A 72089-nucleotide genomic window follows, 5' to 3' on the forward strand; every position below is an offset into this window, starting at 1 on the left:
TCACATTCCAGCAAACTTTAAAATTCAGAGTGAAGTGAAGATTGTACTTTAATTGCCAAAAGCAACACCCAGTGGGATTCCGGGATTGACAATTTAGGGGAGATATTTGGAAATCTCAGAGCTCTAGAGCAGTGGTCCCCAGACTATGCCCTTTAAGAAATCTTAGCCATGTTGCCCAATAGTCTGGGTTTCTATTGGTCACTACTCCCTTTGCACCCAGTCACCTTGGGAGCAGCAACTGAACAGCTGGTCCAGCAATGACTGAGATGCCTCTCACCCATTCCAGCCTTGAGGCAAAGGCCAGTGTCGGCAAGAAGTTTCTTGGTCACTGCTCAGCCAGCTACTTGGTTGCTGTTCCAAAGGTGACTGGGTACAAAAGAAGAAGCTTCTTTCCAGTGAGGAAAGGCTCTCAATCTTTCTTCATCAGGGTAGAGAGGGGCACAGCTGGTGTGTGTATAGTGAGTGGGTTTACAGAGGCCACATGCTCAGGACTGGAGACTAGAGGGGAAAGAGAAAGGGAGATATTTTGTCTACAGGAGCTTCTCCAAGACAAAGGACCTCTTTCCAAGAATCTACTCCAGATATTTTTCCCACTCCTTCCCCAGAGACATGTCTTCCCCACAGAGTTTCAACTGTTCCTTCCCCACACTCAAACATTGCTACTCATGTGATGGCATCCATATTTTTTGTGGGTTTTTCAGGCTAAATGGCTGTGTTCTAGAAGAGTTTATTCCTGGCATTTTGCCAGCATCTGTGGTTGACACCCCTTCAAATACTGTTTAAGTATTTGAAGGGATGTCTTAGTCCAAAACAAAGCTGCTTCGGGTCACTTTGAAGGTATGCTATTTAAATGATTCATGCCATACCTCCAAAGTGACCCAAAGCAGCTTTATTTTGGCCTCTCTGTACGAGCCCATATTGAGGAGAGAGCAAACTCATTTTCTGCTGCGCCAGAGACTAGAACACAGAACAATGGATGCAAACTACAGGAAAAGAGATTCCACTTAAACATTAGGAGGCACTTCCTGACAGTAAGAACTGTTCAACAGTAGAACATACTCCACATTCCAGTGGTGGAGACTCCTTCTTTGGAGGTTTTTAAGCAGAGACTGGATGGTCATCTGTTGGGAATGCTTTGATTGTGAGTTCCTGCATGGCGGGACTGGATGGCCCTTGTGGTCTCTTCCAACTCTATGGACTTTATCACATGGGGACAATTGGAAGGCTAAACAGGGATTAGCCAATAAAAATAGCACATTCGCAATTAAGATTTTCACACAACATTGCGATTAAATGGCCATTATCCCAGGAATATCTCATGAATATTGCATAATTATGATAAAGCTTGTCACAAGACATCGTGTTGAAAAGCGATTAAAGTGGCATTAGCCCATGAATAACCAGGCAATAAACAGCAACAAATCATTCATGGGAAAATCCCAAAAATGCTTTCTTGCTGTTTATTGCCTGATTATTGCCTGGTTATTCCCAGGATAATGGATCTTTTACTGCTCAGTGTCTGAAAATCTTAATTACAATTTAATTGCGAGACTTTCATGTGATAAACCCCATTTATACTTCCAATTTTCCTCCGTGTGATAAAGTCCTCAATGAACCTATATGGTCCATCACATTCTAAGTACTACTCTAAACCAAAGCCATTCAAGCTGAGCAGAAGAACTTCCCTTTGTTGTGTGCATTCAAGTCATTTCTGACTTAGGATTCTATGATTCTATGACTTTATCACACCAGACTTGGAAGATGCCAAAATTGTGTTAGTCTAGGATATACAAACATAGTGGGTTAGAGACAGTTGTTATCACACAGATCTTCAAAATCACCAAAGTGTCTCTTCTGTCCCAGCCTCTGTCTTCCAGATGCCTGTTTCTATAGCCATGCCTCCCTGCCCTATGCCCTTCCTATCATGCCTTTTAGTCTGTACTTATTTTATTTTTAGTGCAATTGCATGATCATGGCAATCCAGTAAGTGAAAATAAAATAAAAGAAAGAATTTGGGGGGAAAAGAAAAAAACATCCCGCTTGAGAATAATGAGGAGGAGGGAGGATAGGTGCATAAACATGCCTATGATGCCCACATATCGGAAATGCTTTGGAAGATACTTATCGATATTGGAAAAACATTTTATTGGGACGCATTGGCAGGTTTTGTCTGCCAATGAATAGGAAAACTCAATTGCCTAGTGGAAAAGGCCACACAGCAAACCTAATCCAAGTCCACTGATTTTATTAGCTGGTGCTGATGGGGATTTCCATCCAAAACACCTGAAGAGCATGTCGTTGAGGAAGCTAGAGTTTTTCTTGCAAACTGATACAATATTCTGAGGCAATGCTGTATTTATGACTTGGAATCATTTTGTAGTAAATTAAAATGTCATTTACTGGAAAACATGACCATGGGAAGAAAGGAGAACTGGACATGTAAAGGAAGATAAAAGTACAAGAGCTTAGAGGAAAAACTAGACTTTTAATACAACTGAGAAACAAAGCAAACAGTGTTGTTTGTTTGCTCATTTAAAATATATATATATATATATTGATTTGCAGCTCTTAAGTAAATAATATGTGCAGCAGTCATTTTGTCAAAGCAAGTAATGAAGATTTACTATCGTAAAAATATGGCTGCTATTTGTACGGAGGTCGCTGATAAAAACGAATAACCCACAAGCCTTCTGGGTAGCCTACAGACAAACATTAGTGGAAGAGCATTTGACTTTAGTGTTTATAAATGATTATTTGAGGTGAGCATTATTTATGGGAACAATTAAGTTATAGCACTTCTTTCTTGGATAAAAAGCTGTGTTTTTCTCCTTTTTGGTCTCTTCTGCAGCCTTATCTTCTTAACCAAAGAAGGCTCTACAAACTATTTAGGACACAGGAAAGGGAAGAGTGCTTAATGTCTGTCAAAAGGCAATGTCCTAAATCTAGTTGTGGCTGCATTTTATGTAAGTACACTTGCTGAGTGGAGGACATGACAAATTACAATCATAAAAGTGATTTGAAAGTGTTATTTTTATTAACAAAGTCCCAGAGATTTAAATGGCCCAATTGCATGTAGGGTTTCCAAAACTGGGATTCAAAGAAGGGTGCATAACTCTAAGTTGTCACCTGCTTTTCCCTAACATGAAATGAGAAACAAATTTCAGGAGTATGGCACAGCTAGAACCCTTGGAAAATTTTGATGAAAGTTCAAAAAAAATTATACCATTTGTGAAATACTGGATGAACTCTTATCTTTGGAGATGTTAACAAATAGATAGGGATGTACAGTATAATTAAGTATTAGTATTTTATTGATTATTTAAACTGTATTGTATTATTTTAATGTTGTAATCCCACTTCAATCCTTGGAAGAGGTGGGACTTATAAAGAAAAAATCATCATCATCATCATCATCATCATCATCATCATCATCATCATCTTACTCTTAAGAGCCTAAGAGGAAGGCAGGGGCAGTCCAAGAAAACCTTATAATGTGAGACTCTGAGATGAACCTAAGTTGGAGGCAACTGTCTTGAAGGCACTCAACAATGAGAAAGCAATTTGTCGGGGATGCTTTGAGTTAGATTTCTCTTCCAACTCTATGATTCTATGGTTATTCACAACTGTATGCACTGGGTATACTTGTGGAACTCCACTTACACATTGATATGCATAAGGGAGCATACATATGTAGATAAAAATACCAGGAATCCAGCCACTGGTTCCTATTTAGCCTTTTTAAAATGGTGTCAAGAGTGAACACATATATAGTTTTCAGACCTACAGGGTCACCTATCAGAAACATAGGTAAAATATTATATTCATGTATTCCTGTAAACAATGGTAAAATATTATATTTATGCATTCATCAATGTAACCATGCTCTTTTTCATAGCACTATCTGACCAAAATTCAACAGTTTTAAGTGGGACTTACACACATGCTTTAGGTCACTCTGATCTCAAAAGGAACTAACCATGTTTAACCATTTGAAGAGATTTTATACAGAGCTAGCATGATGTAGTGGTTTGAATGTTGGACTAGGACTCTGGAGAAGAGGGTTTGATTCCCAGCTTGGCCATAAAACTCACTGGCTGGCCTTTGACAAGTCACAGTCTCTCAGCCTCAGGGGATAAGCAATGGCAAACCTCCTCTGAACAAATCTTGCCAAGAAAACACCATCATAGGTTCACCTTAGGGTTGCAATTAGTCAGAAATGACTTGAATGCACACAACAACAACAACAACAACAACAACAACAACAACAACAACAACATAGTTTCTTCTTCGTGGTCTCTGCGAATCACACAAATGGGTTTAATCTGCGCCTGCGCAGCAATCCTCGGAAACTTCTACAATTTCAGGCAGAAAGCAATGTATCTTTCTGCAACTTTTTGGCGGTAGCCCCGCCCACCCATACATAAGGCCCCTGGTGGCCCGCTCCTCTTCAGTTCCTTCATTCCGCCGTGCTGAGCAGCTCGAGGAACTTCGCTTGCATTTCGTTTGCTCTTTTGATTAGAATCTCTGGCATTTGACCTTTGGACTTCTCTTGACTATTCTTTCGGACTTCCCTTATCGGCTTGTCTTTACTCTGATCTCACGGCTTGACCTCGGAAAGGTAACGGACTTGATTACTATGGCCTCGTTCAAGCAATGCACTAAATGTGGGGTGAAAATCTCCAGGGCCGATGGCCATGAGAGATGTGTCCTTTGCCTGGGGGAGTCCCATATTCCTGGCAACTGCCTCCACTGTAAGGCGATGTCGGCCCAGGCCCTTAAGAACAGGGACCGAACACTTAAGGCTGCGCTCTACGAGAAGGTTTTGAGCCAGCCTAGCGGTTCTGGAGCCTCTGGAGATGCGGACGCCCCCAGAGCCCCTAAGAGGAAAGGGGACAAACGCTCCGACCGCGATAAGAAGCGAGCCCATTCTTCATCACTGCCAGTCAAGAGCCGTCGCAAGGGCCCTCCAAGTACGGTCTCAGTGCCTCCGCCTGAGCTAAGGCCAGCGCCATCTACATCTCCGGTTACCGAGTCGGCGAAGACCCCGACTCCTGTACCGGCTTCTTCCCGGATGGTGCCTCTAGAGCCCAGGGTCCTCCTCACAAGCCATTTCTCTGCACCGGCGGATGCCCTGCAGATCATGGACTTGGGTTCCGACTCTGAAGGGAAGCTCCACGACTCGGATGCCCCTTTGTCCCCGCAGAGGGTCAGGTCCCGCTCTCCTTCTTCAGAGACAAGACCACGTCCCGTCATATGGGACAGAGAGCGTCCCCACTCCCCCCTGAGGAAGGATCGGGCCGCACTTGGGGCTGAGGCAGATGCCGCCTTGAAACCGGACCGTCCAGACTCCGTGGAACGAGACCGGGACTTGTTTGATGCCTTCCCGGATCTTGTTTTTGATCACCGTACTGGGCAATATCTTATCCCGGTAGACCTGTCCCGCCTATGGCGCAACATCTGGGACTATCCACGGGACCGTCGCCACATTGATATCCCTCACGGGCTGGACGACTTGGGCGTTACCGACCCGTTGCCCAGGAAGCGTAGCAGATCTCCATCAAGATCCAGATCGAGGTCCCCGCGCTCTGCATCACTCTCCGACGACGATGAGGCTCCATTCGTCCCGGAGGGACCTGCGGTTCCGTCCCCCATGGATGACGTCAGGTCCTTTGCCGACAGGGTTATCCGAATGGCGGATGCCCTGAAGTTGGAAGTGGCCCATCCAGAGGACGATGCTCTCGACCCAGTGGAGAGGAGGATCCATGGTTCCGCCCCAGCTCCACCAGCCCTGGCATATCTCCCGTTGCTAGAGAAAATTGCCAACCGTTCCTGGGACGCACCGGCCACCATCCCGTCGATGTCCCGCAGGATTGAAAACCTCTATCGGGTCACTCCTTCGGCACCTTCTTGGCTCTCCAACCACCCTAAGCTCAATTCGGCTATTGTGGAAGGAGCCCAGTCCACCTTCGCCCCGAAGTCCTCGTCTTCTCCGGTTGACAAGGACAGTAAGAAACTGGATGGACTAGCCAAAAAGTTCTATGCCTCAGCGGCCCTGGACTTGAAGGTGGCTAACTACACGGCCTGCATGGGAGCCTATGTGCAGTATCTCGTAGAGAAGATGGACCCCACCATCGCTGACCTACCGGATGATAGGAGACGGATGATGTCTGCACTCAGGAATGAGATTCACCTGATAGGCGGACAGCAGATCATCTCCGCGAGGCACTCGACCGACTGTGCGTCAAAGGTCCTCTCCGGCTCTATAGCCCTCCGACGCTACCCGTGGCTCCGGTCTTTGGACCTCACTCCACAAGCGAAGGCAGCTATAGAGGACATGCCCTTCGACAACTCGGGCTTGTTCCACCGGGACACGGACGAGAAGCTCAGCTTCCGGTATATGATGAAGACCGCCACCAGAAAGCACGGTATGTCGTCCTCCACGTCCAAGTCCCCCCGGCAGAGGTACCCTGGACAGTGCCCTTGGCACCCAGGTGGCCACTACCGTTTTCAACCACAAGACCGTCCCTACCATCAGGACACCCAGCCTCAGGGCCGATCCTCCTGGTCGCCTGCTCCTCCAGCGGACAGGCATCAACCTTCCCAGCCCAGATACCAACAGGGCTACAGGAAGAAGGACGGCCGGGGCAAGAAGAGGTTCTGATGGGTTCCCGCGCACTTCGTCACCTCCAGCAGGCTGAGCCCCTTCTTTGACATCTGGGCCGCCATTACCAGTGACTCTTGGGCACTCAACATCGTCTGTAGGGGCTACGCCCTAGAGTTTTCTTAGCTCCCACCAACTGGAGCTTTCGTTTCCACCATCCCCTCGGACACCCTTCTCGACAAAGTGCGCATTCTTTTGGACAAAGGCGCCATTGAACCTGTTTACCCTTCTGAGTTCAAGCGCTGCTTTTTCTCTAGATACTTCACCGTACTGAAGAGAGACTCTGGCCTCAGACCCATAATGGATCTACGGGCCCTTAATGAATTTATTGTTTACAAGAAGTTCAGGATGATAACCCTTGCTTCTATCTTACCACTCCTACAGGAAGGCTGCTGGTTCGTGACTCTGGACTTGAAGGACGCATATTTTCACATCGCGATTCTGGAGGACCATCGGAGGTTCCTCGCCTTCGCCATCGGCCACCAGGCCTACCAGTACAAGGTCCTTCCCTTCAGCCTTTCCACAGCTCCTAGGGTATTCACCAAGTGCATGGCGCCCGTGGTGGCATACCTGCGGCAAAGAGGGATCATAGTCTTCCCATACCTGGACGACTGGCTCCTCACAGCGTCTTCCAAAGACACCCTACTCGGGCAACTTGAGTTCACCCTGTCCCTGCTACAATCATTGGGACTACAGGTCAACTTCGAAAAGTCCAACCTGACTCCTACCAAGTGCATCGACTTTATAGGAACCGTGCTGGACTCCAGGTCCATGAGGGCCTACCTCCCACAGACAAGGTTTCAAGCCCTCTGCACATCACTACAGCCTTGCCTTCACCATCGGCAACTACAAGCCCATGTGATACAGGTCGCCATGGGACATCTGGCTTCTACCACCTTTGTCACTCCGTGGGCCAGGCTGAGACTCAGGCCCCTCCAATCCTGGTTCCTGTCCGTATTCGACCCCGTCTGAGACGCGCCTACCAAGCTCCTCACCATCCCGAGGACTGTACAGAAGTCCCTGCGATGGTGGCTCCAACCCGACAACATCTGCGTGGGGATGTCGTTTTTGCCCCCACAACCGGATCTTTCCCTGACCACGGACGCATCCTTGCAGGGATGGGGCGCCCACATCTTGGACCTTACAATAAAGGACAAGTGGTCACCGGCTGAATCCACATTCCACATCAACATTTTGGAGATGCTGGTCGTGGAAAAATCACTCAGAGCCTTCCAGTCCGTCCTCGCTGACAAGGTAGTGCTTCTTCTCACAGACAACACCACCGTCATGTACTACCTGAACAAGCAGGGAGGTACAAAGTCAAGGACTTTGCTAGCAGTCACCATCCGCATCTGGGAGTGGTGCATACTTCACAGGATCCTGCTGCAATGTATTCACCTGCCCGGCGACCAGAACGACCTTGCAGACCACCTCAGCAGATCATCCTCCACCTGCCACGAATGGAGGTTACACACAGAAGTGGTGTCCCAACTCTTCAGTCGCTGGGGGACTCCTCTCCTGGACTTGCTCGCTTCTCGGCTGAATGCTCACACCCCAAGATTCTGCTCACGGTACAGAGAACCAGGGTCAGAAGGGGACGCGTTTCAACTCAAATGGACTTAAGGCCTCCTATATGCCTTTCCCTCGTTTCCTCTGATCACACTGGTGTTCTCAAAGATGTTGGCCGACCGGACGGACGCAATCCTGATAACTCCGTGGTGGCCCAGACAACCTTGGTTCGCCCCTCTCCTGCAGCGGGCCCAAGAACATCTCCACTTAGAACACTGGCCCAACCTACTCTCGCTTCACGGCGGAAGAGTCCACCATCCCGAGATGCAGTCTCTCCCATTGGTGGCATGGAGGATGCGGTCCTGAACACGCTTCCATCCGGTGTTCAAGATATTATCAAGGCAGCACAAAGACCATCTACTCAGAGGTCCTATGCCTACAAATGGGATAGATTCCTTGCCTTTCTACAAACGAAGGACTTTTCACCGTCCCGTGTCTCCATTCCTGTGGTCCTGGACTTTCTTATGACATTGACAGAAGCAGGCCTCTCCTTGAGTTCTATCAAGTGCTACCTGTCTGCCATATCGTCGCACTATTTGTTTCAGGACAAACCTTCTCTGTTTGGGGATCCTCTCATAAAGAGATTCCTTAAGGGATTTAACAACCTGCATCCACCTGTCACAGACCCTACTCCGCAATGGAGCCTGGACGTCATCTTGGCTCAACTGGTGTCCAAGCCATTTGAGCCGTTAGCTACCACAGACCTGAGACTTCTCACCTGGAAAACGGCCTTCCTGGTAGCTATCACATCAGCCCGATGGGCTGGTGAATTGTGTGCCCTGAGAATGGACCAACGCTTCCTCCGGTTTCACAAAGACAAGGTGGTGCTCCGGGCGGACATTACCTTCTTGCCAAAGCTGGTGTCTGCTTTCCACATCAACCAGGACATTGTTTTGTCGACATTGGCCCCTAATCCGACCACGGACTCTGAGCGCCAGATCCATGCCCTAGATGTCCGGAGGGCACTGGCGTTCTACCTGGACAGAACTGCTCCATCCAGGCAATCAGAGAGACTTTTTGTATGCTACTCCGAAGCCAAAAAGGGACTGCCGGTTTCACCGCAGAGGTTTTCCAAATGGGTAGCCAACACCATCCGCCTCTGCTACGAACTGGCCAAGAAGCCCTTGCCAGGTCGGGTTAGAGCCCATGCAACTAGGGCGGTAGCAGCATCCTCAGCCTTTTTGACGGGGATTCCCCTTGAGGATGTGTGTAAGGCTGCTGTCTGGTCCCAGCCATTAACATTCATAAGACATTACAGGCTGGACGCCAGGGCCAGACAGGACGCAGCCTTTGGGAGGGCAGTGTTACTTTCTGCCATACACTAAACCTGTTTCAGAATTAATAAATAACACACTTGTTTGGTTTACACGCTTTATTGGTTATGCCATTTCTTGGTTTTTGACATTTCCTCCTCCACAGACTACAGCTCGCTAGTCTTAACCCATTTGTGTGATTCGCAGAGACCACGAAGAAGAAGAACAGGTTGCTCACCTGTAACTGTGTTTCTTCGAGTGGTCATCTGCGAATTCACACAAACCCGCCCATCCATCCCCTCAGTGTCTGCTCATTTGTCAACGCTTGTTGCCGCGCTGTTAGCGCCTCATTCGGAACTGAAGAGGAGCGGGCCACCAGGGGCCTTATGTATGAGTGGGCAGGGCTACCGCCAAAAAGTTGCAGAAAGATACATTGCTTTCTGCCTGAAATTGTAGAAGTTTCCGAGGATTGCTGCGCAGGCGCAGGTTAAACCCATTTGTGTGAATTCGCAGATGACCACTCGAAGAAACACAGTTACAGGTGAGCAACCTATTCTTCTTCAGCCCTCCTTCACCATCCTTCCAATGCTGATGCTGCTAACAGTATTTCCAGCTAGATTGAAGAAGAAAAGCGATATGGGCAGGTGTAAGAAGTCTTTGCAAAAAGGAGCTATTGTGTCAGATGCTTTGTTAATTGTACTGTACTGCCAAATTTTGTCCTTGGGAAATTTGGAAGTGGCTTCTGAATTTTAGTGGCTGTCACCATATTTCAGAGGTGGCAGTATGGGATGGGGTAATGTAGCCTCAAAAGCATAGAAGGGAAAATCCCCATTAACACCACCCCTAATCCAGTCAAAAGCTTGCTGAAAACTGGGAAGGGTTTTGTCAGCCAGCAGGGAGGAAGAAATTACCTAAAATGGCTGCATCACTCTTTTGTTTCAACAACAACAAAAAAAAATATGCAAAGTTTTTTTTAAAAAAATAGACAGTAGCAGTTAAAATTTCACAGAGAAACTTATTAGAGCAAGTGTTGTCCTTTGGGAAATACAGTGCTGGCATTTCTTGTTGGCCTGGAGTGATTTGTGAAATCCACTTCAGGGATATATCCAATAGCAGCAAAATGTGTGTGTGTGTGTGTGTGTGTGTGTGTGTGTGTGTATGGGGGGAAAGAAACCACAAGCGGCTTGTTCGCTCCTCTTATGTTGACTGCACCAAAAAGCTCATCTATTGAGGCATGACTACCTAAGCACAGATGTAGCTGTGAAGTTTTATATATTTTATATATTTTATATATTTATTTAAGCCCCATGGACACCTCTTTCCAGGCCATGGAGGAGCAGCATTTTGCCGCTTCTCCATGGCCTCAAAGCGCCAGGTTGGGGCTGCAGGGGCTGCTGATGAGGCTGCCCCGCCTCCAACCCGGCAAGAAAAGGGGTGGCTGTGAACTGCCCTTTTCCCACTTTCTGTATTGTGTCATAGTCCAACATTCAAACCATACTACACCACGATGGCTCTCCTCTTTCATACTACACAATTATAGATCATTGATATCATTTTAATAGCCATGGTGGCAGCCAGTAGAATCCTGGAAATCATAGTTGGGTTAGGTCTTAGAGCTCTCTAAGCAAGAAAATCACATTCTACCTCATGGGATCACAAACTTCATAGGATGGAGGCATGACCATTAAAGTGGAGTCAAGATGGCATGCCCTCTAACTGTTTTAATTAGGCAGGAACAGTCCTGATTAATCCTTTATCATCCCATTTGCCAGGGGCAAGTTCATATTTTGCAGAACCCGGGCTTTTTCAAAAGAAATGGCTTTTAACCCGATTCTGAATGTCCCGGGCTAAGGGGCACTTGCCACGGAACTCTGGTGCATGCCTCAAAATGGATTGTGACAGATTCAGAGTGAATATGAACTTCATGTGGAAGAATCAATTCCTGATCTGGGATAAAGTGTAGTCTGAATGGGCCCTTGGCTTCCAGGGAGATTTCAGGCTTGATCTGTCCTTGGACCCATTTGTCTGTCTTTTTGTCATCCTTGGTATCCTCAGCAGTCTTTTCCAGCACCACATCTGAAATGAGTTGATGTTCTTTCCAACTGTTTTCTTCACTGCTTACTATTTTTCAAGAGGAATACAGAAAACATTTAAAATTTACCACAAACCATCCATAGATTCATACTACAGTGCACCCGCTCCATACGCGGGCACGCCATACGCGGCCTTGAGCATACCCGCTCAAGCTGCGGCGCACGCGCTGGGCGGAAGGGGTGGCGCGTCCCATTCAATTGAATGGGCGCGCGCGCCCGTTGTGCCCCGCGCACGCCCGTGCCGCCGCGCTGCCACGCCACCGCACACGAGCCCCATTGTTTCCAATGGGGCTCAAGCGTAGGCGGAATTCGCCTTACGCGGCGGGATCCGGAACGGATCCCCCCGCATAAGGCGAGGACGCACTGTAGTAGATTCAGATTTACCTTATGCTGCTCTTAGTATAGGACTATCACCCATGATAAAAAGTTTAGTACATTTGTGATATATCTATTAACTTAATTACTTTGTTAAATACTAGATAAAAATCTGTATACATTCCCATTAGGAAGTAGGACATTGGTCAGAAGTATTGCCCTCACTCTGACTTGGCTTCATGCTGCTATCTCCAGAACCTGCTAATAATAGTGATGTGGCATTAAGTGAGCGATAGGAAATTAGCTTACTACATGCATACATCAATAGCTGAGTATGAGGGATAAGCAGCCAAAAGTCTGAGATGGAAAAGTCACATCAGCCAAGAACTCCTGACATATACCACTGGGAAATGCCTTTGGAGGATATTAAAATCATTTTAATGAAGTGTGCTTCCTTCTCCAAATTAGTATTAGATGACAGAACAAATATTAGGAAATTAAGGTTAGGAGATTGGACCATTAGGTAAACAATTAATTAAAAGATGAAGCAATCCCCTGTAACTCAAAGAGTTGTTTCAGAGATGTACAGAGAATTTATACTCCACTTTGGAAAAAGGATTAGACATCCTACAGCCACAAACATCCTAAGGAGTCCTTATAGGATTGGTGTGTGGCTTAAAAGGGAGAAGAAACAATATGATATGGATATGTACATTCAAAATGTAGTACAAATAAAAGAACAACTTTGCTAATATTAACATATTGTCATGCACAGACACTTCCAGTGGTATTCTCATTGGATCACTAACTTTTTTTCACATATGGCAAAAAGCTACACATCTATGAAAATACCATAGGAGGCCCATGAAAGTAGGTGTCATATGATTCACAGGGCAAGATGCAGAGGAAAATAACATCAAACAGAAATCACTGGTGGTGGTGGGGAACCAAAATACTCCTTGATATATTTCAGAGCCACACAATACAGCGTGCCCACACCATACATGGGTGCACTATATGCGGCTTTAAGCATAGGCTGAAGCCATGTGCCAATGAAACAAATGGTGTGTGTGCCCATGGTGCCACGTGCATACACCTCATTGTTTGCAATGTGGTGTGAACATACGAGGAATTCCCTGTATAAGGGAAGGTCCCACTGTAAACTGTTGGGTAAAATATCCAGCCTCTGCTTAAAGACCTCCAAGGAAGGAGACTCCACTACACTCTGAGGGAGTGTGTTTCACTGTTGAACAGCTCTTACTGTCAGGAAGTTCCTCCTAATGTTGAGGTGGAATCTCTTTTGCTGGAGCTTGCATTCATTGTTCCGAGTCCTGTTCTTTGGACCCAGATCTGTAGCAATTTAGGTATGATGACATCCGGAGGCATCCTGGATCCAGAAATGAAGCTGGAAGAGCTAAGCCAGCTTATTTGCCCAAGCGATAAACTCCGATGAAAAAGTGCCCATATTTATAATAAATGTATGCCTTGGGGGCAGAATCCAAAGGAATGAAGAAACCAAATGGTTCTAAATTGGCTTTGAAATGAGTTTGGATTCACTTTGAAGTAGTTTGCGTTACCCAGAAGCAGTTTTCCAAAGTGGCAACAGCAAGATGTGAATTGGAGCAATAGATGCATATTTCCAGGCAGAGAGGATTAGCATGCAAGATCACCCAGAGTTTGTTTACCATATCTGTAGCTCTTTGTTATTTTATGTCTAGGTCTCCTCACCTCCTTAGAATGTCTAGAATAAATCCATCATCCTGGGGCCCTAATGTACCTCCTGTTTGCTAGCCTACATGTTAAAGCTATTCTCCGGTTTTGGCTTCCACAATTGGGGTTATGGAAGTGTCACCCAGCCACATTTTATTTCACCTCTGATATCAAAAGGGAGGGGGGACCCATGGGCATAGTGATGTTCTTGCACTTTTTTTTGCTAGCTTTTCTCCTTGCTCCCTCTCACTGTGCACTCACAGTGTGTTCTTTCTTTGCTTCTTGAACTCTCCACTCCCATTGCTCAATTTTGTTTCCCTCGTGTCTAAAATTTCCAGGTGTGCTTGTTTCTTGTAGTACAGTTTGACCACAGATTGCTTCTAAAAAGCTGCCAATTCGTTTCCGGTCCCAGTACAAAGTGTTGGTTATTACCTTTAAAGTCCTAAATGGCTTGGGCCTGGGTTACTTGAGGGAACACCTCTCCCTGCATAATCCTCCCCGCACACTCAGAATTTCTGGAAAACTCCATTTACAGAATTGTATTTTTCTCCAATGTGAGCAAAGACTGTTTAAATAAAACATTTGTATTACCCTCACACATACCTTTGAAGCTGAATATGTTTAATGGAGAGCTTTCATTTTAGCTGTCATGAATGTGCAAGATGAAGATCTTTACTATATGTAGATGAAGAATGGAGCTGCTCTGAATCTTTGCCATAAACTGTGATGCAACGGATGTCCTAATGCAGTGATACCTGCAAGCATTGGGGGCATGAGTAGGGTCTGCTACAGTCCTACTCAATCTGGCCATCCTTTGAATAAAACATTAAATAAGGCCTTGTCTACCTTTCAGACATTAAAGACACATGTAAAAGGAGAGCAGTAAAGATTTCATACACCCCCTGCCCAGCTTTGCAATTGTTGCCAATCAGTCATATAGACCCAATTACAAAGACAGATCACAATGGCCACTAATACCTGGGCAGACTTGCTGAAGTATGCATTTCTAATACAAATTTTTCATCTGTATAGAATCATAGAATTGTAGAGTTGGAAGAACCGCAAGGGCCATCCAGTCCAACCCCATTCTGCCATGCAGGAAATCTCAATCAAAGCATCTCCGACAGCTGGCCATCCAACCTCTGCTTAAAGACCTCCAAGGAGGGAGACTCCACCACTCTCCAAGGGAGTTTGTTCCACTGTTGAACAGCCCTTACTGTCAGGAAGTTCCTCCTAATGTTGAGGTGGAATCTCTTTCCCTGTAGCTTGCATTCTCAGAAGTCAAGAAAGACGGGTATTCTAATCACAGTTGTGCAAGAATACTGTGTCCGATTCTTGACACCACCATTACAATAGGATAATGACAAGCTGGAGTGAGTCCAAAGGAGGATGACTAAAATAGTGACGGGTCTGGAAAGTATGCCCAATGAGGAGAGGCTTAGGGAGCTTGGCAGGTTTAGCCTGGAGAAGAGAAGTTAAGAGATTATATTAAACTTTTATATTTTAATCTTTTTTGTGTGTGCTTATTTGCAAGCTCAACTAAATGATGTCAGTTCTCTGAATATATATGTGTTGGGGGGGAAGTATATATTGTAGCCATTAAAGGGGTTCTTGGCGCAAATGTTCTTCTCTCTCCTGAGGTCTGTAAATAAGACAATAAACAAAAGCTACTGGAGTCAGCAAGCAACAAAGGAAGGCCTGTACACTGGTCGATGGCTGTTATACGTAAAATGATTAGATAGTAAAATGAAACATAAGGAAAAAGAAAAATGGGAGAAGAGATATTGCTCTTGTGTACTGTGACACTCGTGTGACACAGTTTCATGTGGTGTTGCTGCCATAAATTTGGCAACTGATATGAACTTTGAAATGTATTTAGTTATTTGCTCCTTATTTGTGAGGGTCTGAGGAAAACCAGAAGCAGTAATGGAAAATGTCTGGTCCTTTAGATGTTGTTTGACTGAAGCTTGAAGCATCCGTACCCTAGCTAGTGTTGAAGGGAGTGGTAGCCCAACATTTGGACAGTTGCACATTTAACAGTCATGCCCAAAAAGATTTGGTAGACATAGCAAATTTTTGGAAAGAGGATTGGTATGTCCATAATTTTATGCGAAGATTGTTGTTGCATGTTTTTGCTATAATTGTTGGCCTGGTGAGGTTTATCTTATACCAAGTCAAATAATGTATCTGTATGGTGCATGTATCCTCCAGTATTCAGAGTGAAACATCTCTAATCTCATACCAGGGATTCCATATTGATCCCCATCTCCCCACGGACTGTTATGTCTTGTGGAAGGCTATACCTTGCAAGTTCTAGAGAATCTAAAAAGGAAACTGAATCCTGAATATGAGAAGTCCAGTTGACACAGTGGTTAAATGCCAGCACTGTAGCCACAAGGTTGTGAGTTTGATCCCAGGCAGGGCTCCAAGGTCCACTAAGCTTAAAGGTCCACTAAGGTTAAAAAGAATAAAAAGGGCTTTTTTGGATATGTCTGCAGCAAAAGGAAGAAGAAGGAAACGGTAGAGCCACTGTGTGGAGAAGATGGTGAAATGCTAACAGGGGACAGAGAAAAGGCAGAATTACTCAACACCTTCTTTGCCTCAGTCTTCTCAGAAAAGGAAAAGGGTGCTCAACCTGAGGATAATGGAGCAGAGGACAGAATAGGGGAATTTCAGCACAGAATAAGTAAAGAGATAGTAGAGGAATACCTTATTAATCTAAATGAATTTAATTAAATTTACAGCGCTTTATAAATAAAGGTTAATAATAATAATAAGTCTCCAGGACCAGATAAACTATATCCAAGGGTATTAAAAGAACTGGCAAATGTAATATCGGAGCCATTGGCAATAATCTTTGAGAACTCCTGGAGAACAGGAGAAGTCACAGCAGACTGGAGGAGGGCAAACATTGTCCCCATCATCAAAAAGGGGGGAAATGATGATCCCAACAATTATCGTCCAGTTAGTCTGACATCAATACCAGGAAAGAGTCTGGAGCAGATCATTAAGCAGAGAGTCTGTGAACATCTAGAAGGCAATGCCATAATCACAAAAAGTCAACATGGGTTTCAGAGAAACAAGTCATGCCAGACAAATCTGATCTCTTTCTTTGAGAAAATTACTAGATTGGTAGATAAAGGGAATGTTGTCGATATAGTATATGTTGATTTCAGTAAGGCCTTTGACAGGGTTCCCCATGACATTCCTGCAAACAAGCTTATAAAATGTGGGCTAGACAAGGCAACTGTTACGTGGATTTGTAATTGGTTGACCGGATGAACCCAAAGGGTGCTCAACAATGGCACCTTTTCATCCTGGAGAGAAGTAACCAGTGGAGTCCCACAGGGCTCTGTCCTGGGCCCAGTACTGTTCAACATCTTTATCAATGACTTGGAGGAAAAAATTGGGGGAATACTTATCAAATTTGCAGATGACACCAAATTTGGAGGAATAGCTAATACTCCAGAGGACAGGATCAAAACTCAAAATGACCTGAATAGACTACAAAGCTGGGCCACAGCTAACAGAATGAACTTCTGCAGGGAGAAATGTAAGGTACTGCACTTAGGGCGAAAAAATGAAATGCACAGATATAGGATGGGGGACACCTGGCTTAAGGAGACAACATGTGAAAGGGATCTAGGAGTCCAAGTAGACCACAAGTTGAACATGAGTCAACAGTGCGATGCAGCAGCTAACAAGGCCAATGTGTTTTTAGGCTGCATCAATAGAAGTATAGTGTCTAGATCAAGGGAAGTAATAGTGCCACTATATTCTGCTCTGGTCAGGCCCCACCTGGAATATTGTGTCCAGTTCTGGGTGCCACAATTCAAAAAGGACATTGAGAAACTGGAGCGTGTTCAAAGGAGGGCAACTAAAATGGTGAAAGGTCTGGAAACCATGCCCTATGAGGAACGCCTTAGGGAGCTGGGTATGTTTAGCCTGGAGAAAAGACGGTTAAGAAGTGATATGATAGCCCTGTTTAAATATTTGAAGGAATGTCATATTGAGGAGGGAGCAAGCTTGTTTTCTGCTGCTCCAGAGACTAGGACCCGGAGCAATGGATGCAAGCTCCAGGAAAAGAGATTCCAGCTCAACATTAGGAGGAACTTCCTGACAGTAACGGCTATTTGACAGTGGAACAAACTCCCTCAGAGTGTAGTGGAATCTCCTTCTTTGGCGGTCTTTAAGCAGAGGCTGGATGGCCATCTGTCGGGGATGCTTTGATTGGATTTCCTGCATGGCAGGGTTTTGGACTGGATGGCCCTTGTGGTCTCTTCCAACTCTACGATTCTATGACTCTATGATTCTATGATCCTTCTGTAGCTCACTAAAATGAGTACTCCATTTGTTAGGGGCCATTAGGTTACACATTGTAAACCGCTTAAGGAGCGCTTAGTTTACTGGCAAGTGGTACAGAATGGAAGCTTTAAGTGGTTTTCAGAGACTGAAATTAATAAAACTTGAGAAAGGTTTGCCCTTTGTTAATAGGACAATTGATGTATATGCAAGGTGGAGCATGAAAACAAGCCTTAATCCTTCTGCTTTATTATTATTTTTTTTTTACCTGTGCATACCACCTACATCTTTCCAGTTCTCATTACATTATGTGCCATTTTTCATTACATGACATGATACACACAACATTGAGGGTTCAGTGTAATAGTTTTATATGTGAATTGCCAAAGTGTAATAGGTCTATGTGTGAATTGCCAAAATAATGAGCAAAACCAGTGACATTTCTCCAGGGATTTCTGCAAATCCCTATGATTTTCTCCCCTCTAAATTAGGATGAATCATGCAAACTCTTTAAAGGATTCAAATGCCAATATCCACAAAACAAACAAACCACAGAGTTTATATTTCATCAAAGTTAGTCTGGAGGGACTTTAATCCAGGTCCACCACCTTAATTAATTTGTCGATCAAGATGCTCATTTTCTTGAAATTAATTCAGAATGAAGATTTATTCCCCCCCCCCTTGATATGGGACTCAATTCCCTTGTTTTCCCTGCTACAATATAATGTAGCACAATATACTTGGGATAGTGTAAGTATCATTCTTCCTGCACCACTGCCAATCAGTATATATGTAAAAGTGTGTTGATAATAACACAGGGAAGGTTGTTGTTGTTGTGTGCCTTCAAGTCATTTCTGACTTATAGTGATCCAAAGACAAACCTATTAAGGTTTTTTTTTTGGGGGGGGGAGGTTTCATCATAGACGGTTTGCCATTGCCATTCTCTGAGGTTGAGAGAGTATGACTTGCTCAGATAACTTATACCAAGTCAAATAATATAACTGTCTATGCTGACTGGCAAATATCTCTCCTGTGTTTAGAGAGAGAGATGTTTGCATCCATACCTAGAGATACCGGGGGCAGAACCTGGGACTGTTTGTACATGCAAAACATATGCTCCACCAATGAGCAGGGATGTAAAGAATACTTACATATCTTACCATCTTCTTTACAAGACAAAGACTGCCATCCTTTAAATACTTTATGAAATCATGAGTTGGACTTAAGATCTCATAACATTTGAGATTTACATTTATAGTCATTCATAACCTAATGTGACCCCCCTCCCCCCAAAACAATATTTTAAGCCAGACAGCACACCGGGAGAAGGGTTTCTGAAACATTCCAGATCAGAGTCCTGAGAAATAATGACTGCAATGCTCTCCCAGTCAGGGAACATGTTGAGTCAAACAGCTGTGGCAAGACCAGATACCCAAACCTCTCTCGTGACCAGGAAAGTAGCATACTCATTTTCTGGAGCCCTGATTTGTATTGCATCAGAAACCCTTCAGTTCAGGTGTTGTCTGGCTTAATAGGTTGTTTTGGGGGAGTCACATTAGGTCATAAATAAATGTAAACATGAATCCCAAAAATTATGAGAGACTTAAGAGGTAGGCTTCGGGGGGGGGGTGTTGTATCAGCAGAGAGAGCAGTGTGGTGTTGTGGTTTGGGTGTTGGATACCTGGCAGAATCACTGGTAACTCATCCCTCAAAAATGGTGGAGGCGCACATGTCTGAATGCCTGGCACGCTTCCTCAATCATCATTAATAATAATAATAATAATAATAATAATAATAATAATAATAATAAATTATTTGTGTTTCCCCGCCTCTCCCAGTTGGATCGAAGCAGGGTTACAGACTAATAAAATCACAGTACATATAATTAAAATTCTCTAACCCATTATAAAGATTAAAACCAACATATTAACTAATGGTTAAGAATAACCATACAATACATAATACAGTACAATCGGGAATTAAACAGCATCTCAATTCAGGGGCATGTCAGTCATCTTATAACATATCTGGATATGCTTGGAGAAATAGTTTGGTTTTCACTGCTTTCCTGAATATCTCTAGTTAGTGCGCCAATCGGATGTCCTCAGGAAGGCTGTTCCACAGTCTCAGAGCCCTTACTGAAAAGGCTCTTTGTGAAGTGGGAGCATATTTGGGGTTCGTAGTTTCCAGTAACTTCTTGCCTGATGTTCTAAGTTCATGGAATCGTCACTCTCTCTAGTGTCCCTAAATCATTTCAAGGGGAGTGGATTTCCTATGGACAGAAACTTTGCATTCAGAAGAAATCTACTCCCCTTGAGATGATTCAGGGGTGCTAGAGGGAGCGATAATTCCACGATTGAGGAAGTGCACCAGGCATTCAGACATGCGTGCCTCCTCCACATTGAGGGATGTTTCAGGGATGAGTTACCAGCGATTCTCCCAGGTATGGAAATTTTATAAGACTCTGGAGAACAGGGTTTGAATTCCTGTACAACTATGAAACCTACGTAACCTCGGGCAAGTCACATTCTCTTAGCCTTAGAGGAAGGCCAAGGTAAACCCCAAGATAGGTCTGCCTTAGGATTGCCATAACTTGAAAATGACTTTAAGGCATGTCACCATGTAGATCAATCAGCAGATGTAGCCATGATAACAGAGCTGCAACATTGTGTGTACATCTGATTATTAGTCCTCATACATTGACACCCTGAGACATGCCATTGAAAAAATTGTAAACCACAATTTTTCAAATTTGAAGCTTGTTGTGAAATATTATTTTGCACTTACAAGTTGGTTTTCTTTGGGAGGGGTCTATAAACCTTCTGTGTAGAGACATGTGGAGTACATGGGACTGCAGATAAACATTTTTTGCACATATAATTTTTCACAAACAAATCCTGAAATGTGTGTGTGTGTGTGGGGGGGGGGAGATTAAATTGCATCCACATGGAAAAATATATGAAATTCTTTTTTGCTACATGCAGAAATTGTGTAAATGAAGATTTACACCACTAGTATTGAGCTATGGTCCTTCATAGGGCATTGATTGTCAGCACCATCAGGGAAGGTTTAGTACACATACATTTTCCTTTCATTTGCCCTTTCATTCCAATACAGATTGTTGTTACATTTTTGTACTACAGCTCCCAGAATCCCCCAAGTAGTTAAAAAACATGGTATTTTGAATCTCTGTATTTAACATGCCTCATTACTTCTGACTGTACACCAGAATAGGCAAGACTGATGAGTTAAAATTTCCCAGACTATGCCACCCTTCAATAAATCTGTAAAATAATAGTGAATTTGTAATCTCGTTTGGCTTTGTCCAGGGTATTTGAAAAACTGTATCTTTCAGATGCTGTCCAAAACTTAAAAGCTTCAGGGTAGGGCTTCCTTTCTGTAACATCCCCATTAGGTACTGGTACAGTTGGTGAGGACTTGGGAGAAAGCCTTTCTTGGTTGCTACTTCACACTGGGGTATCCCTTCCCAGAAAAAGCAAATTGGGTTCCCTCCATTAGCTCTTTCACTGGCAGCAAATAATTTGTTTTATTTAAACAGGCGTTCATTATTAGTGTGCATCTACATTGTAGAAATAATGTAGTTTAACTGCAATGGTTCCATCCTACAGGGAATCCTGGGATTTTTAGTTTGGTGAGGCACAGCACTCTTTGGCACAGAAGGTTAAAGACTTTGTAAAACTACAAATCTTAGGATTCCATATGATGGAGCTTCGAAACCTAAAGTAGTGTTAAGCTGCACTGTTTCTGGCCCCAGAGATGCTCTGGCCTCCCTGCATTACCTGGGGCCCTCCATGCTGATGTTGGGCAACTGTTTGAATGCACGTTCTGTAGTGCTGCCTGGCACCTCTGCCACTACAGTGGGTCGCTCACTTCTGAGATGTGAATGAGGCATCCAGCCTTGATCACATGGCTAGGTATCTCATTCTGACCTCAGATGAAGTGCCTCTTGCCAGTGGCAGTTGTACCTAGTGGCAAGAAAGTGTGCAAATGCAAACAGTTGCATGGCATCAGAACCATGAGAGAGGACTGAACCTGGGTGTGGCAGAGGGGTTGTAAAGCAATACTCTTTTAAGTATTTTAATATGGTTGTCTATTTAATATTTCTTTTGTATCATATTTTTTGTACTTTTGTATCATATATTCTTTGAATTGTTATTTTAGGTTGATTTTAATTTATAAGCCACTTTGAGTCCAATATTGCAAGAAAGGCGGAATATAAATCAAGCAATGAACAATCAAGCAAACCAATAAGATAATCTCACAATACTAAAAGAACATAAGCTTCATATTAAGTTGATTCTTGTGTGTTTCTTGATACCTAAATAAATATTGACATATTGGCTGCTTCTAGTATAATAATTCTATTGCAAACAATGGGTCTGTGTATAGAATTCTTTGGCTTGTGCCCCAGTTTGCTGCTTTGGATGGCACTCAATTTCCCTTGGACTAATCTGGGCAAACAGCTGATCTGCTCCAGGACTGAAACAAAACCTTGTCATGACTTTTGAAAGTTTGAGGCAGCTTTCAAAGGATAAAAAGAAATATGAAAACAGACCTCTTTCCAATAGCTACTGGGGAAAAGCTCTTACTCCAGCAATTATGCCTTGCCACAAATATGCTTGGCAGAAAGTGAGCAGGCTTTTATTCCACACCAGCCATGCAAGTGTATAAAGACAGTGTCAGGGTCCTTGCTGGGAATAAATCTGATTTCCCAGTAGGATGTAATTCTAAATTTCTTCTCAAAGGAAGCTGTGTGTAATGTTAGTAATTTTCTTCCCGCTGCTAGAAAGTCTTCAAGATCCACAAAGTATGCAAAGCCTAGGCTTATTCTGTGCAAAATTTGCATGTGATTGTTTTGTGCGCATGCGTGCACACACACACACACACAAGCAAAAACAAAACAATAATAAAACAAAAAAACATGCTCTGCATCAAAAATATTATACCTGTTTAAAAATATTACTTTTTGCACAGAAAATGCTGTTTCTAGCATAGAAAAATGTTATTTTCCATACAACTCACCCATGTTTGAATTTTTATAGACATAGGCCCGGTCCAGATGGGCCAGATATGGTGTACTTGTGCCGTATTAGGGCTAAAGGACCATGTGGCAACCGCACGGTCCCTATCCCTATTACGGCGCCAGGCCATAATAATAGTGGCGCCCTCTACAGATGGGTACCGCCATTGCTACATAAGCGCTGCGTGGTGTCTGCATGGTATCTGCACGGCGCTTACTTAACTAGTGTGCCATGGCGAGCCACGGCACACTAGTTATGATGCAGCTGTGGTGTAGGAAGAACCCACTTTTTGCAGGTTGTTTATTCACCGGCAGGAAGCCGTGCAGTTTATCCGCTGCAGCTTCTCGCTGGTGGGAAAGTAGGCACCGGCAGACCGCCCTTTTTGGGTGGTCTGTCCCATGGCTAAGTTTCCCAGTTGCAACATTTCTTCATGGAAACATTGTTTTCTACATAGAAACACAGCTTCCTATGTAGATAATGCTTTTTTCTGTGCAAATTTTGCCCCAAATAAGCCCTGAACTGCAAAGATTCCTATTAGTCTAGGATTCTTTTAATCATGGTTTCTTCAGGGACGTAGCCAAGGGGGGGGGGGTTCTTGGGGTCCAGACTCCCCCTTCCGTTAGATAAAATGAATGGTGTGTGCTGCTGCACTTAGTCTGGACCCCTCCCCCCTTCCCAAAATCCTGGCTACGTCCCTGGTTTCTTGACACTTGTTTTGAATACTTTTGAATATTCTTCCCATCCCAGACAGCAAATGCAGCTTCTATTAATTCCCTGTGCAAGTCTGTGGAAACAGAACATTTTTCTTTTCATTTATGGATATTTATCATGTGTTTGGAACGCCCAAGGGGTTAGAAGCTTCTGCTGTAGTTTTACTTTGCTTTATTTTTTTTAAAATTCAAAGTCTTCCCAATCAGTTAATTAGTTTATTAGTTCTGCATGGGCCAAATCAAATACACACCCATAGTATATTGGGCACTTCATTTATGGAACATCCTTCCCTTAGAGATCCAATCGGCAACTACGTTGTTGTCATTTCAGCACCAAAGAAAGCATGTTTGCTTACCAAGCCATTGGGAGTCTAACAGAAGTACATGTGTGCATTCTTTTAAATGGTTTTAAAGCATTTTCACTACTTTTAACCTGTATTCATTTATCTTCTTAAAATTTTTAGTATGAATTTAGGCTGTTTACATAGAGCCATAGAATATTAGATTTGGACTGTAAGGACCATCTATTCCAACCCTCTGCCATGCAGGGATACACAATTAAAACACATCTGAGAGGTTGCCATCCAAACTCTGCTTAAAGATTTCCAAAGACAGAGTCCACACCACCCCTGGGGGTAATCCATTCCAGTATCCAGTAAAAACATCTTACAGTAAAAAAAGCTCTTACAGTAAAAAATGTCTTCCTAATGTTTACGTAATATCTCCTCTTTTATGATTTATTGTTATTCTTATAATTTACTGTCAGCATTGTTGACAGTAAATGATCATGTTGTTTTATTACATCTTTCTTCCATCCCAGAACTAGGCTAGTCGAGCTGAGCCCTCTCAAAAACATCTGACAAAATTGGACCACCAGGACTCCAGTGTAGTTGAACTTCCTCAGGCAATATCAATCAGAAGTGTATTAACTGATCAATTGTTAAAGGAATATTAAGACAGAAATTGTTGTTGAGCCCTCCCAGGAATAATAACAGCTGCCTGTAATCTATCATATGTGCACTTAAGATAAACCACACTGAATGTACAGGGGACAGTTCTAGTTGTGCATTACGACTCTAAGAGTCTTCATATTTAAAGACGTTTGAATAATTATTATTATTAACCTTTATTTATAAAGCGCTGTAAATTTACACATTAAATTATGTAAATTATGGCTGGAGAAAGTCATTTGCCCTCCTGCTCTAAGTCCCTGTCAGTAGTCAAAATTAAGAATCACCTTCCTGGACATGTTGAGTTCCCCTACCTTATAAACAGTTCCAGAATCTCTATATTATTGCATATTATCTTGTACTTCATGCGCACACACAAAAATCACCTTGTTTGGAATGTAAAATGTTGCAGGGAAAAAATAGGGTGATGCTTCTAGACAATAATTGTAGTTCTTATTAAGAAGGACACTGCATATTAACTTCAAACTTTCGAACACTATGAGTGGAGAACTCACTCGGCCTTTTCACTACTGTGGGATTATAACTTCCTTCATCCCCATCCATCATAGTCCATAGTCAGTAATGATGGGAGTTGTATTCTAGGGGACAAATCCAAACAAATCTTAGGTTCCTCAATCCAATGTAACAGAAAAACAGACTGCAAAATGAGACTAAATAGGTGAAGGGTTGGATCTATGAAGAAAGAGTGGTGTATCAGTGTTATGGTTGCTGTTATGTTGCTTTAAATCAGCTCCAACATGTTCTGATCCTATTGCAGAGCTTTCTTGGCAACATTATTCAGAAGGGGTTTGTCATTGTGCTCCTCTGAGGCTGAGAGGATGTGATTTGCCCAGGGTCACCCAGTGGGTTTCCATATTTAAGTGGGGTTTGAATCCTGGTCTCCTAAAGCCCTAATCCAATACTTAGACCACTACATCATGTTGATTCCTGTGTCTGCCATTCATTCCATTGAAGCATGAACTCTTGATAGGGAGAGGGACTATGGAGAGGGAAAATTATGCCTTCTAGCTATGACATCTATGGATTAGGCAAAATATCTTCTATGATATACAGAGTGAGGAGAAACCCATTGTATACGCAAGATCTGTAATAGCAACCCTCTCTGCAAGCACACATCCTATTGTAATAGAAAGCATTTTGTCACAGGATTATTTCTAATGACTTTTTTCCTCAGAAAATTCCCTTCTCAGAACTTTTAACCTATAGAAGAAAGGCTGATATTTTAAAAGGCATTAACTTTACCTGACCTGACCTTTCCTTTAAAGAGTTTATTGGCAAAGTGATGTACAGTTTGGGATGTTAATTCTTAAGGATCAGCCAGTTTATGATGGGGCCCAAGTTAATGAACCTTGAAGCTCCTTGTGAACATTAAATATCACTGAGCTGGATGTCATTCTCAAATTGGAACAATAATATGACTTCAGAAAAAATAGAATAGGCAATGCATATAATTTGTTTAAGATTGCAGGTTGTTCATTAGCATGAAGGCCTTTTGAACTTGCAAGGAGCAAAAAAGTGGGAGGAAGGGAGAAAGCCTTATCAAAGGTGTAAATTATAGGTTGTAATTCTCCAGAGGGGTACCACTGATATTATAAACCACAAGGGCAAAGCTTTGGTGCTTTATGTATTCATCTATGACTCAAGATGGAATTATAGTTCAATAATTCGACTGTTTTTTTATTTGATGTAATGTAAAGCTTCTTTCTAACTCTTTTTTTGTAGTTCCCCATATGATTCTTAGCTTTCTCCATTGCCATTGCAAAATGAATTCCACTTCTCTTCTTTGATCTCAAACAACAGTTCTCCAAATGCTCACCGTTCAGCATGCAAAAACATTTCGGGGGGGGGGGGGGGGGGGGCAGAATGCTATGTTTCTGAACAGTCATTTTCTCTTTATAGCCTGATTTGCTACTGCTGCTTTAAGACCATTTTTCCTCTTCTTCACTTAAATATTTTTCTCATTCACTATGCAGTGCTAACTAAGGAATCAGAAACCATAGGCTGAAGGTGGTTTTATTTATTTATTTATTTATTTATTTATTTAAACAAAAATGTCTTTGCCTGCCTGTGAAAGGCCAGTAGTGAGGGGGCCAGCATAGTCTCCCGTGGAAGGGAGTTCCACAGGGAAGGAGCAGCCACTGAGAAGGCTCTCTCTTGTGTCCTCACCAGGCGAACCTGGGATGCTTGTGGGACTGAGAGAAAGCTTTCTCCTGAGGATCTTAGGGCTCTAGGTGGTTCATATGGCGAGATATGTTCTCTCAAATAGTCTGGACCTAAGCAGTGTAGGGCTTTATAGGTCATGACCAGCACTTTGAATTGTGCTCGGAAACGAACTGGTAGACAATGAAGCTGTTTCAATACAGGAGTTATATGCTCTCTGTAACTGGCTCCAGTCAGCATTCTGGCCACAGCATTTTGGATTCGCTGAAGTTTCCAAACATTTTCCAAAGGCAGCCCCACATAAAGCACATTACAGTAGTCCAAATGGGATGTAACCAAAGCATGTGTCACTGTAGCCAGATCTGACGTCTCAAGGAATGGGTGCAGCTGGTGCATAAGTTTTAATTGTGCAAATGCACTCCTGGCCACTGCTGAGACCTGGGCATCAAGGCTCAGACTGGATTACCAAGGCACTGTATAACCAATAATATTTGGCTACATGATATTGTCTCTCCCTCTTTAAAAATATTAACTGAGGAAGTAAGGACAATAATTATTGGACCAAATTCATAAATCAGTTTGTCTTGATTTGTATGGGGTGTTGTTATTGTTATTTTTATTATGTTTTTTGTATTGTAATATTGTGTGAGGGGTGTTGGGGGTTTATGATGTTTTTAACTGTTTTATCAACTGTTGTACACCGCTGTGATCTATGGAATAGCGGTATATAAATAAAATTTATTATTATTATTATTATTGATGCTAAAGTGGCTCCATAGGTGAACATTTTAATTATTTTCCTATATAATTTTATATAAACTTATATAATATTCTTTCAGGTTAGATTGTTGTTATGCTGATACTGCATGAGGACATAAGCAAAAGGTTCAGGTCATATTAGCCCTACCCCTTCGCATCTCAACTCACATAATGCCTACAATGTGGCTTGGAACCACCATTTCCCCAACAGCTGTGAACCCCAGCAGTAGAAAACATTCCTGTAGTAATGTTTCAACTCAGTCCTTTGGAGCCATGTGGAATTTCCCTATTAAGCGTCAGTAGAGAACTGTGCTGTAGGGATGCAATTCTTTGGCTAATTTTCTTCTCAAAGGAACACTGAGTAATTTTTACAAATTTCTTCTTCATTCAAGAAAGAATTTGAAAAAAATACGATGTTTGGAGACTATTTGCAGCTCAAGAATTATTCTGCACAAAAATTACACATGGTATTTTTGTACAGAAAACCGCATATTTGGCACAGCAAATAGCACTTCCTGCTCAGAAAATGGTGTATCCTACACAGAAAATATGAGTTTGGAATTCTATGCAAAACAACTATGTGCCAATTTTGCATTAGAATAAGTCCTGAATGGCGAAGAGTCTCATCAATCCAGAACTGATCTCCTCAAGGTTTCTCAACACTCAAGAAACACATTTGTACATATTTTTGAATATTCTTTCCATTCATACTGTGCACCTCCCATACTTTTAGCCTCTAGCATCTTATTGGAGATATTTAGCCATTTGCAAGTGCAGGCCCCATAAGTGCTATGGATTATGGTGATTATCCTTCTCACTTGCAGGACTTAACGGTTTTAAAGCCTTCATTAGTTTGCTGCACTGATCTGTTTGCTGCCATTCATCTGCTTCAGTTCCTTGCACTGCACTAAATCAGCAACTCTGAAAAGCTCTCTAGATACTCTGATTTCAGAGGTGCTGACTGAATATTGGAGAAGAATCTGACTAATGACTCAGCAATTGTAGATTAGATTAAGGTGGGCGCACAGTTGTCCCATCAGTGCCATAGTCATGAACACAAAGCAGCCAAACTTGTCATCGGTACTGTGAGGAATGGAGAAAAAAAGAAGAATAAAATTTAGTGTCTAAGCAAAGGCTGGCCATGTGGGAATCTCAGGAAGGTGCAACTGAAAGAGAAAAAAATGTTAAACGTTAATGCACAGATGTTCTATGGCAAGAAAAATGATGCTGAGTGCATACACACACATCTATAGACACACAAAATACAAAAACACATGGAATCCAAAGAACCAATGAATAAAATATTTATACATAGTTGTTACTGAGCCAGTACATATAGAATATTGCATTTAAAGTGGAAGTTGAAGATACATAAACCTAATAGACAGTTATTTTTCCAGTGTTCTCAGGATGCTTCTGAAGGCTTTTAAAAATTAGGTTATATGCAAGGGGAGAAAATAGCATCTCGCCTTCCGGAAGAGAATTAAATGATACCTTGCAAACAGTTTTTAAAGCAGAGTTGGAACTAAAAAGCATTTTTAGTACACCTGTTTGAAAACAGACTGTCAGGACATCTTGAGCTAGAAACCACTTAATTTTATATTTTGTAACTGGAATCCTGGGAAATATTGTTAAATTAAGCTGGGAAAATGCAAATTAATATAGCCTACTCTTGAATGGCTGCTTGCATTCTGGTGTTTCTGGTGGTGCTTCTTCTAGATAGATAGATAGATAGATAGATAAAATAAATGAGGGATGTGGCAAATCCTGTTGTTGTTGTGTGCCTTCTAGTTGTTTCCGACTTATGGTGACTCTGGGGTAAACCTATCATGGAGTTTTCTTGGCAAATTTCTTCAGAGGCAGTTTGACATTGCCATCCTCCGAGGCTGAGAGAGTGTGACTTGCCCAGGGTCAGCCTGTGGGACAGTGGGTTTACATGGCTGAGTCGGTATTCAAACCTGGTCTCCAGAGTTGTAGACCAATGCTCAAACCATGACACCATACTAGTTCTTGGCAAGTCCTATACCACACCCATATTAATGAACAAATGGGTTTCTCAAATCTTATCAGGCATTTGACAATGCAAAGGCTAATTCCAGCCCCCCCCCCCAAAAAAAACCCCTTTGCATTTTTTTTATCCACTGCTTTTTTGAATCATGAACTCCTAACATTTATTCTTGTTATTATGTTGTTGTTGAGATTATTTTGCAAATAGGCAAAGTAAGACAGGAGAAAAAGGAAGAACAATTCAAAAACTAATCATGAATGAATTATGTTTATTGCTTTAGTCTTTAAAACATAGCTCATAATAAAACTTACACAAGAATAATAATCATTGTTTAAGATTAATAATTTATATTGTTTAAAATTGTAAAGATTAATAAATGTGTATATGTACTTAATAAATATGTATATGTACTTAAAACAGAGGCACTTTACTTACAAAACACATAACATTGCTAACAGAATCAGAAGGAAGTACACTTTAGTTCTTCTGTATTCATATCAAGGAAAGTAATGGCACCACTCATGCTTTTATCAGACTTCACCTGGACTAATGTGTCTAATACTGGTCAAGAAAATATTTGCAATCGGCAACATGACCAGATGGAAGTGACTAAGATGATGAAGTATTTGGAAACCAAGCCTTATGAGGATTGGTGAGGGTAAATGGATATGTTCAACCAAAAGAATAGACCTTATTGAGAGGTGATATGACAACCAACTCTAAATGTCTGAAGGCCCATCATGTGGAAGATGGAAGAAGCTTGTTTTCTGATGTTCCAGAAAATAGGGCCTGAGTCAACAGATTGAAATTACAGTGCGGCCGTGTTATATGCGAGTGTGCTATATGCGGCTTTGAGCATACACGCTCAAGCCGTGGGGAGCATGTGGGGTGCAAGGGGTGGCACGTCCCATTCAGATGAATGTGGCGTGCGTCCGTGGTACCCTGCTTGCTCCTGCGCCACCGCATGCACGAGCCCCTTTCAAATGAATGGGGTTCCAGAATAGGTGGAATTCGGCTTACATGGGGGCGGGTCTGGAATGGATCCCCCGCGTAAAGCAAGTTTCCACTGTACAAGAGAGAAAATTCTGAATAAAAATGAGAAAGAACTGCCTGACAGTAAGAGCTGGCTGACAATGGAATACAATACTTCAGAAACTGATGGGTCTCCCTTCACTGGAGATGATGGTGGTGGTGGCGGTGGTGGTGGTGATGATGATGATGATGATGATGATGATGATGATGATGATGTAAATGCCCATCTCTTAGCAATAGTTTATTCTTGGATTGTCCATATAGTCACTCACTCTAAAGCCTATATTTTTGCCAAGTCTCCTAACCCCCCCCCCCAAAAAAAAACCACTGAAAGAAAAATCAGATTGCAGTTATCAATGTACAGTTGGCCCTCCACATTTACGGATTTGACTATTATGGGTTTAATTATTTGCAGATTTTATTAATATATTCTCTCTAGGAATCTCTAGGTCCTCCAACGTGACTCTGCCAGAAATTAACCATAGAGCCATACGAGAGGAATTAGCCATTACAGTTGCTATCAGCGGGGGATATGTTCTGGACCCCCCATGGATAGCAAAAAACGTGGGACCTTAAGTCTTGTTCTTTTCAATTGGAGCATGCGCCTGCTTGTGTCACCGCTGTGTGCATGCTCTTTGAAAATGCTGGGGCTTGCCATCTGAAGAAGCTCAAATTTAAGATGATAAGCCTGAGGTTGGTGCAGGCACACTGTACTAGAAAAAACACTTCTCTAGGCATTTGTAGGACCTCCAGTGCAATTATATGGTCAACCTCTACTGGATGTTGCCTATAGAGCTGCACTGTAGGACCTAGAAACTCCTAGAGTTCTCTCAGGTTTTAGTTTTTTACTTCCTTTTTTCACTTTCACAGAGGGTCCCATGCCCTAATCTCAGTGAATGTGGAGGCCCATTGTACTGCATTTTAACCTTTTCCTATCTTACTCAGAAACATATTGTCTCTCTCTGAACATGAAATCTTCACATAGCCATTATGGCTAATGTCTGTTGCAGGATTTATTTTTGTCTAGATAATCTGCCAACCAGTTTTGAAAGAGATATTGTCTATTATCTACTGAGGCAAACATATTCATAAATTTATTACTATATTCATGTCCTGCTTGTGTTTTTCATGCCCTGCTTGTGTATATAGGAATCAGGTTGACCTCTGTGGGAATAGAATGCTTGACTAGATACAGTAGGCTTTTGATTTGATCTAGCAAGACCCTTCTAATTTTCTTATAATGCAGATCTTATATTTCTGTAGCTAGCTAATTTTCAGCAGCAAAATACCAGTACCAGGGTCATGGTAGTTTGTTAACAATCTACATGAACTACAATGATCCTCATTTTTCTGAGGTTTATTTTTAAAATTTAAAAAAAATTGGTAAAAGTTGTTTTGCAATTAAAAATGAGCCAATTACTAGAATATAAACTCAGGCCTCATAATTATAGTACATGTTGGCCATGTTATTTTAAATAGATTTATTTCAGCACACAGTAAAAAGAAATTTAAGTTCTACTCTTGAATTTCCTCAGCTCAGCCTTTATCAAATGCAAAATTAATATGGAAATAAGGATGTAGACAGTGGACTGCTTGAAATATTTGATCATCACATAGACTTACACCAAATAATCCAGTCTGTTGGACTAATGTGCTAATCCAACTTTAGCTATCTATCAGATTTTGCAGTTCTCCTAATGATACAACACAAAGCATCGATCCATCTAGAAGGAGGTGTAGAGATACATGTATTAGGTGACCTAGAGTTCCAGTTTTCTTAAATAATTACAAGGTTTGCAGTGAGGACAACCAAATGTGCAGGAATGAAATGAGACAATTAAGTGGGAGAAGTTTTCCATCTTATCCTCATCAGCATTTTATGGCTGCTCCTTCATTTCAGACACAAACATTATAGGGCTGAACAGACCATCCTTTAGGGGCAGCTTGCAGCCTCCCCTTTCAGTTCCAGATTGAGGGTGTGGCAACTACATGCCACGGCCCTGATCTGGCATTTCAGCAGCACAAAAAGGAGCTGCAAAAAGCAGCTCCTTTTTGCGCTGTGGAAAGGGTGTCCTTGGCCCTGCAGTGGCACCTTCTGATGCTGCATCATCTGGACACAGCACCAAAGGAGTGCTGTGATGCCACCCACCACGTGGTCAGGTGCATGGCAATGTCAGGGCAGTGTTGGGGCATGTGTCGTGCGGATGCCATGCATTCACTCTGCCCTGCATAGCCTCTATGTCACCAACCTGTGCCTGGCTGGGAACTTACAAGATGAAGAAAGGCCAATTGGCTCACTCTCCCCAAGCCCTACAACTTTGAGTCTGCACACTGGTCAGGCTTCAGAGGAGGTTTATCTCCCTATTTCTGAGACCTATAGCCTGCAAAAACAATCTAAGCATTCTGCCTTCACTATAATGGTGTTTTAGGGGGTTGACCAATTAATAATCTGCTGATATTGCCACCATACTATTTTGTTGATGGATCCCCTTTTTACCTGTGTTGGTCTATGACCATAATAAAGATGAACTGAACTAATTCTGTCATTGGGGCTGAACATTTGGGGCTAATATTATGGATTGTTCCAATCTCCCATACTTTCTAAACTTAGGACCATGACTTTGTTGAATGAGTCTATCCACTTATAATGTAATCTACTTTTAGCATAAGCTTGGGGGCAGTTTCATTTTCTGGAACATGTACCATTTCCTGGTATGTGAAATTTGGTTCCTACTTCACCTTCACTGAGAGCCTAGAAAAATGGAACCTAGGAAACATGGAAAATTGAGATGCAAAGTAAATTACCAATAGAGCTAATGGAATCACAGGGTTGGTAGGGACCTTGGAAGTTATGCAGTCAAATCTCTAGCTCAGTTTAGGAACTGCAAATCATGGTGGAACAACAGTTTCACTAACATAAACTCAACCAGCTTCTGCTTAAATTCCTACAGCAAAAGAATCCTGGACAATAGATTTTTCCACTTTAGCTATATCTGACAACTGATAATAGTCAACCAAAATCTACTTCAGTGCAATTTTCACAAGTTCATTTGGCCTTTAGGTATGCAGTTGACTGTTGTGTTGGTTGCTCTTCATGCATAAACTTTCCACCAATTAAACCTATTCTCATGTCTAGAAATGGGAATGAGAAACCATAAAAGACAATTGCTGAAAAATAAGAGCATTTCCTCTCTCCCAAACCTTGATTTCAGCCTTCTTAAACATTCCATTTTAAAAAAGGAGTAGTTAAGGTCATTTTCATTTATTGGTAATTTATATATGCCACCTGTTAGAAATAAAACTTTCTGATAGTGCTCATAAAAAGTTGAATTAGTAAGAGATTGCAGCATGCTAATGTCTCCAATTTAGTGTGCCTTCTTAATTGGATATCTCTACACTATTGGTGGAATACAAACACGCACGCGCGCGCGCACACACACACACACACATATATTCCAATTAAGATGGTTAAGTTTCCCAAATTGCTCCATATGTACACTCTTCAAAATTTGTGCCATATATAGATATAAACAGTGTCTATGAATAGGATCTGTTCCTGAGATTGAGGGAGTGCAGTACTCATTATCCTTCATTAGGATGTCCAGTGGTGATGAATGGTGGAAGCTGAAGTCCAGCAACTTCTGGAGATCTTCCCATTGGGACTAGGGACATTGTCACAATGATCTTGAACAGAGTACAATCATCAGCCACAGGGCAAATCTGACACATTGTCTGCAATCCTACTTGTTAAGGATGGAAAAGAAACCCATTGAATCTGATAGTTTCTATCAAAGTCACATTGCCACACCTCCTGAGACCTGGGGTGACAAGAAATGTACCTCACCTCAAAAATTTACCTATCTGTGACGTGTTCACTAGGGATGTAAATTTTTTACTATCTCCTCCTCATGTGAGGATGGATAATTTACATAGGTATTTTTTCAGTTCTGCAGGTGAAAACAAGTTTTTTGGGACAGTTTTTTTCACATATTCTGGAATGCTTTGTTGAATTACTTTGTGCAGAAATAATTGTGAGGGGGATAATTGTGAGTACAAGTGGCTCTTTGTATCCACATGGGTTCCATTCTAGACCCCACTGCCCTGTGGATAGAAAATTCTTCTGGACCTCAAGTCCCGCTCTCCTGAATGCAGGCACAATGTGTGCATGACCACATTGGTGCAGCTCTGTGCACATGTTGCCATTGGGGAGAACTGGGTGGGCCCATCTGTGGATGGTAAGACCATGGAAGAGAAGATCCTACTATATATGGTAAGTAAATATCATGTATGTTCTCCTGTTCAGTTAAATATAAGTGAAACGAAGAACTGAATTTTGGCTTTTATCTCTATATATGTTATATTTGTCTGTCTGTGTCTGTGTGTGCCTTCAAGTCACCTGTCAACTTATGGCAATTCCATGAATTTCATAGGGTTTTCTTACGCAAGGAATACTCCTAGGTGGTTTTGACAGTTCCTTCCTCCAAGATATAGTCTAAAGCACCTGGTGTTCATTTGTGGTCTCCTATGAAAGTTCTAGCTAGGGCCCACCCTGCTTAGCTTCAAAGATCAGACAGGATCTAGTGGCTTCAGGGTATTTAGGCCATAGATATTGTATGCATTTGACAAGATGAAACAAGAGGAGATACAATAAAATCAATTTATCCTGCAGCATCTCTCTCTCTCTCTCTCTCAAATCCAGGAGAAAGTATTATTCTGTTTATTATGTGTTGTGTTATTGGCTGGATGTGATTAATTCTCAGAGGACAAAATTTGCAGCTGGGGGCTTGTGATATAGGTGGCTGGTGAATGAAATCTTGAATTTTACCTGTATATGAAAGATGCAACATAAAACATTTGAAGAAAATGTACTTTTTTATTTGTTTTGCAATGGGGCACTTTTATTTTGTGAATGGATCTTCTGATGATAGCTTCACAAACAAAACTAAAGAGATGATTTTTGACTCCTTAATCTCTCTCATCCTCTGAAACAGATCATCAGTGTTGTAGGGAGAGAGGGAATCAGCAAAAATCAGCTCCCCTCCCAATTTGTGTAAAAAATATTCTGGGCTGTATCCAGTTGTGTTCATCCATTAGGGAAATGCTGTCCATCAACAAATCAAATTCTCCTCCTTCTTACAGAGATCTGGGGGCATTAGGGGGCTCCAGGGCCACTACAGATCAGACTGAGTGTCATGGAGTGGGTTGCAGAGGGAAGGAGGGGAAGGAAAATGCAAAGAAAAGCCTATTGCATTGCATATCACAGGATGTAACCTTCTGTAAAGAAAACACACTCATGGATCGCTGGGTCTGATTTCTTTGAACACTCTATCCAAAATCCATAATCTTCCACAGAAGTCTGTTTATGAGTTAAACTTCAATATTCAAATTTGAGGGGAAACTTTCAAAATCTGAGAGGAACAATAAACTTTTAAGGAAGGAATGGAGAACATGTGGCTGCCTGTTCAGATGTTGTTGGACTGCACATTGACTATGCTAGCTATGGCTAATGGAAATTGCAGTCTAATAACATCTTTAGAGCCACATATTACACACCTCTATTTTAAGATAAGAAAAGTACAAAGTATATACAATGGAAATGGTAAAGCTAATTTTTGAACACTGTATATACACTTAATATTCTCTAAGCAAACCTCTAATCACATAATTAAGAAATGCAAATAAACATAGCTGAAAATTAATAAGCAATGAAGCTGAGTAATTAAGTAATGTATTGGATTACAAAAAGGGGTCCCTGTTGAGATGCAAATGGGCTTTAAATGTCCTGGACTTTCAAAATCTCCCTACTGCTGCATGGTCAGAAGGAGGAGGAGCCTGCCTGCAAAAGATATCCTCCCCATCATAACATCTTTACTAAGGACTGAAACAACATGAAGGCATCTGACTAACATCTCCAATTCTCCTGTTTGGTTTGTAACATCTTGGCTGTTGAAGAAGCCCATGGAGCTTTGAAAGCTTGCAACAAGTATATTGTGCATTTTGGTTGGCCAATAAAGGTATCACTTATGGATTTTTGTTTGTATTTGTTAAATGGCCAACACAGCTATCCCTGCATGTTTTCTGTATGGATGCTGATACTGTTGGGCTCACGATGACAAAAAGACTGGTTCTGCTAACCTTATTCTTTTTTCTTTCTTTTTTTTTTTTCATGTGATGTCCTGCAAGCTGTTATATAAATAAAATATTGAAGCTAAGTTTTTTTTAAAGCTTTCCCCTTTTCACCTGTATATTTCCATCATAATCATCAGCAACCAGAATGGAATAACAGTGCCAAATTACTGAAAGTATACTTCTGAAATATGTTCCTGCAACTTGCATAGATTATGCTCTGTAGAAGTTGAACCTGCTAGAATATATTTTCAGTGTTTTTAAAATATATTGTTGCTTTCTCCTTTTTCATCTTTTCTTTCCTTATTTGCTTTCTTTCTCTGTATTTCAGATATGATGAACACATTTTTGGTCCTACTCAGGTTTCCTCTTTCATCTGTTGACAGTAAAAAATGTAAATCAGAAAATACTGTGTAGCACCTTTGAAACTGAGAAAAGGTTTCTAGCATAAGCTTTACAGACACCAGTCCACTGCATCAGATTCATGAAGTGAAGCCTCTGAGGAGAAACATATATACCAATGGTGAGGGAAAGTGAAGAGAAATGAAAATAAAACATCTGTGGGTATGGTGATAGGGTGGCAAATTAAGTTTCAATGATGGTTGTAAGCTGTGGTTAAAGGTATAAAAGGTGGGAGAGGTTTTTTACATAATGAATAAACATAAGAATAGAGGAGGAAGTTCTTAGTCTAACAAAGTAGTCCCCAGACTTTGGTTCTCCGGATGTTTTGGACTTCAACTCCCAGAAGCCCCAACCAGCTTGGTCAACAGTCAGGAATTCTGGAAGCTAAAGTCCAAATCATCTGGAGAACCAAACTTTGGGAACTACTGGTCTAGTGCATTGATTTGGATATAGGTGTATTCATAATAATATACTATACCAAGAAGTAATAACTGTGCTAGCCAGTGAAGTAGCATCCTGTGTGAAACTACCAGGGGACATGGTTGTTATACATCTCTGTGTGTGAGAGAGAGGGAGAGAGGGACTTTCTACCTTCCATATCATTGCAGTAAAAAGATGGTGGAATCATAGGATTTAAAAACTGACTTGGATGTTATCTATTCCAGCCCCAGCCCATTCAGTATATCTGTCAAGAGACAGATCATCTCCAAAAGGTGGCTACATTTTTTTTAAAAAAACCTAAAAACAAACAAACAATTCCCCCCTCCAGACAATTGGTTGCATGATCCAATTACTTCAAATTATTCAGTTTAAATGAATCATCAAGCAACTTAAGACCATCAGATCTAGTCTTTCCCTCTAAGGTGGCAGAGATCAAGTCCTTATTCTCTACTATATGGAGGCAAAAGACTCTTCAGGTCTTTGAAAAGTGCTTTCACACCTTTTTCTCATATACATTGCTCCAATTTTCTTTGCTACTTGAACTTTTGGCCTCACTTTATTGCAAAGCATCCTGCCTCCTCTATATATTCATTTGGGGACAACTTCATGCACTGGAAAGATTATTCCACAATAAATATATTAGTCTTAAAGAAGCTGAAAGGCTTTCAGTTAATGTGAAGTCGAAGGCTTTCATGGCTGGCATCCATAGTTTTTTGTGGGTTTTTTGGGCTATGTGGCCATGTTCTAGAAGAGTTTCTTCCTGATGTTCTGCAGACCCCACTTCTTGGAAAATGAACTGAAGCACCTGGATTGGGCTCTACAGGCCAATGGTTATTGCAGTTCAGACATCAGAAGGGCTGTCAGGCCCAAAAAAACCCAGAGGAGTGAAGACAAGCAGCCACCCAAAGGGAAGGTATTTTTACCATACATCAAAGGAGTCACAGACAGAATAAGCAAAGTGGCGAGGAAGCACAACCTTCAAATGGTTTACAAACCGACGAAGAAAATCCAGTAAATGCTTCATTCAGCCAAGGACCAGAGAGACCCTCTCATAGCCACAGATTTTACCGCATACCATGAAGCTGCAGACAAGTCTACATAGGGACCCCCAAACACAGGGTGCAAACAAGAATCAAGGAACACGAGAGACACTGCAGACTGGGCCAGCCAGAAAAATCAGCAGTAGCAGAACATGCTGCAAACCATCCTGGGCATAAAATACTGATTTGAAAACACTGAAATTCTGGACCATGCCAACCACTACCATGTCAGGATGCATAGGGAAGCCATTGAAATCCACAAACACCTAGGACAATTTCTCCAAAAGCAGACCAAAACCCCACTGTTTGTACAGCCCACTCCCAAGGCAGGCTGAATATGCACGGCCCGATTACACAGCATGGTGTCATGCCGCACTGCCGCATATTATTTTTTGGTTGCATCACCACCATACATGTGCACCATCACACAAGCACACCACTGTGACCTCCAAGTACTTCCCACATCTGCCCAGATGCCTTCCCATGGCATGGACACTCCTTCAATCGGCCACACCATTGCATGTGCAATGCTCTACCAGTACAGGGCATCGGTTCATCAGTGTGTGAGTGATACATTGGCAAAGCACAATAATGGAAGCCCCACACACATGCCCCTTTCACCCCCCCCCTTCACTCCAAGCCCCCCGTTGGACTGTCTGGTTGGTGGATGTTGTAATTGCATCCATTGGAGTTGTCACACTTTCATTTCTTTGCTTTGCTGCAGCCTCACTCTTGCATTGGGGCATTTATATGCAGGAGCAAATATACACACTTTCTGCCTTGAGTCGGACTATCCCAGCTTCTTTTTGCTCCAGGTTTTAGCTCTAGGGCATGGCCTCAGTCTGGTTTCCAGCTGCTTTTGAGGCATGCATCATCTAAATGCCCCACCTTGAAAGCAATTGGAAATCACTGTATTTGCCTATCTGTTTCACCACACAGAGTCATAAAGTTTGAAAGAGCTTCACAAGCCAGCAAGTCAAACTACCACTCAATGCAGGAAGTCAAACTAGAGAATCCTCAGCATGTTGCTATCCAGCCTCTTCTTGAAGACAGCTAGAGTAGGAGAACCCACCACCTCTCTAGGCAATTGGCTCCATTGCTGAGCCATTCTTACCATCAAGAAGTTCCTTCTAAACCTCTGCATTTTCCTCCACCATGTTTGGCACAAACAGCATGGAGAAAAAGTTGAAATGTCTGGACAAAATGTTGAAGAACAGAAGTTCTAAAGGAATTGTAGGAAAGTGGAGGGGGATATATTAAATTAAAATATTGTCCACATCCATAGTACTAGAGAGAAAATACTTGTATGGAATGTAAATTCTTTCAATATATTTTAAGTCACCAGGAAAAGCTCTTCCTCATTTTAATTTTCTCTCTACTACAATTACATCTCCAAGCTATGAGTTACACTCATATGATACATTTTGATGCCCACACATCTATGCTATAGATATAACCACAGATAAGCAAACCACCCCAACTTTGATACAGTAATGTCAGAAGGCACATTCGGCTGACAGCAGTACAGCAAGCATAGCAACTGACAGCAGTATATAACAATATTTTCCAATTTCCTTGAAAAGTGGTCAACCTGTCCACAAAATCTAACCTGTAATAACTCTGAGTTTATCCAATTTGTTTTCTTTCGTTTTTCCCCTTCCTCCTGGAAGAAATAACAATCATTTTTGAAACTATACCTCATAACAGACACGGACAACTGGCCACTCACCAAGCCAACACAGCAGATTGCCCATGTATTGTGACCTAGCAAGGATTAGATGACCCCTCTCTTGTTTTTAGTAGTCCCAGAAGAACAGCAATACAAGAAAGTTTATTGGGTTTGCAGTGGACTGTTGCGTATTCCTGGCAATCCACTATTAGGGTCAATTCAGGCAGCTTGTATTATAACATCAGTCTATGAACAGAAAAGCATACGTATGCAACCCACCTTCAATAGACAAATGCATAACATATGCTTGCAACAACCTCAAAAACAAGGAGGGGGGGGGAGAGGATTAAAAAAAAAAGTAAGAAATGTGCATACAAGTTGAGTCTCCGTCATCCAAAATGCTCCACAATCTGAAACTTTTGAATCTAAAACACAAGTAGTGTAGTATGTACATTTGTGAGACTGGAGAGGGATGCGAGACTGGAGATACTACCACCAGAGATATCAGAAAGTTCGTTCTATTTTTCATACTTTTTTAAAAAAGAAGGTTTTTGAAATCTCCTCATGTCTCTCTGCAGCCCACAAATACTATACCGTTTTCATTTTATATGAGGGACCTGATTTTTGTACAGGAGACCTTAGAGGAGCCGTCCAGCCACCTTCTTCCATTTTCAAGGTGACAGCAGCAGTGCCATCTCTGGTTGTTTGTTTGCAAATCAGAAATGAGTAGCTGGCAAACATTCCAAAATCCAAAAACATCCAATACAGTGCACTCACGTTATATGCAGGCTCGCCATATGCAGATTTGAGGTCATGCGGACAGCAAACCCTAATATGGTAAATGGGGCATGGGTGCATGTGCTGCAGAGGCACACCCCATTCAAATGAATGAGGCTTGATCACACGTGGGATTTGCCTTATAAGAGGGGTCTGGCATGGATTCCCTGCATAAAGCAAGGGTGCACTGTATTCAAAACACTTTTGACCCCAAGCATTTCAGATAAGGAAGACTCAATCTGTACTGAAAGAAGGAAATATATTAGGGATAATTTAAGTTGCATCCTCAATTACCTTGTTTTTGTGCTATTCTATCCTCACTGCTGGGCATTTTCTCCATTCCCAGCCATTCTCCACAGCTCTAGTTGCAAGTCCCAGCCTACTCTAATTTGGGTTAACTTCTTTTTTAAAAAAACAAAGGCTTGTCTTGTAACTCATTAACAACTACAAAAACCTCCAGACTGTCTGGCATGGACAGACATGGGGGAATCTGTCTGATCCATGTCGACTTAATGTGATGCATTTTCCAAACAAAGATTCAATCACTTTAACAAGGACTGTCCAGTGGTCACAGAGCCCATTAAAGCAAGTCTCAGAAGTGCAGTCTCTGACTGTGGAAAAGTTAAGTGCCCTTTCCAAGAGCATTAAGGAAAACCTTGCAACGCCTGTTCAGTTTTTTGAGAAACCTACTTGATAAATAAGGTTAAAAAACTATCAAGAACTTTGTGATGTATCAGTAAGATATTTGACTGGTTGCAGAGCTTTCCATCTAGCTGCCATACATCCTTTTCATTACAGCTCTCAAAGATTTCTATCAGATCCTTTTATTAAATATCATCCTAAAGTCTCTGTTGGGAGAAAGTTTGTTTCTGTACTGCAAGTAATAAGGGTTTAATGTTTCTCTGTGTCCTTCAAGCAGATGGGCAGGGTATTTTTGCTATTGCAATGCTATATCCAATTACACTGTTTTCTGTATTCGTGGATGAATAAGAGATTATTATCTTATGATATTTTGAGGGAAGTGGAAAATATTAGTCTGGACCATGCTTGGGGCAGTATGCTCATAAAAATAGATGTAGAAGTAGTTATGCTTCACTGAGATTATACAAGTGTGGTCCCCAGTTCAGCTAATCATATCACAAAGGTTTGTCACACTGAGGATAGAGCAAGCTTGTTTTCTGCTGCTCCAGAGATTAGAACATAGAATAATGGATGCAAACTACAGAAAAAGAGATTCCACCATAACATTAAGAGGAACTTCTTGACAGTAAGAGCTGTTTGATAGTGGAACACAATCCCTTTGAGTGTGGTGGAGTCTCCTTCCTTAGAGGTCTTTAAACAGACTGGATGGCCATCTGTTGGGGATGCTCACGTTCCTACATGGCAGGGGTTGGACTGGATGGCCCCTGTGGTCTCTTCCAAATCTATGGCCGGCTACAAACCGGCAGTTGGGACATCCTCTGGACGTCCCATTTTAAAAAAGAGGCGTCTCTTATAGACGCCCCTGAGTCTAGTACGGACTGTGTCCGTACAAGATGGCGGCGCCCCTTCCACATGGGCGCCGCCATCTTTACGTACTGGACGCATAGCGTCCAGATGTGTCACGGCGCCTATGATGTCACAAATGCGCCAGCGGCGCCTCGCGACGTCATGGAGGCGCCGCAAAAAGAAGCTCCGAAATGGAGCTTCTTTTTCGGTCCGAGCGGGAGCCGCGCCGTCTGAAGGCTCCAGCTCCCCCGCGGAGCTACCGGCGGCGGCAGCAGACCGCCGCAAAGCGGCGGTATGTACCCCGCCTATGATTCTAAAAGCACAGTGTTGTTGTCACCTGGTACAGTAACTGCACCTCACATGTTGAGAAAGAAGAGGCAATGTTTGCTCACACCCACCACACACCTGCAAAGCTCAGTGGGAGGACAAAGAAGAGACATCACTTGCCCCATTCCTTCTCTTCCACTGAGCATGAGTTCCAGCATTTTAAAGGGAAGTGGGTGAATGAATGCCACAGGCGATTTCTGCCAAAAGACAGACTAAAGTTTGGGAAGCAGTGGTGTCAGCCCACTTAGGGTTTCACCTGATGTAGTCTGCTCCTTCACACCCCAAGTAACACCACTGCACCCAGCTGTCACTTTTGACTTTATAGGTGGGGTTACTTGCCATTGAACAATGGCTCAAGGCTGTGGATCCCAGTGTTCACTAGATTTAGCAACTAGGAAATTCTGCAAAACTACACTTGGTAGTTGGTCAATACAAGTATATTATCATGGCCATGATATCTGTCTGTTTGCCATGAAACCTGATGTTTTTTTTCTCACATGAATTGCATGCTCTGATCTAGCTCAACTTCTCACTTTTTTCTAAAACTAGCAGGCATTCAGTTGTGCCATATGAAATGGAATATGTTTGACAGAATTCTAGGAACATCACAAAATGGTACACTTTTCAACATGACTTCTAGGAATTTCACAATTCAGATATATAAAGTTTCTTGGTTTTAGGGGTGGGCATTCCCTCCTGCCACAGTTATCCTCCTACCCATGTGTTAATAAATTTGTCATTGTAGTGAAGATGTAATTCTTCACTAATTAAATTCTCAAAGTAAGCAACCATTTTTTAAAACCAGTTTTCTTCCCACTGCTAGAAAATCTTTGAAAATTGTGCTATGTTTGAACATTATTCACACTTCCATGTCTACATAAAATTAGCTTACACTTTGCTTAAGTGCATTGATAAGTGGTATAGAAATGTATTTGCTACTTCCTACTTCAAGCACAGTATTTGTTGTGCAGAAAACAGCATTTTCTTTGTAGATGTTTTGACACAGGAATATTTTTATGCATAAAATGTTGCTTTCTGTGCTGTAGTTTGGGACTTATTCTGTGCTAAATTTACCATTTTTTTTGCACACAGAAAAAAAAATCTATTTTCAGTGCAAAAATATTTTCTTCACCAAAACCATGTGTGATTTTTGCACAAAATAAGCCCTGCACTCTGAAGATTGTTGTCAGTTCAGGATTCCCCTCATCAATTTTTTCTGGCATTTTAGAAACACATTTTTCTACTTTGTTTGGAATCTTTTAAACATTCTTTCCATCCCTACAGTTTAAGTCTGATTTTCATTTTCTCGTTATAAATTTAATTCCACTGTATTTCTGCAATGAATCCCAGTTTTTCCTCAAAGTCCAGGTGAATAATTGTAGAGATTTTCATGCATGTTTTCAGAAAATTTGTTTCTAATGCACATTTTTTTTTAAAAAAATCACATTTTTGGTGTATGCTTTTTTCAAACATAAAAATGGTTTCAAATAGTTTCCCACAACATAAAGTTGCTTTATTCTGCATCTTTCAGTGTTTCTTTGCCTTTTGGTTAACTGACCTGTCCTATTGCTATATTTTGTGTCCTACTGTGCTCTGTGTACTGAGGGGGGAGAATTTTTAAAAAATTATATGGTGAAGCCATAAACACCACAAATACACAAGTCTGATTTCTCAGTCTTGTGCCAGATAGAGGCTGGAGACTCCTTTAAGAGCTGTCTACTCATACTGAGACAGCTATTCTCAACTAGTTATGACAACACTGAGATTCCTTCACATTGCTCAGTAGAAACAGAAATAATTTCCAGCCTTTATATGTCTATTTTCATTTTAGAAATCTTGAAGTGATTCAGTATAGAATCCAGTATAGCAAACTAGAGTTCAAAAGGATAAAATGTTAAAACAAAAACACAACAAAAACAAAAACCAGTAAAATCCAGGGTAACTCATGGGGTTAGCAGCTGGGAAAATGTCTGAATAAAGTGGTAGGTCATTGAGTATTGAACTATGATTCTGGAGACCAGGGTTCATTTCCCCACTCAGCCATGAAATCCATTGGGTGATCTTGGTAAAATCACATGCTCTCACAACAACAACAACAACAACAACAACAACAACAACAACAAACAACTTCAACTGAAGATGAAAGAATGTGACAATGGTGACAACTAGATATCTTTGCAGAGACTATTCTTTATAGTGTTCTCCAAAACAAAGAAGGTCCTCCCTTGTACCATAGCCAAAGAGCCTTGTTGGGCAAGGATTTAATAAGCACCATCCTAAAATATTCCCCCCACACACAAACACAGAAAAAAAGGACACAATATATGCCATACTAGAGAAAGTAGTCCCTTGTATAATTTGGTACTGCGCTCTATAGGACCCTTAATCAAAAATAACTTCTAGAAACTGGTTTGGTATCTAATTGGTAGCCAGTGAAGATCTTTCAGTACATGCCATGCTGAATTTCACATTCCCTATTGTCAAGTCCAGCTGGACTCCAAGTTCAGAAAAGCAGTCTTTAGTAGTTAAAACTCAGTAAATATTTATTCAGTAACTACAGAGCCATTCCAGAAATGTTCACTGTCAGAACTACACTGCAAGCATTAACATCAACTAGTTGAATGGTACATTATTTAAAATTCATGGCAGACTCATTTCTCATTCATTATAATGAATAAACACATTTTCCCCTTTCTTTCCCAGACCACCTGTTTTGTTTTTGCAATGACATGCCTTTTGGAATGATCCAGAATGGACTCATACCCCACATGGAACATCCTTGAACAGAGTTGACTCATGTCTGCCTCCATTCCACCATATTTTCCCACCTGTGTCTGAAAATCACCAAATACCTACTATGTCCATTTCTACTGTATAACCCATCACACCAGTTTCCCAAATTTGGCAGCAGGATAGATGAATTTGTAACTCCTATCAGCAGTGCTCCTTTGATGGTTTTTAGCCAACCAACAACCTTCTCTTCTTCTCATGTACTAGAAGGGGCTCAAGCAATTTCATTATACTTGCTTAATTTTTTTACAACTCCATATCCCATTGCTGCTGCACTGGAATCTCTTATTGAATTGGTGTGTGTGTGTTGGAGGCTGTCTTTTTCTTGTCACTGCTGTGATTCTCTGGGTCATCTGAGCTTCTTGATGTAACCCTCTTGGTTTTTAGTGATGGCCATTTTTTATCCAATCATTGCTGTTTGAGGAGGTGACACTGAAAATATCTAGCAACTATAAATAGCATGGCAACCTCTTCCATATATTTAAGCGATCATCAAAAGCAAGTGACATGCATTAAAAGAACTATATTCTGCATTGGCTCTAAAAGGCTTTTCCCTCTAAACAATTGCATCACAAAGCACTTTCTAAATATGAGGCATTAAAAGATGCTAGGACAATAGCATGCTACCAGAGCAAAATAACTGCCTTCTCAGCTCATTTGAATGATGGAAGCAAAGTCATGAAAAGGTACAATTTCAATCTTGATTTAGAAACAGATAGAGTCACAGCATAGCACTTACTGTGAAGGAAAGAATGCCATAAATGAAGCCTAGAGCAGGTAATAGCTTTTCTCTTCGCACATAATACCACCTTGTGGAATTATAAAGTTAGTTAGCTACATTTTAGTAGAAATACCAAGTGCGTGCAGCAGCCAGGCAACTGCTGAATTATATTTAATTGTCATCTCCAGTTGGCTATTTTAAACATTTCTTGCAGTACAATCATAGATATAATTTGACTCTGCCATAAAAGCTTTGACTGTACTTCTGTGTCTCTCTTCAAAATGCTGTAGACTGAACTTCAAAATACTACCTTCTGAGCTTCCAGAGACCTCTCTGTTTGTAGGCCTTTTGGGCTTTATGAAGTTCTGTTATATCCACAAGTAAAATTCTTTACAGCAAATGTAAAATTGTGAGTAGGTTCTTGTAGACATTGGCGGGTTATAGACCGCCGCTTTGAGGCGGTCTGCCACCGCCGCCGTTTGCTCCGTAAGGGAGCCGTCGCAGCCACACCGTGCGGCTCCCTTACGTAGCAAAATAGAAGCTCCAAAATGGAGCTTCTTCTTGCGGCGCCCTAATGACGTCGCGAGGCACCAGGGGCGCATTCGCAACGTCATTAGCGCCACGACACGTTCGGATGCACAGCGTCCAATACGTAAAGATGGCGGCGCCCGTATGAACAGGGCACCGTCATCTTGTACGTATTCTATACATACTAGGGTTAGGGGGGTGCGGAAGCACCGCCCCTTCCTAACCCTAGTACGTATAGAATACGTACTAAATGGCGGTCTGTAACCCGCCATTGTGTCCTTTTCTTAGTTTTTAAGAGGGTAAAAATTCTGGGAGAACCACTTGAAGAGATTCAGAAGCTTCAGTTTCACTTCCACTTTTTTTTAGTTTTAAAATACTGGTAGGTTTCCTCAATATGAGGCAGTCATTTGTCTTGACCAATTTTGCCACCAAAACTTAAAGTTGTAAATTAAAATTAGTAATTTTTTAAATAACAAACCCTAACTAGGGAAATTTCAGCATATACTCCAACTGTTCTGATTTGGGCAGAAACAATTCTGGTTAATCCCATTGTCCCACTTTTTCAGCTGCTTTTAAAATATCCCAATTTCTCTTCCGTCCTCCCATTTTCCCTTTGTCATCAGCTTACTTCAACTGCTTCAAACTGAGGTGGGCAGCCATGGGCACTGCAATGTAATTTCAGGCAGATTTGATGAGAAATAGGTCCAAGAACAACAGAGGGATGAGTCCACTGACTTTTTTCTCTTGATATTGTGAAAGGCATTGGAATTATTAGACTGTTAAGAACACATATGAAATTTTGCATAGTCAATTCATGTTGCACTTCCCTTACATTTCTGAGTCAACATTTTGGCTAAGTCTATTCTGTGGGCAAGGAAATTACAGCACCATAATCTATAAACTAATGTGATAGAATTGCCTGCGCCATCCTTTACTTCTGGGCAGGTTCAGTAGCACTGGATCTCAGAACAGTCATTTATGAATGACAGAAAAGGAACTAGTATCCTTTTGTGAATGTGTGTGCACACTAATCATTAAAATGGGGACAGTCTTAAAGAGTCCTGCACTGAACGCGAGGATGGAGTAAATAGTTTTTAGGAACCCTTCAAACATAACAAGTCTATTAATCCATGATCTTTTCCAAAGTCAGAAAATAGTAGGTGTCCTTGATACATGGGGACATGTGAAACATGTATCAACGGAGCATGAATGGAAGGGGGCAAAGCTAGAAGAGACAATGGCTGGTTGACAAATGTTTTCTAGACTCATTTCAGGGTGTGTAATTCTAATTTTTAAGACCCTAAATGGACTTTGCTATTGCAGAGATAATATATAGGAACAAATAATTTACGCAAACTTATCCCTGCCACTCAATGATTGATCCCAATCTATTCCCATTGTTACCAGTTTTAGAGTTTGTAAAAAACAATCTCATCAATATGGCCTTTAAAAAAATGCTTCTATTATGATGATGATGCTTCTATTATGATGATGTTTTTAATAGTTTGTATTGTTTAAATTGTTTTAGTGTCTTAGAGTACCTCTTTTTTTACCTGCACTGAATGCATTTTTTAAAAATGAAATATGAATTAAAATCAAGTGATGATAATGATTTATAGAATCATATATATAGCCTCCTGTTGAAGTGGAGGAAAGGAGTGGAGGAGAGGAATGGAGGAGAGTGTTCTTCAGTGTAGGGGCATGGTGGTGTAATGTTAGAAATGTAAACTAGGACTCCGGGAGACCAGGATTCAAATCCCCATTCACGCATGTAAACCCAAGGGGTGGTCTTAAGCAAGACATACTCTCTCAGTCTTAGAGAATGACAACAGCAAACCTCCTCCAAATTAATATTTCCAAGAAAACCCTATGATAGGCTTACAATAAGTGGAATCAACTTGAAGGCACAAAAAAACCCACAGATATGTAAGTCTATTTAACTGCATTCACAGTATACCCTAGCACACAGTTAAAGAATTATTGCATTAGTAGGCTATCCAAAGATTGCGTATACACATTTGTATACTGTTACCCCCACCCTTCCAACAGGGCATGGTCTAGGAAGAAAGAGGAAAATAGCAGAGGTGAATAACTGGCTCCACAGATGGTGCCATCGAGAACGATTTGGATTCCTTGATCATGGTCTGCGTTTCCATGAGTGGGGGACTTCTGGAAAGCAACAGGTTGCATCTCACACCAGTTGGCAAAAACGTTTTTGTCAACAGTCTCAAAAATTTGATCAGGAGGGCTATAAACTGAGTTATGTGGGGGAGGGAGACACTATTCTGAAAGGCAAAAGGGCTGGAGAAAATAGCCAAACTGTCATAGAGGGAACAAGACAAATTGTGCAAAGACCCAACAGTGGGAGGCAAAAAACAAAACAAAACCTTGCACGGGCAGAAAGAAGGGGGGCATGGTTTTCGATGTCTCTACACTAATGCACAGAGTTTGGGAAATAAGCAAAATGAACTTGAACACCTAGTACAACAAAGCAAATATGATATAATAAGGATCAATGAAACGTGATGGGATGAGACTCATAACTGGGATGTAGGAACAGAGGGGTATAACATTTTAAAGAGAAATAGGCCAAACAGGAAAGGAGGAGGAATAGCACTATATGTCAGAGATATTGACACCTGGATAAAAATTAAAGGGGAGGGAAACAACAAGGATGTTATGGTGGGAGTCTTCTACAGACCCCCAAATAAGATGGATGAATTGGATGATGCCTGTCTAGAACAGATGACTACACACTCAGAAAGGAGAGATGTAGTATTGATAGGTGACTTCAACTATCCTGATATTTGCTGGAAGTCAAACTCAGCCAAATCCTCAAGGTCTAGCAAATTCCTCACTTGCCTTGAAGACAATTTCATTGTCCAAAAGGTGGAAGAGGCAACAAGGGGGTCAGGTATTTTAGATCTGATCCTAACCAACAGGGATAACCTGGTTAATGGGATGCAATAGGTGGGATCCTGAGGGGGAAGTGACCATGTTCTCCTTGAATTAGTTATACAGTGGAAAGGAGAAGCCAGGCATAGTCAGACACTCATTCTAGACTTTAGGAGAGCAGATTTCAGTAAATTTAGAGAAATATTGAGGGTGATCCCGTGGTCAGAAATACTAAAAGAGAAGGGAGTTTAGGACGGATGGGACTTTCTCAAAAGGGAGATACTGAAGGCACAATTTCAAACAGTTCCAGTGAGGAAGTAAAATGGGAGATGTTTCAAGAAACCAGGATGGATGACTAAGGAACTTTCAACTGAGCTAAGTTTTAAATCGAACATGTATAAGAAATAGAAAAATGGGGTAATCACCGAAGAGGAATTCAAATAAATAGCTAGCCTGTGTAGAGGTGAAGTCAGAATGAACTCAGGCTTTCTAGAGAGGTTAAGAACAATAAAAAGGGCTTTTTTGGATAGGTCAGCAGCAAAAGGAAGAATAAGGAAACGGTAGGGCCACTGCATGGAGAAGATGGCAAAATGCTAACAGAAGACAGAGAAAAGGTCGAATTACTCATCGCCTTCTTTGCCACAGTCTTCTCAGAAAAGGAAAAGGGTCCTCAACCTGAGGATAATGGAGCAGAGGACAGAATAGGGGAAATTCAACACAGAATAAGTAAAGAGATAGTACAGCGATACCTTGTTAATCTAAATTAATATAAGTCTCCAGGACTAGATGAACTACAACAAAGAGTATTAAAAGAATGGCAAATGTAATATCAGAGCCATTGGTAATAATCTTTGAAAACTCCTGGAGAACAGGAGAAGTCCCAACAGACTGGAGGAGGTCAAACATTGTCCCCATCATCAAAAAGGGGGGAAATAATGATCCCAACAATTATCATCCAGTTAGTCTGACATCAATACCAGGAAAGATTCTGGAGCAGATCATTAAACAGAGAGTCTGTGAACATCTAGAAGGCAATGCCATAATCACAAAAAGTCAACACGGGTTTCAGAGAAAGAAGTCATGCCAGACAAATCTAATCTCTTTCTTTGATAAAATTACCAGCTTGGTAGATGAAGGGAATGCTGTGGATATAGTATATCTTGATTTCAGTAAGGCCTTTGACAAGGTTTCCCGTGACATTCTTGCAAACAAGCTTGTAAAATGTGGGCTAGACAATGCAACTGTTACGTGGATTTGTAAGTGGTTGACTGGATGAACCCAAAGGGTGCTCAACATTGGCTCCTTTTCATTCTGGAGAGAAGTGACCAGTGGGATCCCACAGGGCTCTGTCCTGGGCCCAGTGCTATTCAACATTTTAATCAATGACTTGGATGACAGAATTGGGGGTATATTTATCAAATTTGCAGAGGACACCAAATTAGGAGGAGTATTTAATACTCCAGAGGACAGGATCAAAATTCAAAATGACCTGAATAGACTAGAAAACTGGGCCAAAGCTAACAAAATGAAATTCAACATGGAGAAATGTAAGGTATTGCACTTAGGGTGGAAAAATGAAATGAACAGATATAGGATGGGGGACACTTGCTTGTGAAAGGGATCTGGGAGTCCAAGTAGACCACAAGTTGAACGTGAGTGAACAGTGTGAAGAGGCAGCTAAAAAGACCAATGCAATTTTAGGCTGCATCAATAAAAGTATAGTGTCTAGATCAAGGGAAGTAATAGTACCACTGTATTGTGCTTTGGTCAGGCCCCACCTGGAATATTGTGTCCAGTTCTGGGCACCACAATTCAAAAAGGACATTGAGAAACTGGAGCGTGTCCAAAGGAGGGCAACTAAAATGCTGAAGGGTCTGGAAACCATGCCCTATGAGGAACGATTCAGGGAGCTGGGGATGTTTAGTCTGGAGAAGAGGTGGTTAAGATGTGATATGATAGCCCTGTTTAAATATTTGAAGGGATGTCATATTGAGGAGGGAGCAAGCTTGTTTTCTGCTGCTCCAGAGAACAGGACCAGGAACAATGGATGCAAACAACAGGAAAAGAGATTCTACCTCAACATTAGGAAGAGCTTCCTGACAGTAAGGGCTGTTTGACAGTGTAACAGACTTCCTCGGAGTGTAGTGGAGTCTCCTTCCTTGGAGGTATTTAAACAGATGCTGGGTGGCCATCTGTTGGGTATGCTTCGATTGAGATTTCCTGCATGGCAGGGGGCTGGACGGGATGGCTCTTGTCGTCTCTCCCAACTCTACGATTCTATGATTCTATAAAAGCAATGACCAGGGCTTGTGGAGTTTTTATACCAACAAAGTCATGCAACCAAAAATGGGAAGATTTATTTGTCCAAGAATTCCCCAGCTGTGGATTGGGACATACTGTGAATGCAGTTCAATATTCTAAAGAGTAATCCACTCCAAATCTCCTCTTCCCCCTGCAACTTCAATAGAAAGCTGTCTGCAATATTGCCTATTTTTGTTGCCTGCTGTTGGGAAGGGCAAGAAGCTTGCCTTGCTGGTTTATCCAGAAACTGGCAAATAAATTCACCCCTATTTAATTTAAAGGTCAGGTTCTTGTTCCATCTTCTCCTAATTGACCACTTCTTTAAGGAGATTACAGTACATATATGTTTTATAGCTGAGATTATATATATATATATATATATATATATATATATATATATATATATATATATTTGAAAGCTGCTCCTTTCAATGTTTTCCTGTACTTTCTGTAACAAAATTGTACTCCAGAGACTGATACTTACTGACAAATCTCATCTAGTTTCAGGTTGAGTCTTTTAATACGTTTTCTTCAGTGGTCTCATGACTTTGTTAATTTCACTTTATAGTATTATATTCCTTTTTACAACCCTTCCTTTGTCAACCTATTGTACTCTCTTAGATTTGCAGTCTCCCTCAGGCACTTCTGATGTCTTATTAGCCCAAGCCTTCATCTTTTCTCCTTCTCCACCCTTTATCTCTCTTAAGATTAAAGCATGTTTTCAACTTGTTTGATACATTCTGAAAAAGCAAGGCATCAAAAACGACACAGGGCATGAGTGTTCCTTTATAACTAGAGTTGTCTCCTGAAGGTGGCCCTACATGATCACTTCTATCACAACTTGCCTATGAGAAAAACACAGAAAAGTCAGTATCCAGCACTGAGCTAAGGGGTTTCTCAAATCATTATGAAGATTCATGATAATCACTTAGGCATTATTTCTTCTACAGCACTGTCAGTGGATCTGAAGGGTGGGAAACATTTGGCCTTCCAAATGTTTTCACCTTTAACTCTTATCAGACCCAACCAACATGGGCAGTGCTAACGGACTGTGGCAGCTATAGGCCCAACCAACTGGAAGGCCAGTGTTTACCCACCTCTGTTGTGCATGGGATTAGGATCAGAATCCTGAACACAACTATTCAAATATGACAGAACAAGATACCTCTTCTACAGGATTTGAGAAATCAAAGGGAAATTTAAATGAAGAGCGGGGATGCTCTATGACAAGCAGGGGAACACACTGCCTGATCAAGCAGAAATAAAAATCCAATGGAAACAACACACTGAAGAAATATACAAAAAAGATGAAAGAATGACAGATTCATTCAAGGAAGAAGCATTTGAAGATGAACTCACAATTTTAGAAAGTGAAATGGAAGCTGCACTCAAAGCGCTTGGGAGAAATAAATAATTAGGAACAGATGGCAAACCAATAGAGCTGCTTCAGATAACAGAGATAGAATCCACTCTAGTTCTTACTAAAAATCTGTTAAAAATATTGAAAATAAAACAATGGCCCGCAGTTTGGAAACACTCAATATACATTCCAGTCCCCATGAAAGGAGACACCAGGGATTGCAGTAACCAACAAACCATTGCATTAATCTGCCATGCAGGCAAAGCAATGTTCAAAATTCTACAATATTTTTTTTATCATATATGGAGTAAGAAATGCCAGATGTCCAAACTGGGTTCAGGAAAGAAAGAGGGAGTAGAGGTCATATTGCAAACATACATTGGCTAATGGAACACACCAAAGAATTTCAGAAGAATATTAGCATATGTTTTATAGATTATAGTAAAACCTTTGATTGTGTCCATCATTAAAAACTATGGATTGCTCTTAAGGAAATGGGTGTACCATAACATTCAGTTATTCTAATGCATAAACTGTACTAAGGATATGGAGAAAGAGAATGGTTTCCATTTGGTAATGGCATCAGTCAAGGTTGTAATCTCATCATCTTATTTGGTAAATGTGTACTCTGAATATACACTCCAAACTGGATTAGACTCTGAAGAAGGAGATATTGAAAGAAGGAACATCAGCTATTTAAGTTATGTAGATGATATCATACTACTAGCAGAAAATAGCTAAGACTTTGCATGACTACTGAAGAAAGTCAAGGAAGAAAGTGCAAATGGATAAAACAAAAATAATGACCACAGATGCCTTATATAACTTTGAAGTCATTATTGAAGACTTTGAGGCAATGAAAGTTTTCCTTTACCTTGGCTCACTCATTAATCAGAATGGAGACTTCTATCAACAAATCCAAAGACTAGGACTTAAAAGGGCCACTATGAAGAAACTAGAAAAGATCCTAAAGTATAAAAATACATCAGTGAATATATTAACATTAAGATGGACCACATCATCATATTACCAATTTCTATGTTTGGTTGTAAAAATCAGACAATGAAGAAAGCTGCTGACAGGAAGAAAATCAACTCATTTCAAATGTGGTGCTGAAAAAGAGTTCTACAGTTAACACGGACTACTAAAAATTCAAATAAATGGGCCAAAGAGCAAATGAAGCACTGAACTCTCCTAAAAGCCAAGATGTCTAAACTGAGACTGTTGTATTTTGACTATATTTAAAAAAGGGATTATCATTAGTCCTTTCTATCCAGGGGATTCCATTCCACCGCCACCCCTCAGTGGATGACAAATTCTGTAGGACTCAAGTCTCACTCTTCTCAATGATGGTGCAATGTGTGTGTAACTGTGTTGGCATGGCCATATGCATGCACTGCCATTGAGAAAAATGGGGCATGGCCATCCATGGACTGAAAACCCATGGATAGGAAGAATCATCTGTACTTAAATGAAAAGAAAATAGTGTTTGGTAAGGTGGGCATGAGTCAGAAAAGAAGGAGACCTAAATGTATGCTCAGTTATGAAAGCATACTGTAAGACTTCATGACAGGGTGACTTGGAAGTTTTTTTTTATCACAATGGTGTTGCTTGTTGTTGTGTGGCTTCAGATTCTTTCTGACCTATGACAACCCAATCATGGGGTTTTCTTCTGAGGCTGAGAAGACCCAAGGTCACCCAGTAGATTTCCATGGCCGAACCAGAATTTAAACCCTGATCTCGAGCATCATAGTCCAACACTGAAATCACTACACCATGTTGGTTCTCTCATCATAGGGTTGTCATAAGTCAAAATCAACTCAATGGAAGTTAACAACAGCAACAATGAAGTCCACCATATGCCTACATTTTAGTTACTGCTTAGATTGCTATTCTCTTCCACACATTACAATGACCAGAGCTCCCCACTGGTCTTACCATGTGCAGCCACCTGTACCTACCGGCTGGCAAGGATCATTTTGGGAGTTGAAATAATGTAACTTTCCCAAGCTCTGCAGATCCAGTGTGCTTTATTTCACCTCTATCCCCACTTCATTGTTGTTAGAGCTGGTCTCCTGTATTCTTCAATATTCGTCATATGCTTTGTTTCAGAAACCCTCACAATTATATAGAAATTAACATTAAATATATCCAGATGCCAAGCTCATGATACAGAAGACCTGTTTTTTTAAAAAAATGTCATTAAAACTATGGATTCCCACAAAATTCCTTCAAGTATTTATTTCAAAGGCCTGATGTAAACTCTCTAAACTAGCTTTGAATTACTGCTACATCCTGTGGCAAATGTATGGCTATGTATTTGTGAGACTCTTTCAGCATCCGTGAAATTCCCCAGATGTTTTATCTGAGGAAGAACCTCCAAGTGTTAATAATAATAATAATAATAATAATAATAATAATAATAATAATAGGATTTATTTATATACCGCCCAATCACTGGGAATCCGAGCGGTTTACAACAGAGGGGATAACAGACGGTTCCCTGTCCTCAGGCTTACAATCTAAAAGACACGACACAAAAGGAGAAGGGAATAGTGAGGGGAGGGGATCAGGTCCAGCATTCTTCTCTCCCTCTTCTGAGGCCTGGACCAAGGCAGATGGACCAGAGGGAGGGCTCTTCTTCTTCCAGGCAGGCCTGTTGGGGCTAGCCTGCCTCTCTCCCCCTCAAAATGGTGTTGCTTTGCCTTTTGCTCTTGGGAAACCTGACAACAAGCTACAGATGCATGAGTGACTTTCTCCCATAAAATTATGTCATTTGTATTATCAAACCTGTTTTTCTTTCCATTTACATACTTCTGGGTTCCTCTAGAGGATTTGCTAAGAATTTTCCTGTAATAACTATTCTGGATAATGAATATGAAGACTAATATGAGCCTTCAGCAGACTGGGCAAAAGAAGCGACCAGAAACCACTCCTGCCCTGATCTTTGTACATTTGGCATGGGAGCGCAGCAACCAGACACAGCAGTCCCAAAGCTGGCTGCTGCTGTAGTCAGCAATGGAACACTGGCAAGTACCACTTCTTTTGCTCTCCTTTTGTGCTGGAATTGGCTGCCTTAGGTGACCAAGGCACAGCTTTGACCCCATCTGGGAGTTTGTGAATGCTGCGCCACTGGATCGGCCCAAAAGTGGTACTGTTTTGGGACATGGTTTCACTTGGGCTAATATAAACAACTACTTGGATCTCTACATAATTCTGTGTCTTAGCTTTCAAGGACTTTTCCTTCAGTAAAACTGGCTGACACAGGGGAAATTCACAGGCAGAATATCCATTTGTCCCCTGACACAGAAAGTCATAAGAGTTTCTTGATAGCAAGGACCAAGGTTGTTTACATGGAAGGAGTATGTAGAAGGTCAGTTTGGATACTTGGCCAGGAAGGCTAATCTAAACATTTCCTGTTAGTTGGAAGGAAAGTTATCCCGGAAACGTTTAGGATACTATATTAGAATGTACATGCAATGAACTCAGCCCCCCCCATTCAGATTCTTATTTGTCATGATGTGGGACAGAAATGAATTTCTTTCAATAAAGTTGGAGTCTTGATTCACCAGCATGGCCTTCTAATTTTTCTTAAAGTTACTGGAGGAATCAATTCCCTTTCAGTTGGATAATAACCAAGGACAAAGAAGAGATGTGACATTCCTTTTCTTTCTTGCCTCTCCTTGCACTAAATACTTTGCATTTCCCTCATTACATTTTACTGCTCCACATCTCACTGCCTGTGGATGCTGAAGAGAACCCATTCAGTCATAAATAGTGCAAATGTAAAACTCAGAAAGGGAGATGACATACGCAATAGAAAAAGTTATGTTGTGTGAACAGCACCAAAACCTTCACATTGTGCAATGCATTACTAAAAACAGCTGTCCTGGAAAAGAAAGAAATGAAGATATATAAAAGAAAATGTCTCCTTCTCCAGCTGTTTCATCTGGTTGGTCTATCAAAATATGGAAATAATAAAAAAAGAAAGATATAGAATCAATATGAATCCATTCTTCTCTCAAGTTTTTGCAGCCTTTCATGAATTTGGGATTTGATCTGTATACTTTACTATGTAGTGTTAGCAATTAGATTGTGAGCAATACTCTCACACCATGATAAAGGCAGATATATCTTAGGGAGGAGCAGCACATCAAGTGAGTGCATATATCTTGGACTCAGATTGTTATCCTTTGCATTGTTGACTTTTCCAAATATTGTGGCATGCTTCAGGGCTCAGAAATTGCTTACAAAATGTTAAGGATATTAGAAAACATTAAGGATATTACAAAAAGTGAGATAAGAGAATGGGTTCATTTGACGGAATAGCGTTCTGCATGTTAGGAGAATCTACATACAAAAGAAAATGTGAGTTTATGTATGTGACTGGGTATGGGAACAGGGCAGAACAGACTTATGGGTTAATACTTGTGATACCAGCATTGGTCAGAAATAGATTTATATGTCTGTTCCCAGGCTATACTGTTGAAATTAAGAGGAGTTTCATATTTTTCTGTCATTGGCATTTGGGATGATATATTTGCATAATAAATGTCACATCTCTGCCCTTCCTTTTATATTTCAGTCTTTGACAGACTGCCATCAGCCAGAATGTCAGAAACTTGCTGTATCTGTAATATTGTGAAAGGAGCTTTATTATGGGAGGATAAAGCTCCTTTGAGTCAAAAAAGGGGTATCTCCTAGTTGTATCAGAACACTAAGAAAATAGACAACATGATGAAATGGTTCTAAAACCAAATTCTCCATAATACTCAAAGACCTAGGCCTAAACCCTATTGTCCAAACTTGAGTATAACCATTGAATCAGTTAGAATTTCTTATGTGTTTATTCACCATTGAGTAATGGATTGAATGGGTCTACTCTAGTTGGGACTCACCAAAAGGACTATGGCTCTGATTCTTACAATATTCCTACTGTGTTCTCATGAGGTTTAAAGCTGAGCCTACACAAATTAGGAAGCGGGTCAACGGAAAATTCTTTAGTATTCTTTGGTTCACTTCACTTCTGTTGCAGAAGGGAGAAAAAAATGGCTCCAGGCATAGTGTTGTTATTTGTCATCAAGTCTGCCTCAACTTATGGTGATCCTATAAATAGGAGACCTCCAAGACTTCTGGACACCAACAACCTTGTTTAGGTACTTGGTGACCAGGACCATGGTTTTTCTTGATTGAATCAATCAAGAAAACTCAGGACCATGGTTGTTGTTGTTGTTATTATTATTATTATTATTATTATTATTATTATTATTATTAACCTTTATTTATGAAGTGCTGTAAATTTACACAGCGCTGTACATGCAATCTTTTTAGTTAGATGGTTCCCTGTCCTTGGGCTTACAATCTAAAAAGACATGACACAGAAGGAGAAAGGAGTGGTGGAGGGAAAGGGTAAGAGGTCCAGCAGTTCCTCTCTACCTCCAAGGCCTGGACCAAGGTAGATGGACTGGAGGGAGGGCGAGGCTTCAAAATGGAAGGTTAATCTTCATCCAGGGAAAATACATACTCTCAAGTATCATAATACATATACAATACATAGCAATACAGGAAATGGTTCGATATACAGGCAACAAAAGAACGTCAGATAGTAAGCGACAATTATGCAATGCCTGGGAAGGTTTCTCTGAACAGGATGGTTTTCAACCATTTTGAAGCTAGTTAAAGAAGTGATGGCTCTTGCTTGTGGGGGAAGAAGGTTCCAGGAGTGAGGGGCAGCAAGTGAAATCAATCCACCAGTAGTGTTGTCTTCCTTTTTTTTTTGTACTGCTTCCCACTTTATCAAACATTATTGCCTTTTCCAGTGAGCTATGTTATCTCCTGATATGTCCAAAATACAACAACATCAGTTTAGTTAGCTTGGCTTCTAGGTAGAGTTCAGGCCTGATTTATTCTAAGACCAATTTATTTGTCTTTTTAATGGTGCATGGTATGTGTAGAACTTTCATCCAGCATCACATTTCAAATGAGTTGATTATCTTCCTGTCAGCTTTCTTCACTGTTCAGCTTTCACATCCATGCAAAGAAATTGGAAATGCTAAGGTAGATTCTGACTTTGGCATCTAATTGTATATCTTTACATCTGAAGAGTTGGGCTAGAAGAACTTTCTGTTTCCAACATCCTGTAAAGATACTCTAGGAATTAAGACTAAATCCATCTGCCAAACAGAAATGTTGCTTGTATACAGCTTGCTAGTCAGTTCATAACAGAGGTGAAGTTTTAATTGGGGGCTTCATGATTTGCTTTGTACACTTCTTAACCATCACCAGGGATTACTTCTAGGCTACATTCCATAAATGCGGAGCCTCACTTCCAAACATCATAGACTAATTAACCAGGGCTGTCTCTGTCTGGCTGCAATAGAAAACTCTTCCTATTTTCCATTAAATGCTAAAAGTGATCTACTCAGTGCTCTTTGTATGCAGCAATATGGAGTGACTACACAAAATATAATTAAACCCCGGTGGCAATTTTGGCAGACTTTCTCTGTATATGACATGTATCTCTTGTTAGGAAGTTGGGAGGAGGAGGATACATTGTATTACAGGATCATCAGTCTGTTCAATTTCTTCTGTCCTGACTTGTTTTTGTTGTTGTTGTTGGGTTTTGTTTTGTTTTGTTTTTGCATATCATGAGGGGCTCTGTCCACATCTCAATTAAGTCAATTTGAAATAAGTTAAAGAAAATACTTTGGCTGTTTATGACAGCCAGAATCCCCCACATAACCCTGAATAATAATTATTTTTCTTATTTCCACCTATATGTAATAATTCTACTTATTTCCAAAGCACACAAATATGGCAAAGAAGGTAAGGGTGATCTATTAAAAAAGACCCAAACAAGCCATCTTCATTCAGCAAGACAGTAGTTATAATAATTTAGATACTCCACTTGCACACTTTTTATATTTTAGCCATTTACATTTCAAATTATGTTCATTGTTTTGTGCACACTTCTCCAAAGCTGTCCAAATTCTTGAATCAAGGTGCATTTCTTCTTGCAACAAGTCTTGGGAGGGATAAAATGATATTTTCAATGAGACTGGAGAGCCCCCCCCCAAAAAATCTTTTCTTTCCCAATTATCACTTAGACATTGTCAGTGTTCAGAGATATGTGGAATTCACAAAAGGTATGTGGTAAAGCTGCATTTTCCCCAGGACAAATCAACAGATGATAATCACCTAGTAATCAGTAAGGGATTTCATGCAACCTATATAGAGGTTTTCAGCTTTTGTGCTCACACATGCATCAATGTATCTCACTGCTGGGTTATTCCAAGCTTGATGACTCTCACCTAATGTGTACTGTCTCCACTGAACCATTCTGCATTTCAACTGGCACTAGGTAACATGACAGCTCTATCTGTGAGAATCAATCTGTGACAGTTCATTCACATATGTGACTTGTCCATTGAGATAATGCTTATGCATGAGTGAGCCATCCTGAAGAGTCTTTAAAAGCACTACTTGTTTCATTTCACACTTCATTGTCATTATTGTTGCTTTCCATTTAATTTAGACTGTTAATTTTCATCAGATACAGAGCAATGAAGAGGAAGTGCCTGGATGTAAGAAAAGAAGGGGACATGTTAATTGGGGTGAAATATTGAGTTATACTACTACACTACTAGCAGAAACAAACAAAGACCTGGAGCAATTACTTAAGACGGTCAAGGAGAAAAGGTCAGATTAATGCTGGACATTAAAAAAACAAAAATAATGACCACAGAAGAGCTGCAAGAATTCACTCTTGAGTATGAGAAAATTGAAATAGTCAAAGAGTTCCCATACTTTGGTTCAAATATTAATCTAAACAGGGACTTTAGTCAAGAAATCAGAAGACAACTGGGGTTATGAAGGGCAGTTATGAAAGAACTGGACAAGATCATACAGTATAAAGACATAACTCTGGATACTAAAGTGAGGATAGTCCATGCCATGGTATTCCCCTTTACCATATGTGGATGTAAGACCTGGACAGTGAAAAATCCAATAGAAAGAAAATCAACTCATCTGAGATGTGGTGCTGAAGAAGAATGCTTAAGATACTGCAGATGGCCATGAAGACAAACAAATAGATTCTAGGAAAGATCAAACTGAAACTTTCTCTGGAAGCCAGTATGACTAAACTGAGGATGTCATACTTTGGCCACACCTTAAGAAAAAATGAATCAGTACAATGGACAATGATGGTAGGAAAGGTGAAGGCAGTAAAAAGAGAGGAAGACCACATGCCAGATGGTTACACTTAATCAAGGAAGACACACACCTGGGCCTGTATGATCTGAGCACAGAGGTTGAGGACAGAGTGTCTTGGAGATGTTTCAAGCACAGAGTCTAAGTCAAAACACACTGCAGAAATAATCCAGTTTGAGACCACTTTAACTGCCTTGGCTCAGTGCTAGGGAGTCCTGGAAATTGTAGCTTATTGTGGCAACAGAGCTCTCTGACAAAGAAGGCTAAATGTCTAATAAAACAGTTTCCAGAATTCACTAGCATTGAGCCAGAGCAGTTAAAGAAACTGGATTAATTCTGAAGTGTGTTCTGAACAAAAGTCTACTTGAAGACAACTAACAAAAACAACAACAACAACGAGGTTAAAAGTTTCACACTCACATATGTACTTTCCAAAGACTGGACATTATTCCCAATGCAGGACTCTGGGATCTTTTGCTTGTGTCCAAATCCTGTGTTACCCATCTACTTAAAAATATTTTTACTCTGTTAATCAAAACAGAGATTGTAGTCAATAAATCAGATTAGATAAGACTCTTAAATGTAAAGATAAATCAACCAAATTCAGGATTGTCCACACTATTGTACAGTCAGCCCTCCTTATCCATGGATTTGTTATGCATGGATTCAGGAATTCATGGCTTGAAAATATTCCCCCAAAATATAAATTCCAAAATGCAAACCTTGATTTTGTCATTTAATATAAGTGACAGCATTTTCCTGAACCATTGTATTTAATGGAACTTGAGTATCCATGGATTTTTGTATCCAGGGAGGGTCCTGGAACCAACCCCCAGTGGATACCAAGGGTCCACTGTATTTTTTATTTCTAAATACTGTTGTGAAAGTTGAACAGTGAAGAAAACTTACGTGAAGTAAAGCAAAGCATTTGAAATGTGCTGGAGGAGGACTCTATATGGTTACCCTGCACTGCCAAACAACAACAACAACAACAACAACAACAACAACAACAAATAAATGGGTCCTAGAGCAAATCATGCCTGAACTCTCTTTAGAAGCCAAAATGACTGAACTGTGGCTGTCATACTTTGGACATATCATGAGGCAACATGACTGTAGAAAAGTGGAAGGCAGTTGGAAAAGGGGAAGAACACATTAAAAGTGGATGGACTCAACAACCCTGTGTTTGCAAGATCTTATAAGAGCTTACCATATGTTGAAGCCAACATGACAGCAATTAAAAAATAACATTCCGTAAATTGAATATATTGCATCGTAACACTGAAATAGATTGTAGAAGAGATGTGCAACAAATCAATGACATATATGTAAATCATATACAGTACAATCAGAATCCAGCTTAACTATGGGACAAAACAGACCACCCAAAAATGTTGGATTGGGGCTGCCGTGGAGCTGTGTGCTGTGGAGCCAAGGCAACTACACACTGCAGCCCCAATCTGGCCAGCTTCGGGGATGTGTCATGTCTAAACACCACACCCCCAAGCCATTTAGAAGCTGGCTTTACCAGGCCATCTATTTCAACCCCATGTCTTCATTGCAAATGTAACTAAGTTCTTCATCATTCTGCCCATTTGTCACCAAATGAAGAGATGGTGCATGAAGCCCTGTTGAATAGAAGTGAGGAGAAATATATAAAGGATTGAAAACCAAGCCTTAAGGAGGAGTGTGGGCTGGAAGAGAGAGTTTGAAAAACTGTGTCATGTATAGGAACACTTCAGTTCATAAATCCAGGTTTTCAGTAGTAAAACCAGAAAAATCAGAAACTATACATGTTCACCATAGACACTTGTTATCTGGAGAAAGGGTCCAGCATTAGTAGAGTATAGATAAAGCATACAATAATTTAATTTTTAAGCCAAGCAAACATCTTCCAACCTATTTCCTATGGGTGCCTCTCCTATCATCCTGTACCATCCATTCTCATGAGCCTGACCTTGAATATCCAAGTACAGTCTCACTTCCCTTTTTCTCTCTCTGCACATTACCACACTACCAAAAGGGAATGTGAGCAACAGACTTACTAATTAATGTGACTAAAATTCCCATTATCCATATTAGTATCACATATTCAATTATAAGCAAATGAAGCTAAAAAGCTACTACAAGGAAGCTGGGGGACTCAGCTCCTAACAAACTAAGAATTTGAGAGAGCGAGCAAGAGAGACAGAGTGAGAGAATTGTTGGTTATCTCTGAGGAGAGAGATAAATTATAGGAGATCTAGCCATGGAAATGTAAATATATATAGAGAAAGAATTTGTGCAGACAGAAAGTGTGTGTGTCTAGGACTGGAGGTTTGTAGGCTGGATCCAAGTTTGTTTGGGATCAAAATACAAATGCATTTAATTTGTCAAACACATCCAGTGGTGGCCAATTGCCCCCAAGTCACTGTTGCAGTGAATCTACTCCAGATTTGAGTCCAAACTTTGAAGGAGCCTGTCACAGGTAATGAAATTATGGGAGGGATAGGGACAGCCTAAAAACCAGAGTACATTCATTGCCCCACTAATTGGACATCTGTTCTGGAGCTTGAAAATGACTCCATTAACTAACTCCATCAGAATTATTCCATTACTCCTAATTAGTTCTCCCTTACAACAGTAGTTTTAAAATTTCTTCTTTTATTTATTTTGGTCATTAAATGTCAGTGTTATTTCTGAATGATGAGTAACATTTATTTTAACACTGATTTATTTTTTTTTGAGATAATTGTGAGAGCGTGAAGTTGAAGGCTTTCATGGCCGGCATCCATGGTTTTTTTGTGGGGTTTTCAGGCTATGTGGCCATTTTCTAGAAAATTTTTTCTTCCTGACATTTCGCCAGCATCTGTGGTTGGCATCTTCAGAGAATGCTTTGCCTGGAAAAAGTTGGGTGTATACATACTGTGTGAGCCTGAGAATGCAGGTGTGATTTGCCTGTGTATGTTCTGTGCTGATGGCTGGCCTCAGACTGGGAGGCTAATGCAAAAGAGGATTAATGTCTGCTAATTGGTGATCATTATCTGCTGGGAAAGCCCCTGACTCTGAATGGTTTCCCATTGGCATTTGCCAAGTCCTTATTTTGCTATTCCTCAGGACTGGTAGCCAAATTTTGTTCAATTTAAGGGTTTCTTCTTTCTGGTTGAAATTATCCAGATGCTGGTGGATTTCAATGGCTTCCCTGTGCATCCTGACATGGTAGTGGTTGGCATGGTCCAGAATTTCAGTATTTTCAAACAGTATTTTATGCCCAGGCATATGTGGAGAAACTGGAGCATGTCCAAAGGAAGGCAACTAAAATGGTGAAGGGTCTGGAAACCATGTCCTATGAGGAACGCCTTAGGGAGCTGGGGATGTTCAGCCTGGAGAAGAAAAGGTTAAGAGGTGATATGATAGCCCTGCTTAAATATTTGAAGGGATGTTGTATTAAGGAGGGAGCAAGCTGTTTTCTGCTGCTCCAGAGACTAGGACCTGGAACAATGGATGCAAGCTACAGGAAAAGAGATTGCAGCTCAACATTAGAAGGAACTTCCTAACAGTAAAGGCTGTTCGAAAATGGAACACACTTCCTTTAAGATCTTTATGCAGAGGCTGGATGGCTATCTGTCGGGAATGCTATGATTGAGATTTCCTGCATGGCAGAATGGGGTTGGACTGGATGGCTCTTGTGGTCTCTTCCAACTCTATGATTCTATGATTCTAATAGTATATTAATATGAGGCATCATTGGTGATTTTGCTATTGTAAATCTACAGCGCTATATAAATAAATAAATACCAAAAAAAAGTAAATTTCTCACTTTATTCTTCTCATCCCTGAAGCAGGGTGCAGGAAATTTTATTCCTCTTCTTCTCCTCTGTGGAGAGTGAGATATTTCAGCTTGCTCAATCCTTCCAAAGAAGATGAGTTTTAAAAAAATACCTCCTGCCCAAAGCAAGCTTTTGGCTTTCTGAGGCTGCTACTACTGTTGCCAGAGAGGGCAGCTAGGAATGAATCAAAGTATGTGTCAAGTGGAGGGCAATACTTTTTTGTTCCCACAAAAAGCAGCTTGGCAAACCTAACAAATTTTAACAACCAGTTCAGGCAAACTGGTGTGAACTGGCTGAATGCACCCATGCTATCTTTTAGGACTCTTGGCATCTTCATTTGCTTATTTTCATTAAATTTTGTGCCTATTTGAAAGGATAGAAAAAACAAAACTTCTAATACTATTGCTGCTGAGGACAGTACATATACTGGAATAATATGGAAGCCATGATTCTAGGAAGTGTATACTGTTTGCTGTTCCAAGCTGACATACACACTTTATTTGCAAACCAACCAAGTGAAACATAGCCTCCTCTGATACAGGCTATTACTTTTGTGTTCGCTACACATCACTTATTATTAATGGGGTTCTTGTACTGTTGAGCCTATTGAAAAGACATAATGTCTGAGAAGAAAATGATACCAAGGGAGAGTAATAAAAAATGTGGGTCTGGCTGGAAGATTAATTGAGAAAGAAAATTATTTGATTGAAAGAATTCACTTGTAAGTGCCATCATTGCTCCTGGGCTCCTTGCAATAAGACACCACTCATTAAAGATTTAATAACTGGAAGGAGCTGGGGGTGTGCAAAATACCCATGGGTAACTGCAACCTAATGAATAAAATCTAATAATTTCTCCCCCCCTCTAAAAATTTACTGTAGGATTGGTAGGATCTGGTGAAATTAAAAATGGTGGATATCTTCAGGGTGTATGTTTTTCTTCCCACTTTCTGCTCTTCCCTTTAATATTTATTTTGCTTTGAACCCATGGTTAACGTATGTTGGCATTTCCTTCTGACTAGATAAAGCAGAAGGAAAATTTTGTATTTCCCTGGTGTCGATCTTGTCATTCTATTTCTTGCAATCTTTGTTTGCAGGTTAAATTCAAAGTTTTCATTATGAAATGCAAAAGCCTAAGTGGCTTGGAATCAAGAACTTCCATATCTTTTATGATTTTTTCCCCTGAATTATTAAATCTTCTTGACCTGTCTTTCTCTAAGTGTCACAAGTATTTGAGGTAGAATTGGTGTGGACACAAGGAAGGGTCTTAGTTGTGACTGCATCCAAGCTATAAAGACTCCTCCCTAGGGAGTCCCATCTTTGAAGTCCTTCTTTCTTCAAGCTTAAGACTTATATAATTATAATTATTTTTAGACAAGATCTTGGGCTGCAAAGCTAACTCAGGGAGATCAGGGGTTGAATCCCTACTCTGTCATGGAAACCCAGTGGATGACTTTGAGTAAGTCATACTCTCTCAGCCTCAGAGGAAAGCAATGACAAACATCCTCTGAATAATAAATCTTGCCAAGAAAACTCTGTAATAAGAGTTGTTGATTTGTATCAACAATAATAACAATAGTGAGCTGTGGCCTCCTACTTCATTCCACCCTTTCTTACTGACAGCTATGATTACCATAGGGAAAAGCTGAAATTTTGAGTGGGTAATCTTGTATGTGGCTATGTGGATAAGTGGTGAAGACCTGAAATAAACATGGACAACCATCCTCACCATACTCATATGGTAATAGACTGTATTTAGTTGTGTGGGTCACGTGTGATGAAGGCATGAAATAAACCAAAGCAAGATCAGGCAATTTCAGAAGCTACCTGATGCTTGGAATAGCAATGGCAATGAATGACATCCAAAGAAAAAAATGCAATGTATGGATAAATTTGCCATATGAGTTTTAAAAAAGCACGTGCAGTTTAAGGCATAAACCATATAAACTGTTTCAGTTGCATGTAGAGTTTTAGGTGAAGACAGGGATCACCAGGGTGTGGACTCTTATTTAGAAGTCAAATGGAGCCAAAATAGTTTCCCTTAGACCTGTGCTTCCTGAATATAAAAGGTCAGTTCTGCTCAGCATTTTTTTTTTTTTGGGGGGGGGGGTGCCTTTTATAAATAGAGATGTGAATACCTATAAAGCCTGAATCATGGCTGTCCTCCCTTTAACACATCTATGCCTGGTTTTATTGGCTCTCGCATTCCTTTGTGGAGTCAACCCACAAGGGGTGTGTATTCCCCCATCCTCTCCATGTGCATTTTGCATGTATTTTTAAAAATTGTACAAACTCCCTTACTAAACTATATTTTAGCAGTGTTTTGTGCATATATGAAATGTGTACAGTTTTCTATGCATGCTTTTCAAGTGTGCATATTTTCTTCAGAGCCATCTGTCATCTTAATTACTCCAGAGGGTAAACTACTCCCAGTCTCTAGTTGATGTAGGACATGTGAAATGCAACTAATCCAGCAAACATCTGATTACTTGCACATGTGAAGAAAAGTTTGCCTTCTCAATCTTTCACTTTGTGGACTCAGTCATTCACCCATGCAAGCTAGCATTGATTTCACTCATTGAGAAGTCTCTGGAATCAGGCCTAGCAACTAGCAAACATCTTTTGAAAGTTAATTCACATCTTTTGAGAACTTTCCACACTAGTACCTGCAAAGAGTTCATATAACACCATCTAATTAGCTTTAACATGCCACATAAAAATGTTGCTGTCTAAAACAAGACTGAGGGCAGAACATTCAGAGGTATAATTAAACATGCCAGCAGCTTCTTTACCGAGGTGATATTGTTTAAGTAGAACACACTGCATTATTCAGAAGAGCATTGCTTATAGCAAACATGAGCCTATGGTTTCTGTGGAAACAGGGTCAGAAAGCTATAGGTAGTCAGTGCAAAGCTATCAGTTGTGGGGGAGAGCTCTCACTTGCAGGAGTCACCCCTGACTTGCCTGCTGAGAGACCCTCCCAGACATCTTTCAGAAATCACACTACTATATTTCAGGAGGTGGAAAATGTCTTTTAATTAAAAGAAAGAAGAAGAAAGCCACAAATCTCACTTTAAAGAATAAGTTTCCTTACAGAAAGTTTTATATAATTTCTTCACAAAAATATTTGTTTGTTCTTCACATCACCATTCATCTCATTAGATCTTGATTTTGGATTCTCTAAACCGGACATTTTCACATTCAGGAGTTTCACAGGATTACCAAGACCAGAAAATTTCAGCTTTGGACCATCCGACATGAGGATCTAAAAAAATGAAGGATGATGAGAACAAATGAGTGTTATGGATATTTTCTCTTTGAAATTGTTATTTGCAAAATAATTCTGTGGAGTGAAGGAGAGAGAAGATGAGGCAGAACAGCTGCCATTTCCTATATATTCTAGTGAGTCATAGAATTTGGAGAGTGTGACTTCCCTCTTGTATTGTTGTATCCTTTTCTCCTCTTGCTCCCATTAGGAGGGAAAGAAACATCTTTAGCTCTTTGGGTGATACCATTTTTGCCATGTTCTAAGTTTGTATCAGAGAGTTAGGGTGTTGGAGAGCAAGGATCCACAGGGTAGTGAATCTGCTCCATATTTCAGCCTAAACTTTAAAAGACTGATACAAGGTGCTAAACTCGATTCCACAAATATAGCAATAGCAGCTTCATTTATATACCACTTCATACTGCGCTAAGCAGTCTCTAAATGGTTTACAACTAAGCTAATTGCCCCCAACAATCTGGGTACTCATTTTAGTGACCTTGGAAGTATGCAAGCCTTAATAGAGCTTGAGCCCCTGGCTAGGATTGAACTCAGTGACTGGCTGCAGTACTGGCATTTAACCACTGCACCACCAGGGCTCCTATGCTCAACACTCTGGATTGCTCCTATAACATCCAGTCTAAATCTCAGATTGGATTCTCTGCTCTGAAGACACAGAAGCCATCAGTTGCTACTGATCAATAGCTTCTCCCTAAGTACTCATGGCATATCTTGACCATGTTTGTTTTACACCTAAAAGCTGCAAATGCTGGAGGAGGTAAGACCCTAGTAGGGCTGAATAGTCCTAGCAGAGTGAGGTCAGACTAGATTGTATACATACCATCTACAAGATTATCCAAGAATGAGGATAGTAGTAGTAAAGTCTCAAATATTTGGAAATCAATAATTGGCAACAGTTAGTGACTATGAACAAAGCCAAAGAAGGAGAAAAAGAAGTTCCATAACTCTTAGATGGTCCAAAGAGTCAGAGATTGAAGAAACAGAATGGTTCCCAGTTGACAAAGGGGTCAGGTAAGAATGCACTTCATCACTTTGCTTGTTCAACATGTATGCAGAAAATATTATCCGTACAGCAGGTTTAGACTTAAAAAAAGGGAGGAGTGAAGATAAGAGAAAGGAACATCAATGATCTAAGATATTCAGATGACACCATACTACTAGAAGAAAACATAATAGACTTGGAACAATTACTAAGAAAGACCAAAGAAGAAAGTTCAAAAACAAGTTTGATGCTAAACATAAAGAAAACAAAAATAACGAACATGGAGGATCTACAAAATTGGCATTCCCCTTTCCTACTACAGAGAAGTTGGGGACAGAATGGCTAGTTTCCTTCCTTCCTGGATGACAGACAAACTTTTAAATCATGCCACGGCAATTATGCCATGATGGGAGGCTGATGGGGGTATGGGCAGAGTAAATGCCTGCCACTCCAAGAGCCTAGGTCTGGCTGGAACAATCAACCCACCCTCCCGCTGGTGATGCAGTATGAGTTTTCTTGGTTGCTTAGGGGCCAGATAGGAATTTTCCCCCCTTTTACACAGGCTTTTTCACCTCACTGAGCACCTTGGACACCTTGGGTGGAAGGGATGTTTCTGGAACCACCTCTTTAGGTTTTGCAACCTGGGAGGTGGTAGAAAGAGATTGACCTTTGCTGCTGGCTTGAAAGATATACCTTTTGTTTAATCCTCGAGGATTGGGAAAGAAACTTTCTGGTTGGACTTCTTGATGTAGGCTGGCCAGTGAGTAACCCAACTTTTGGATTATTGTTGAAGGCTCCAATTTTGGGAGGGGTGGTCTTCTGGAACCAGAACAAGGTCTGAATCCTTCCATGTTGGGAACATCTTACTGAGTATGATGGGCACTTGTCACTCAATGTTTGCATCATAAACTCATAGACTTCCTTCAGAGTTTTCTTCTGCAGGAACAGGAACTTCATGATAGTTTGGAATTCAGCACTTGAAAATGCCACATTTTTTGCTGACATATTTCTATCAATGGTCTGTAAAAAATAAAAAAAATTAGAGCCACGATCCTGAAAATTGTCAAATTACAATTCAAAAGAATACTTCTTCACATGCCATTGAAAAAAATTACACTCAGATTTTGGGAAGTGGGTCAGGTTGAGAACTCCCTCATAGTAATATTATGGTATAGTATAATCACTGGTGAGTATAGGATTGCAAATTTAATCAATTATTCTGTTAAAATATGTATATCTTGCCTTATAGTATGTGTTCTCAGAGCAGTATACAAGAAAACCAGTATATTGAGATCAATTAAGATTTCTCTTTCAGATGGAAATTGTGTATCTTTTTTCTCTTCCTCCAGATCTTTATGAAACCTGTATCTCTTCAGTAGCAAGGCACTTGGGAAATATCCACATGGCTGGGACCTTTGCAATTCATACTGACAAAACATTGCATTGAAATCCACTGCTAATAAAGTAAGTGTAGGATCAATCTGTGTCTGTGTGTTTTTGAAAAAGAACTCCATCTGTTTGGAGACAACCAGACCTCTTCTTTAAGGGATTTAGTATTCAGGATGGATAATTGCCACACAATTCTGCTCTCCTAACATTTTCATCTTAATCGTGACACTGTTTTTGCCTGGATGTGAAGCATCTGCTTGCCTTTGCTCAGCATATGTTGGGCGCTCTCACCAAACCTGCTCTCTAAAATAACTGGTCCATTCTAGGAATGGACAAATCAATCAGTCTCACTTCCCCTACATTTAGTTTTTTTTATAAAGCCCAGATTTTATCTAATTTATTATAGGATTTGCCAATTTTGCCATGTTCTCTTGAAAAACAAAGTGAACGTAATTCACACCCATCTGTCCTGGCCAAATTTAGTCAGTACAGATGTTCCCAACATGGAAGGGAACACACCTCTACCTGTCAGAGTATGTATGTATGTGGGTATATATGCATTTCAGTGCATGCAAAGCAGATGTCAGTTAAATTTTTTTTTGTTTTCCAAAGCTTTTGGAATGTTAATTTACTACTGTTTCATAATCGTATAACTTTTGATTAAATGTCATTTGTCAGTTTGCTTCATATTATAATGCATTGGCTTTTGCATTTCTACCTGAATAACATGTTTTACAGTTGTCTTGCAGGAGTTTTGTAAAACACATATATTCTCCTGGCCCAATACCATCAAACCAGAGTGAAAACTGCCAAAATCATTCATCCTCAAATTATTTGTCATGAAACTGGTAAAGATTAGTCTGCTGGGGTGGGGTGGGGAGAGAAGATATGGAAATCCTAATTCAGCAGCATAAGCAGGGCTGAATGAATAGGGATTGAAAGCCAGAATTGTATGAATTAAGTGCT

This window comes from Sceloporus undulatus, chromosome 3 (genome assembly GCF_019175285.1).
Source record: "Sceloporus undulatus isolate JIND9_A2432 ecotype Alabama chromosome 3, SceUnd_v1.1, whole genome shotgun sequence".
NCBI classification, from domain to species: Eukaryota; Metazoa; Chordata; class Lepidosauria; order Squamata; family Phrynosomatidae; genus Sceloporus; species Sceloporus undulatus.